The sequence below is a fragment of the Coffea arabica genome, chromosome 6e (assembly GCF_036785885.1).
Source record: "Coffea arabica cultivar ET-39 chromosome 6e, Coffea Arabica ET-39 HiFi, whole genome shotgun sequence".
NCBI lineage: Eukaryota > Viridiplantae > Streptophyta > Magnoliopsida > Gentianales > Rubiaceae > Coffea > Coffea arabica.
In genome coordinates this window covers 30,263,771-30,335,859 of record NC_092321.1, presented here as the reverse complement: position 1 = coordinate 30,335,859, position 72,089 = coordinate 30,263,771, and the positions used below count along the sequence as shown (strand labels likewise).

Below are 72,089 nucleotides of genomic sequence, written 5' to 3'. Positions count from 1 at the left end.
GCATCTAAGGAAGTTACTCCGAGAGAAGCCCCAGGTGGAAGAGGACAACTGAGAGATGCCTCACAAGGAGATCAAACATCAATCATTTGTGGATATTGTTGAAAGACCAATCATATTGAGGGTAATTGTTGGCGAAAGGTACGGAAATGTTTATGGTGTGGTAGTACTAAACACCAGATTGCAACCTGTCCTCTCTTCGGTGAGACTCAGCAGTTAGATAGGTCAAACCCTAAACAACCAAATGTAGGAGAGAGTAGACCCAGAGCGCCTGCCAGAGTGTATACCTTAGACCACCAGCAAGTGCCTAACCCGTCTAAAGTGGTAGAAGGTACGATTCATGTTTTCTATTGTTTGGCTAAAAGTTTGGCTATGGTGAGACCAGGGAGTTAGAAACGGACATGCAAGAAAAAATTCCCTGAGTTATTTACGAATAAATGTATGAAATTTGAGGTCGAAACTCTTTTAAGGAGGAGAGAGTGTGAGGACTTGGAAATTCACCTATATTTTCCTTATAATTCTCTTATTTTGAATAAGTCAATTTATAAATTTCTTTTTCTACTAATTTTACTCTCTCAATAGTTGTAATAAATACTAGAATCGAGAGTTTAATTTTACTTTTATAGTTAGAGTAAACTAGGGTTTTCGCGTATTTTGATAGTGTGATTAGTTGGTGAGATGTATGTACTAAATTTGGTGGTTAAGAGTGAGCATTTGGTAAGAGGAAGTGTGTGATTAGAAGTGCTAATAACATGTTAGTGAATCATAAGTTAGAACACAAGTACGAGAGAGTTAAAGAAAATAGACTTGAACCGACGTACACCGTTTGTTACCGATTGAATACACCACATGACCACTATTTTCTTACCCTAATCTCCTTGTTTTTATTTCATATAATCAGCCATAAATTAATACTTCATTCAGCCGAAAGTCTTGACCAAAGAAAAGGGAAAAAAAAAAGCAAATCTTGAGCGACAAGTGTCGGCAATCCAAGGAGAGATTGACCAAGACATTTTTTTCCATCTTATCTTTCCTTTTGGCTAAGTTTCTTCCATTTTTTCCTTCATGTTGGCCGAACTCTTGGAGAGAAAACAAGAGAGGAGAACTTTCAACTACATCTTGATTTAGCCTTGTTTGAGTTAAACCACAAAAATCTAAACCGATTAAACTTGCACCAAGGGAGTTTGGAAGCTTGGAGTGGTGAGTTTTTTGGGAGAAATTGCTTGGTTCTTCACTTTTCAAGAATTTTTGGAAGGTATAAGTTTATCAACTTCCATTCTCTTTCTTATTCTTGCTAAATATGGTGTAGATGGCATGAATCTTGGAATATTATGGATGATCTTCTAGTTTTGGTGTAGATTAGTGGATTTTCATCTAGGGTTTTGCCATTTTAGCCTTGAGTTATGTTGTCCAACTATCTTGTGTTGGTATGGAGCTTTGATATGGAATTTGTGAGGTGATTAGTAGCATGATTGTGACTTTTTAACACTAAAAGATGAATTTATAGCTTTGCAAAGAAATTTCCAGCTTTGATATTGGACGATTATTTGCTATAAATGGCTATAATTGGGTGGTTTTTGGCCTAGATTAAGAACTACCTTTGTATGTTTACTTGTGGTGATTGAGTTGGGCTGATTTGAGAAGAAAATGAATCCTTGAAATGGCTGGAAAATTAGGTAAACACAAAGGAAAAGCTGCCCGGTTTTTCTTTCGTGTGATAAGTGAGTGAAACGGAAATAGGGATGTGATTTGGGTTTGATTTGGGATTTAGTTATGTAGAGATACTTAAGTTGATTTTGTGGGTGACTTATAAGCTAAAATTTTTGCTCAAAAGTATATATTTCTCAAAAACAAAGTAATGGCCACTTTAAACACGATTTTATAGTTTCTTCCGCCAAGTTGCGAACTTAAACATTTTAATCGGTTCTTTATCAAAATCAAATGAGCAAGCATGAATTTTCTAGAGTTTGATAAGTAAATTGAGTACTATTTAAACGAGTTTTATTTACTTGATTTTCTTTAAGTGAAACTCCTGTATTTTGAATCCTAATTGATTTCAAACTGTGAAACGGTATTTTATTGTAGATTTGGACTCCAGCCAGGGAGTTGAACTTGAGCGTGGTCTTGAAAAGCAATAAGTCTTTGGTGAGTGTTTTCAAGTGCATGATAGAACTTGATATTTGAAAGAAATACATTACTTGTTTGAACGGGTAAGGATGTACTTTATCGAACTTGCCATAATGTGATTTCTTACTGTTTACTGGTTATTATTGACTTGATATACATGTGTATAACTTGAATACTACCTGGGATCCTTACCCTATTGGTGAGTCAGTCGAATCGCGCTAGTAAGGGCTTGGTCGATGAGACTGGCAAACCATAGGTACTATTTATTGTTTATTATTTATTGTGTAATCCTTTGAATATGGTCCACTGAATTCGGTATATTCGAGTATTACATCACTCTTAATTTGGAGTTTCGGTCCGGTAGGGGATTGATCGGTGGATTGAAATTGGTGTAAAGTGTTGATCTACGGTCATGATTTTTCTTCTTTAAACGTTGGCGGAGTGTCAAAGGGTTCGGATCAAGTAATGCAACGGAAATTTGGCTCTTGATAGCCATATGTATCATTGTACTTGAAAATGTTGTATATTTAGTCATTTTGTTACTTGTAGCGCTATTGTTTAATTTCATGAATTTTTATACTCGCTACTTTGATATTTCAAGTTTTGTATAATGACCAACTTGCTACTTAGGTCTGCATGAAGATGTGGAACCTCACTGAAATTTGGCTCACTCTATTAGTTTTGTTTTCCTTTCAGGGGGTACGAGTTTAGGCGTGAAGCTGGAAAAGCTAGTTTTGTCTAGACTTTTAACTTTTGTAATTCTTCTAGCGCTAGTGCTCGATTAGGGTTTGAAGTACAACTAGAACTTGAATGTTTTGTTATATTCGGATATGTATGAATGATTGAAATAGAAATGAATGTACATGTCCGTTCCAAACTTGGGAACTGTTGTTTCCTTTACTTTTTAGATTGTAACTTGTTTTCTTGAAGTGAGTGAGTGAGTCCTGACGAGAGTTGAGCAGGCGGTCTGCTAAACGCTGGGGTACGCTCTAGAGCGAAGTGGGATCGTCATAGGTGAACTTCGTCGCCTTCCAGTTCGACAGAGCGGTGTTCTCATGGTGGAATGTTGTTAGGGTGAAATGGGAGTCAGAACAAACTCCCTAGACTTGGGCAAACTTTGAGAGAGAGTTTAACGCCAAGTTCCTTCCGCCCATGATACAAGAAAAGTAGGAGGACGACTTTATTAGGTTGAAACAAGGGTTGCTAAGTGTGGTCGAGTACGAGGAACGGTTCACCAAACTTTTTAAATTTTTCCCTAAGCTAGTGGTCATGGAGCGCAAAAGGATAAGGAGATTCATTCAAGGGTTAAATATAGAAATTCAAGAGTCTTTAGCAGCAGCCCAGATTACCAGTTTTACGGATGGCTTGGATAAGACATAGAGGGTAGAGAATGCTAAGTGCCAATCCAAAACCTTTCATGCTAGAAAGAGGGGTAATCCAAGCAATGTCCCTGGATAGTCCGAGAAGTCTACCCAACCCCTTAAAATGGGAAGAGGGGCTAGAGGAGTGAGGGTGCCCGAAAAATCAGGAGGAGCTACATCAAGAGGAGCCCCGCCAAAAGGAAATCAGAGTGAGCGAGATCAGTAAAAAGGGAATTCTCAAGCTGGTTAGGCCGTGGCTCCTCGTGTGACTTGTGGATATTGTGGCAAGTCTAACCACACCGAGGCCGAGTGCTGGTGAAAGCAGGAAAAGTGTCTGCTCTGTGGTAGTGCCGAGTATCAGATTTCGAATTGCCCTAATGCCTCTAAGGAAGAAGGAAATGCTCAGTAGCCTACTAGGTCCGTTTCAAAGCAGTCGAGTGCCGGAGGAAGCCGAGCAAAAGTGCCAACTAGGGTTTATGCCTTAGACAACCAGCAAATCCCTAATCCAACCATAGTGGTGGAAGGTACAATTCCCGTTTTTCATCGTTTAGCTAGGGTTTTAATTGATCCCAGAGCAATCCATTCATTCGTAGATCCTAACTTTATGAAGGGTATAGATGTAAAGTGTGATTTCTTACCTTTTGATTTGGAAGCTAAGACTCTTACGGGGAACCAGTGCCTTATTGCTAATAATGTTTATAGAAATTGTGAGATTTGGGTTGGTGAGAGAAAATTGTTGACAGATTTAATGAGTCTAACAATTAAGGGATATGATGTGATACTTGCGATGAATTGGTTAGGTCGATACCATGCTCAATTGGATTGTAAGATGAAATTAGTAGAATTGCGCATCCTGGGGGAAGCAACTTTGAAGTTAAATGTGAGGGGTAGACTAGCGTCGTCTGCTCTAATTTCGGGGATTCGAGTTAGGAAATTGTTAAGTAGTGGGGCTAAAGGATATCTAGCATTTCTTATAAATACACTTGGGGATAAGGTGAAGTTGGAAAGTGTGCCAGTAGTGAAAGAATTTTTCGATGTCTTTCCTGAGAAATTAGAAACGTTGCCTCCAGAGAGAGAAATAGTGTTTAAAATTGATGTAGCTTCGGAGACGGCGCCTATCTCTAAGACGCCTTACAGGATGGCTCCAACTGAATTAAAAGAATTGAAGTTGCAGTTGCAAGATTTATTAGAAAGAGGCTCTATTAGAAAAAGTGATTCACCGTGGGGAGTTCCAGTGCTTTTTGTTAAGAAGAAAGATGGAAGATTGAGGTTATGCATAGACTATCGAGGCTTGAACGATGTGACTATTAAGAACAAATACCCTTTGCCTTACATAGATGAGTTATTTGATCAACTACAAGGGGCCGTGGTATTTTTCAAGTTGGATTTGAGATAGGGCTATTACGAGTTGAGGATCTTAGAAGCAAATGTGCCTAAGACCGCTTTAAATTCGAGATATGGGCACTTTGAATTTGCAGTTATACTTTTTGGGTTAACTAATGCGTCAGTAGCATTTATGGACTTGATGTATCACGTTTTTAAACCGTATTTGGATCAATTTGTGGTAGTATTCATAGATGACATATTGGTGTATTCTAAGTCTCGAGAAGATCATGAACAACACCTGAGGATGGTTTTACAAACCCTGAGAGAGCACCAACTTTTTGTTAAATTCAATAAGTGTGAGTTTTGGTTGGAAGAAGTAGCCTTTCTAGGTCACATAATTTTTAAGGAAGGAATTACTGTGGATCCAACTAAGGTAGAAGTCGTTTCTAAGTGGAAACAACCAAAAAACCCTACTAAAATTCGGAGTTTCTTAGGTTTAGTTGAGCATTACTGCCGGTTTATCAAGGACTTTTCTAAGATTGTGAAACCCTTAACCGAGTTGACTAAGAAGTATGGCAAGTTCATATGGGATTCTAAATGCGAGAAAGGCTTCCAGGAGCTGAAGAAGTGTTTGACCAAGTCACCTGTATTAGCATTGTCGAGCAGAGAAGATGTTTTCATGGTTTATTACAGATGCTTCAAAGGATGGTTTAGGGTGTGTGTTAATGCAAAATAGAAAAGTAATTGCGTATGCCTCCCGTAAGTTGAAATCTCATACGCAGAATTAGCTGACCCATTATAAGGCCCTGAAATTTTACTTGTCTTTATAGCTCTTATTTGAACTTACTTGTCTTAGATTCTTGGTTGTTTTAATGGTTGAATTTGAGCCAAGGGAGTGAATTTTGTTAAGAAAAGTTTCATAATCTCAAGTTGTTAGAAAATCTAGAAATTTTCGTAGGAGGTTATGCGCAGATTTCGGAAATTGGCTATAACTTCGTATAGGAAAGTCAGAATTGAGTTCTCTTTATTGCGTTTGAAAATAGACTCATAGGGCTTCCTACGGTGTAAAATTCAGGGTTTGATTCAATCTCTATAAATTCCAAAAAATTTGCAAAGTTGACTGATAATTCTGCCCTGCACAAGTAACAATAGGAATGTTGTAGTAGCTTATGGCTCAATTTGGACCAACTTATGAACTGAATCTCTTTGAGGTGTCTTCTAAAGATTATTAGTATTTGAAATCTAGTTTTTAACAGGTCAAGTTGTATGGATTTTTGATATTTATAACTCAATTTATGATTTTTTTAAACGACGGGCATATGTTAGGTTTTTTTTGCATACTAGGGTTTTTGGTGTGTCTTTGGTGCATTTTGGTAGTGTAATCACTTGGTGAGGTGTGTGTACTAAATTTGGTGGATAAAAATGAGTATTAGGTAAGAAAAGTGTGTGATTAGAAGTGTTAATAATAAGTGAATGAACTATAAGTAAAAACACAAAAACGTGCGAGTTAAGGAAAAATGGCTTGAACCGACGTGCACCGTTTGTTACCGATTGAGTGCACCACTTGAACACTACTTTATTACCTTAATCTCCTTGTTATTAAGTGAGAAAAATCAGCCTCAAAATATCCTCAAGCCAGTTGAAATTTTGGACCAAGAAAAAGAGAGAAAAGAAAGAAAAAATGAGAATTATTCTTGTGGTGACACTTGTCGGAAGTATAGGAAATTTTGACCAAGAATTTTTCTTTCCTTCTTATTTTCTTCTTGGCTCCATTATCTTCCATTTTTCTTCCATCTTGGCTGAACTTAGGAGTGGAAAAACAAGACAGAAACTTTCAACTCTAACCTTAGATTTTGCCTTGTTTGAGTGAAATTTGTGACGGCCTCACCTCCCCCTAAGGCATACCAAAGGGTTCGGCGGACCGCCTGCCCAACTCTCGCCAGGACTCACTCACTCGCATCACATGCATACATCCATAGACCATAAATAATATCCACAATTTAAGCTTATAATTTACATTGATGCATAATCAAGATACAAAACCTCAATATACCCAAACTGGTTCAAAGTGTATACAATCCAGATACAAAACATTCTATTCGAGTAATAGCGCGAGTACAAGTCAAAAGTCAAAAACAACTAGTCTACGCTAGTCTTTACATATCTCACGTCTCGCTCGTACCCCCTGTAAGGAAAACAAATAGTGTAGAATGAGCTAAAAGCCCATTGAGGTTCCAAATAACAAATTGTCCATTTGAAAAGTACAAGTTTTCGATACAGCAAAGTAACGAGCATGAAGAGTTCATAAAAGTGAGTCATAACACGTCAAGTAGCAGTCTCAAAATGAGCAAGTGTAAAAGTTTTTCAGAAGAGTCAATAATCCAATAAGCAATAATCATTCCAAAGTATAAGGATACAGATGGCTCTCAGGAGCCAAATTCCCATTGCATTACCAGAAGCTTGATCACGTAGTAGTTGACACTCCGTCAACTTTCAAGTAAAGGAACCAATCCAGTAGAGCACCACTTAAACGACTCTCCGTCCACCGTTCAAACCCCCTACTGGGCCCAAAATCCTCAAGAAACACGGGTGGTAATACTCGAGTATACCGATTAGTCGAGGAGGTATCACTCCACTCGACAATCAAGAGACCCAGGGTTCGTTACCCAATCGACCAAACCCTTGCCGGCTCGACTCGAGTAACTTGCCGCAGGGTTTTTGGAATTCCAGGAAGTGCGCACATCATAAACAAGTATATCGAGTCAATTGCAACAATAAACAAGTATATTTCACATAAGGGCAAGTGCGATAAAGTACACTCTTGCCCTAACAATTCACGTATATAACATGTAATCATATTGGCCACATATCAAGTTCAAGTATCAAGTTCAATTCGGTATTTGAAAGCACTCACCAAAAGATATAGTGCCTTTACTGGTCACTTTCAGGTTATACTCCGGGTTCGGAGTCCAAATCTGCGATAAAACTCAGTTTGAGAACTTTGAAACATGACTAAGATTCGAAACTTAGACGTTTCGTTCAATAAGAATCAAGACATGGAAATTCACTCGGATAGTAGTCGTGAAACACTTGCTCGCTTTTTAAATAGTAAAACTTTGTAACATTTATACTTGAAATGGTCATGCGAGTTGAAAGTACAAGGAAAACATACTTCGAGCAATCATTATTTCATTTCTCAAGGGAACAAGTTCGGCCAAGTCCTTACTTATATACCTCAAAACAAGAAGACTCAAGTATCCTAGATGGTTCAAGTAGTAATCACTCTTAACCCTTACTCAAGTTGCAAGTATAGTTCTCTAGTCCTCGAGCGTAAATTTGGGCAGCATGTCTTTTGTGTTTACCAAATTTTTCAGCCATTTATGGCTTCATTATTTTTCCTCAGCCAATCCAAAAGTCATACATATCATAGATTCAAGTAAATAGCCGTTCCATAGGCTCATAACAACATAAGAACAAAATCAAAGTGATAACAAGTGCGGAAATGTAACCTAGCAAAAGACAGATTTGACGTGTGGTTGCGGAAATAACACATCCGAGGCTACGCTTATTGGATTGAGACGCAACTTATACCGTTTCGAAGCTAAGACATAGGGCTACAATTTTTATGAAGATCACTTAGTCCAGTTTCCAATACAACCTAGTCAAATTCCCAATTTACAGAACCAAAATCTAACTAGTCGGCTAATTAACCGCATTGTACTGGAATGATCATATCTCAGGTTACCAAGGTCCGATTAAGGTGTTCTTGGAGGCGTTTAAAATCTAAGACAGAATAATAAAACTTTCATGTTTTGGGAAAAATCTAAATCAGTACGGATCCTAGTGAATAAACGTGATAAACTGGATAAACTGACCAAACGGACTACTGGGAAAAACCTTAAAACAGTGAGGGTATATTGGTCTTTTCATGGGTTACGTTGCTCCGATTGAGCTGAAATTGTTTAGGCACCTATAAAATACCATTATCTACAACTTTTATGTTTTAGGCCAAGACTAATTTGGCCTCTAACTATGAGTATTAAATTCGGGCAGAATGTAATCCTGAAATTCCAGAAATCTGGAATTTTTGAAATCTCAAGTCAATCCTTCCATTTTCTTGCTTCCAATTCTACCAAAGCCCCTTATCTACTCTTATATACAACATATACTAAATATAAAACAAGGTTAGGTAGAAATTAATCAAACCCTAGCTTGCATATCTCATCCAAGAATCATCACAACAACTTGCTTATCTTGTAATCAAGCTAAAACATGATCTAAATAACATCTTAAACCAAAATTTAAAGGAACAAGGATCATGATCAGATTTTTATACCTCAAATACAAGGCTTGGAAGAGTGATACTTCACCCCCTTGGAAATTTCTTAGTTCCTCAAGCTTCCCAACTCACAACCCACACTTTAATCGGTTTAGAATTAGATTTTCTCACTTGGTTGAAGCAAATCAAGAAGGAAATTTGTTTCTCTTGCTCTTCTTTTCTCTCTCTCTTGTCTCGGCCCTAAGCAAGAAAAAATGAGGGAGAAAGAGCTTAGTTTGTCTTATAAGAAGGTAAGAGGATTAGGACTAATTGTAACCACAAGTTGGGCCAACACTTGGCTCAACTTTTACCACAAAATTTTCTTTTCTTTCCTTGCATTTTTTTGTCCCAATTTTCGGCCAAGAGATAGCCATGAGGGGGGAATATTTTGCTCAATTAGTAATGAGCTTGTAGGGTAAGAAAGTAGTGATCAGGTGGTGGTTAAATCGGTAGTACACGGTACGCGTCGGTTCGCGCCATTTTTCCTTAAATTACCCGTACTAGGGTTTTTAATTTCTTTTCACTAACTTTTATTCATTGCTTCTAATCACATTTTATTTCTCACTTAAAAGTCACTTTTAATCTCCAAATTTAATCCTTACTCTGTACCGAAAATTCATCCGACGAAAAATCGCAAAAACCCTAATTTGCTCCAATCTTGAAAACGAAGAGTAAAACCCTACTTTCTAGGTTTATTTGCACTTATTGTGGAACGATTGGGTAGTAGGGCTTTAATAAATGAATAATTTCCAAATAAAAGGAAATTTTTAAGAAAAACGTGAGAAATTTTACAATTCCAGTAATTAAAATTAGGGTTTCAATTAAAATGTGAGAGATTTAAGAAAACCGGTTAGTCACAAGTAAACTAGGGTTTTTGATTAAAATTTTAGGGTTTCTAATCTTTTGAAACAAAATAAGGTTTTAAATCAAACCAAAAGAAATACACTTTAGTATCTTCTTTACAAACAATCTCCTAATATTCGGGGTGTCACAAAATTAACCGAACTAAACCGATTAAACTTCTCTTTTGGTGTTAGGAAAGCTTTGTGTGGTAAAATTTTTGAAAGAAAGGGGTTTAGTTTTCATTTACAAGCAGCCTTGGGAAGGTATAATGCTTGCCTTTCCTTTTCTCTTACTTATTTTTGTTAAATTTGGGAAGGAAGCTTATGTCCTTGGTTTACTATGGTTACTTATTTAGTTTTGGATGATATAGTGGAATGTTTAGCTAGAGTTTATATTTTTTGTAAGGCCCAAAGACAACCTAAGAGGGGGTGACTTAGGTTGATTAAAAATACTTTATTAAGTTTATGCACTTTTTCTTTAATAAAAAATTTACATTCTTTTCAAGTAGTGATCAGCCAAGTAAATTTAAAGAAGAAAGCAATGTTGATCAGAAATAAGAATGTATATAGGCAATGAGAATTTTATTAAACTAAAAGGAATAAGATAGAGTATCAAACCGATTGTCTACCAAGCTTTTCTCAAACTTGAAGACCAATCACAAAGATGAGCACCTTCTCTTTGAAGAAAAATAATCAACTCAATGTACAATGAAGGGATCACTTCCTCCTTGCCCCAAGCCTCACTTAGTCAAGTTAGGAAGTTTTACTATCACTCAGAAAACCCTCAACAAACCTACACTATTGAAAATTTCAAACACAAGAGAAGTGCTACAAGAACTTCACACTAGGTGAATAGGTGCTTTATAAAGTGGTGCTTTATATCTATATGTTTTGTCCTAGAATGCTGAATAGGATTTTTGGTCAAATTGATAGCACTAGTATTATCACAGAATATAGGCATGCAGTCATATAACAATCCAAAATCATTCAAGGTATGCTTCATCCATAAAAGTTGAGCACAACATGCACTAGCGGCAATATATTCCGCTTCGGTTGTAGACAAAGAGATTGCATTTTGTTTTTTGCTAAACCAAGAAACTAAGCAATTACCAAGAAAGTGACAAGTTCCACTAGTACTTTTTCTGTCCACACGACAACCACCAAAATCCGCATCCGAATATCCATATAGAGCAAATTCACAATATCTAGCATACCAAAGACCATAGTCTAATGTACCTTTCAAATACCTAAAAATCCTTTTAACAGCGTTCAAATGTGATTCTTTTGGACAAGATTGAAATCTAGCACACAAGCAAACAACAAACATAATATCGGGTCTACTTGCGGTTAAATAGGGTAGGCTTCCAATCATACCTCTATAGTGATTTTCATCCACATGTTTACCTTCTTCATCTTTGTCAAGTTTTGTAGAAGTGCACATTGGAGTTCCAACTTGCTTTGAGTCCTCCATGCCAAATCTTTTCAGTAATTCCTTGGTGTATTTTGCTTGATTTATAAAAATTCCCTCTAGGGCTTGATGTATTTGAAGTCCAAGGAAGAAATTTAATTCTCCCATCATACTCATTTCAAATTCACTTTGCATAATGGTGGAAAAATCCTTGCATAGATACTCATTAGTAACACCAAAAATAATATCATCTACATATATTTGCACAATAAGAAGATCATTTAACACTTGCTTAGTAAAAAGTGTGGTGTCCACAATACCTCTTTTGAAACCATTTTCAATCAAGAAACCACTCAATCTTTCATACCAAGCTCTTGGAGCTTGTTTTAGTCCATATAATGCTTTTGAGAGTTTAAACACATGACTTGAAAATTTTGTATTTTCAAAACCGGGGGGTTGATCCACATATACTTCTTGATCAATAAAACCATTTAAGAAGGCACTTTTAACATCCATTTGAAACCTTTGAAGCAAGCAAAAGCAAGAAGCATTCTAATTGATTCTAATCTAGCTACGGGAGCAAATGTTTCATCAAAATCAATTCCCTCTTCTTGTGCATATCCTTTAGCAACTAATCTAGCTTTATTTCTTACAACTACACCTTTATCATCCAACTTATTTTTAAATATCCACTTTGTGCCAATGATAGGTTGATTTTGAGGTCTATCAACAAGTGTCCAAATCTTATTTCTCTTAAATTGATTAAGTTCCTCTTGCATTGCCAAAATCCAGTTTTTATCCTTTAAGGCATCATTGATATTTTTAGGTTCAAAAAGAGAGACTAAAGCAAAATTGTCTATCAATTTCTTAGATGAGGAACGAGTCTTTACCTTCTCGGATGGATCACCAATTATAAGCTCTCTTGGATGATTTTGGCTAAATTTCCAAGTTTTGGGAAGGTCTTTGAATGAATCATCATTCCTATCTTCATCTTCCTTTTCTTGATCTTCATGAGCTTCATCCTCCATTTCCTTTGCTTTCGATTTAGAGTTTCCTTCATCTCTAATTGTTAGCTTTTTCATTCCTTCACGAACACCTACATCATCATCCTCACTCGAACTTTTGGAATTATCATCATTAGTTTCATCAAATATTATGTGTATAGCTTCTTCTATCACAAGAGTTCTTCTATTAAAGATTCTATATCATCTTTTGTTCTCACAGTACCCCAAAAATATTCCTTCATCAGATTTTTTGTCAAACTTACCAAGATGTTCCTTTAAATTCAAAATAAAACATTTACAACCAAAAACTTTGAAATAACCAACCGTAGGTTTCTTATCAAAAATCAGTTCATAAGATGTTTTATTCAAAATAGGTCTCAAGAGGATTCTATTCATCACATAACATGCGGTGTTTACGGCTTCAGCCCAAAGATATTTTGGCAAACTACATTCACGCAACATAGTTCTAGCAGCCTCTTGAAGTGTCCTATTTTTCCTTTCTACAACACCATTTTGCTGTGGAGTCCTTGCAATAGAAAACTCATGTGTTATGCCATTATGATCACAAAATTCTGAAAAACCACAAAACTTGAATTCCGTCCCATTATCACTTCTAATCCTAACAATTTTTCAACCAAGAAGATTTTGCACTTTAGCAAACAATGAAGTAAAATTCTTGAAAGCATCATCTTTATGAGCAAGGAATATCACCCAAGTATATCTAGAATAATTATCAACAATCACAAAACAATATCTCTTACCACCCAAGTTAGTAATTTGAGTAGGACCAAATAAATCAAGATGCAAGAGTTCCAAAGGTTTAGAAGTTGATACACATTTATTTGGTTTAAAGGAAATCTTTGTTTGCTTTCCAAATTGACATGCATCACAAATTTTGTCCTTTTCAAAACTGATTTTTGGCAAGCCCCTAACTAGCTCCTTTTTCGAGATTTCCTTTAGTAATTCCATGTTAAAATGACAAAGTCTCCTATGCCACAACCAAGGATCTTCATTTGAGGCTTTAAGACATTTGAAACTAGATGAATCAAGTTTATCAAGAACAACAATATAAATATCGTTAAACCTCTTACCTTTGAACACAACATTATATTTAGAGTCAAGCACAATGCATTCATGCTTTTTGAACAACACATTCAAGTCTTTATCACATAATTGACTAACACTAAGTAAGTTATAACTTAAGTAATCAACTAAGAGCACATTATGAACAAAAGTTTCACCATCCTTACCAACATCACCTATTCCAATTGTCTTAGCTTTCACGTCATCACCAAATGCCACCTTTCCACTTGATTTTGACTTTAGCTTTATGAACAAAGAAGGATCACCGGTTATATGCCTTGAACAACCACTGTCAATGAACCATTTGGACTTGTTTGAGCCTTTTCCCTGAAAAGAGAGAGTGTTTGGTACCCTTTAACTTTTGGGTCCACAATAGTTAGAATTGTGTCTAACTAACCACATGCATCTCATTCCTTTGTTCAGATTTCTTTTCACATAACAATCTCCTTTCAAATGCCCTCTTTGACAACAAAAACTACACATAATGGAAGAGTCTTTAACATGTAATGATTTGATAAATCTCAATCCACTCCTTCTATATGTTGTAAAATCATGTGCATTTTTGTTGTGTGCTAATGTTCTTTCATGAGCAGTAAGAAATGTGGTTGACATGTTCTTTTTGAGATAATCTTGTTTTCTAGCTTTTAAAGTCTCATCCAAATTGTCCATCCTTTTATTCAAATCACCATGTCTTTTCTTTAGTATTTCACAAACACTTGTCTTTCTATCAAGTTCATTTTGCACATCAAATCCAGCTCTTACAAGGCACTCATTGTCAGCCTTTAGTTGTTTATTTTGTTGAAAAAGACTTGCATTATTTTGAATGAGAAAGACAATTTTCTGTTTTAACTGCTTGTTTTTATCATAAGATTCCTTCAAGGCATTATGCAATTTTTCAACAAAGGATTCAAGATAATCATCATCTTCATCATCACTATCAGATTGAGAGTGTATGGAAGTTACCTCATTATCTCCAATAGCCATGAAAGCCATTTGAGCTGATTCTTCTTCTTCTTCAACTTCGCCTTCGGAGTTACATTCATTCCATGTAATCTGGAAGTTGTTGAACCTTGGCTTTCGATCAGCTTTTCCATCTTTCTTTTTCTTCAGGGAGCATTCGTTTGCGTAGTGTCCAGGCTGTCCACATTCGTAGCATTTATCCAATTGTTTCTTGTTGAATTCTTGTTTTCCTTTGTTCCTTGCGTTTGAAGACTGATTCTGGAATTGATTGCTAGGTCCTCCCCTTCTAAACTTTCTTTTATTCAAGATTCTCTTGAAACTTTTTGTGATGAGAGCAAGATCGTTGTCATCACCATCCGAGTCTTCATCATCCAACTGAGTTGGATCATCTTCACCTTGAACTGCCTTTAGAGCTATGTTTCTCTTTGCTCTCGCGTCCTCTTCCTCCTGCACTTTAGTTTTCAACTTCAACTCATAGGAGGTTAGTGAGTTAATGAGAGATTCAATAGGTACAGAATTCAGATCCTTAGCCTCCTCTATTGCAGTCACTTTACTTTCCCATTCTTTGCCCAATGCATTGAGAATTTTCCTGTTTTTCTCTCCCAAGGTGTACTCTTTGCCCAACACCTCGAGATCTTTGATCAAGTCATTGAACCTGCAATACATTTTGTCAATATCCTCAAGGGGTTCTATTTTAAATGATTCATACTTTGTGACCAAGATAGACTTTTTCTGTTCTCTCACGTTGTCACTATCCTCATGAATTTCTCTTTGTTTATCCCACATTTCTTTGGCAGATTTACATCCTTTTACTCTAATTGATTCATTTGAGTCTAAGGCACTATAAAGAACATTCATGGTTTTGGCATTCAATGTGAGATTGGTTCTATCTTGAGCATTCAACTCAGCTCTTATTTTTTACCGAAACAAACCTGTATCTGCATCAAGAACGTTAGCATCATGCGGTCCTTCATTCACAATAAACCATAGCTCAATATCAATGGATTGCAAAAAGATAATCATTCTTTCTTTCCAACTAACATAATTGAAACCAGTAAACATGGGAGGCCTAGTGACAGATTGCCCCTCAACAAACATGGCATGATTGGTTGTCATCTTTACTCCAAGCCGCTTGAGCTTAATCTCTAGGAGACCAAGCTCTGATACCAATTGTAAGGCCCAAAGACAACCTAAGAGGGGGGTGAATTAGGTTGATTAAAAATACTTTATTAAGTTTATGCACTTTTTCTTTAATAAAAAATTTACCTTCTTTTCAAGTAGTGATCAGCCAAGTAAATTTAAAGAAGAGAGCAATGTTGATCAGAAATAAGAATGTATATAGGCAATGAGAATTTTATTAAACTAAAAGTAATAAGATAGAGTATCAAACCGATTGTCTACCAAGCTTTCCTCAAACTTGAAGACCAATCACAAAGATGAGCACCTTCTCTTTGAAGAAAAATAATCAACTCAATGTACAATGAAGGGATCACTTCCTCATTGCCCCAAACCTCACTTAGTCAAGCTAGGAAGTTTTACTATCACTCAGAAAACCCTCAACAAAGTTACACTATTGAAAATTTCAAACACAAGAGAAGTGCTACAAGAACTTCACACTACTTGGAGAACAAACCTTGCTTAGGAGACTATTTTCTAACTAAAATATCTCTTGAGATCTTGTAAACAAAGTGTGCAAAAGTCACTCCCTGGTTCAGAATCGTTTGTATTTAAAGGGGACCAAAAATGGGCTTCATTAATGCTTCCAACGGATAGAAAGCAGATGAAGAGTCAGCTAGCCGTTGGGGCTGTCGGACGTCCGACAACTTAATCATCGTCCAATCCCATCGTCCGAAAATCAGCCAAGTTGTCGTTCGGACGTCCGATGGGATTTTATTGTCCGAAAGCTTCTGCGTCCGAACGTCGTCCAGAGAGTCATCAAAACTCTGCGAAATTTTTCGGACATCCAACGCGATCGATGTGTGTCCGAAGCGTGTGTCCGATCCTCCCGGACGTCCGATGCTTCCTCACGAGCGTCCGACAGAGTTTCCTTCTTGATGTTTTTCATCCTTTCGGACGTCCGACAGTTTCCTTTCGGACGTCCGACATGAGTGCCCTGTTTTTGCTTCTTCTTTTGGTTGATTTTCTTTCCTTGACATCTTTGTACCTGATTCTCTAAAAAGCAAAACACTTATATTTGAAGAGAATTAGATAAACAATTCAAAATGCTTTGTGATCATCAAAATCAAGAATAACATTTTTCAGCCTTGATTATGGTTGTTTACCTAGTAATTGATGGTATTGAGATAGTAATTGATGATTTTGATGATATATTACTTGATAGTATTAAGTTAAGATACGAATTGTTAGAGTAGAAGTGAATTTCCAACTTTGATAGTGGAATCTGGCCTATTTTTGCACTGCATGTTCGTCCATGAGAGAGGCCAAATCAGGTCTTACTCAAAACATGAAAGTTGTAGGAAATTGAGTTACGTAGCTACCTTTAAAATTTCAACTCAATCGGAGCACTGTATCTTGTGAAATAACTAAAACACCCCTAACTACCCAAATGCCCTCTTTCAGAGGCAGCTTTCTATTTTCTCTGAAATTTCACATTTTGACCTTGTAAATGTACGAACTGGGTGTTGATATTTTCATAAGAAATGTAGCTCTCTATCTTAGTTTCAAAACGCCATAAAATTTACCCCAATCCGGTAAGTGTAGCTTAAGTTTTGACCAAAATGTCGGAACATGTCAAACCTATTACTTAGCCATTCGTTTTTAAAATTGGTTTCCAGCTTTGATTTTTGATAGTTGTATTACTAGAATTGCCTTGTGTTTGGATGACATTAAGCCTAGTTAAAAGGCTATTGTGTTAAGATTTCTTATGTGTGAATTTGGGCTGAGTTGACGAAAACAATGAAGCCATGTATGGCTGGAAAATAGCTAAATACAAAGGGCATGCTGCTCAAATTTTCACTCGAGGATTAGGTGTGTGTACTCGCGACTTGAGCAAAGATTGGAGATCGAATTGAACTTGGATTGACTAAGGTATTCGAGTTTTCTTTCGTAGAGGTATATAAACTGAAATTTGACCGAAACTCGTACCCTTGAAAAATTGAAAGTAGCGACCACTCGGAATATGTTTTCCTCGTCCTTTAGCCCACTTTTCGAACTTAAACATTTTAACCGCTTCCTTACCGCAACTAAAAGAGCGAACATGAGGTTTCTAGGTGTGATAAGCAAAATAAATACTACTTAAATGAGTTTCATTTATTTGATTTTTTTGAAGCGAAACTCCTATGTTTCAAACTCTAAAGAGTTTTACATTCTTAAATGATATTTTATCAAAGATTTGGACTCCAACCAAGGAGTTGGACCTGAACGTGATTTTGAAAAGCACTAGACCTTAGGTGAGTGCTTCCAAATACATGATTGAACTTGATACTTGATTTCAATTCTTTACCAACGTGATCGGATAAGATTTGCTGGATATGGTCGGGCAAGTGTGTACTTTAGCGCATTGATCTAACTCAACTAAACACTTGATATCTCATTCATGCTTGTACAGGTGACTTGATTTGTATTGACCTGTACTTGTATTTGTACTTGTGCTTGACTTGTAAGTACTGAGTGGCAGTATGTACCACACTTGATACGAGTGGGAGATACCTCTCATTCCCGTCTCCGTACTTTTTCTCTTGACTAAGTCGATTGGTCATCGACTATGTTGCCTACTTGGGAATCCAAACCCCACTGGCTAGTTAATCGAGTCGAGTCGGCAAGGGCTTGGTCGATTAGATAACGAACCATGGGTCTCTTGTTTTGTCGAGTGGAGTGATACCTCATCGACTAATCGGTATGTTCAAGTATTACCACCAGTGTTTAGTCGGTGTTCGGGCCCGGTAAGGGGGTTGAATGGTGGAAGGATTGGTGTTAAGCGAAGCACTACTGGATTAGTTACTTTACTTGAAAGTTGACGGAGTGTCAACTAATACTTGATCAAATTCTGGTGAAGCAAGGGAAAATTGGCTCTTGAGAGCCATCTGTATCCTTATACTTTGATTGGTATTTATAGTGTTATAGTTTCTTTTAGAAAAGAATTTTACACTCGCTCATTTTCAGATTTGCTACTTGAAGTGTTATTGCTCACTTTTATGGATTGGTTATACTCGCTACTTTGTTATTTTGATACGTGAACTTTTAAATAATGTCCAACTTGCTATTTAGAATCTCACTGGATTTTTAGCTCATTCCACGCCATTTGTTTTCCTTACAGGGGGTACAAGCGAGACGTGAAACTGGTACAGGCTAGCATAGTCTAGTTTTTAGAAATTTTGTGATTGTACTCGCACTAGTCGCTCAATTAGGGTTGAATGTAGTGAGAATTTAAATCTTGTGAATTGTATAGATGCTTGAGATAGAAATGAATGTATTTGTACGTTCCAAGTTTGGGAACTGTTATTTCCTTTACTCTTGAGGTTCTAACTTATTTTATTTGAAGTGAGTGAATGAGTCCTGACAAAAGTTGGGCAGGCAGTCCGCTAAACCCTGGGGTACGCCCTAGGGGGGAGGTGGGGTCGTCACACCCATGACTTGGAGTTAGCGGCAGTGGTGTTTGCCTTGAAAAAGTGGAGACATTATTTGTATGGGGTGACTTTTGAGGTTTTCACTGATCATAAGAGTCTTAAGTATTTAGTCTCCCAGAAGGAGCTGAATTTGAGGCATTGTAGATGGGTGTAATTTTTGGAAGATTATGATTGTATGCTTAACTACCACCCTGGAAAAGCTAATGTAGTGGCAGATACCCTAAGTCGTAAGGTACAAGTGGTCGGTTTAATGATGAGAGAATGACACATACTAGAGGAAGTTAGTGTTTGGAACCCGCGTCTTGAGCCACAGAGGGTAATTTTTGGGAATATCACTGTAAAGTCTGCCTTGTTAGATCGAATTAAAGAAACTCAAAAAAGAGACCTTGAAGTGCAAAAATGGATTGAGAAAGTTCAAAAAGAGAAAAAGTCCGACTTCAATTTGGGAACTGATGGAGTGTTAAAGTTTAGAAATTGCTTAGTGGTACCAAAAAATGAAGGGCTAAAGAGGGAAATTTTGGACGAATCTCATCGTTCCAAGTATACGGTGCACCCTGAAAGTAATAAGATGTATCAGGACTTGAAGAGCCTCTATTGGTGGGAGAATATGAAAAGAGAAATTATCCAATTTGTTTGGGCATGTCTCACTTGCCAACAAGTTAAGACCGAGCATCAGAAGCCATCTGGGTTATTACAGCCGTTGGAAATACCTGAGTAGAAGTGGGGAAATATCACTATGGATTTCGTATCAGGGCTACCAAGGACTCAGAGAGGGCACAACGCTATTTGGGTAATAGTGGATCGGTTGACCAAGTCTGCTCACTTTTTGCCGATTAATATGAAGTACTCCTTTTAAAAATTGGCTAAGTTGTACTTGGACGAAATTATAAGGTTACATGGGATACCAGTAAGTATAGTATCAGATCGGGACCTTAGGTTTGTGTCTCGATTTTGGCAAAAGATGCAAGAAAGCCTAGGGACTAACCTGAATTTTAGTACTACCTACCACCCGCAAATATATGGACAATCGGAAAGGACGATCCAAGCCTTAGAGGACATATTGAAGTCTTGTACTTTGAATTTTGGAGAAAATTGGAGTCAGTACCTTACGTTGGTGGAATTTGCTTATAACAACAGTTTTCATTCCTCAATACAAATGGCTTCTTAAGAAACCCTTTATGGTCGAAAGTGTCGGTCTCCGATTCATTGGGACGAAATTGAAGAAAAAAAAGACTTTGGACTCGACTACCGTGGCTTGGATTGAGAAAGCCTTTGAGAAGGTGAAATTGATTCTTCAAAGGATCCAAACGGCTCAAAACCGCCAAAAGAGCTATGTAGATAATTGGAGGAAAGATTTGAAATTTGAGGTCAGAGATAAAGTGTTCCTTAAGATTACACTTTTGAAAGTAAGCCTAATGACGGGAAAAGAAAAGAAGTTACAACGGAGATTTGTGGGGCCCTATAAGGTTATTCAACGGGTAGGGAACGTGGCTTACAAGTTGGAATTACCTTTGAATTTATCCAGAATTCATGATGTCTTCCATGTCTCCATATTTAAGAAATATCATCCCGATCCGTCCCATGTGTTACGACCGGAAGAACTAGAAATTGATGAGAATTTGTCATATGAAGAAAAGCCGATAAAACTTTTAGATCGAAAAGTGAAGAAATTAAGACACAAGCAAATCCCCCTAGTGAAGGTCTTATGAAAGAATTATGGAATCGAGGAAGCAACTTGGGAAGTTGAAGAAAAGATCCGAAAGAAGTATCTAGATTTATTTATAAATCAAGGTATGAATTTCGAGAACGAAATTCTTTTAAGGGGGGAAGGATGTGAGGACCCGGATTTATCTTATTTTATTTTATTTTATTGGTTTATCTGTGACGCCCCCACTTCTCCCTAAGGCAAACCAAAGGGTATCAGCAGGACGCCTGCCCAACTCTCGCCGAGACTCGGTACAATTTCCGTTCAAGTTTAATACAATAATAGCTAATACGACGAGACAAAATAAGAAAGTAAAGTAATTTCCATACATATATAAATATCCAGTCTTGCACCACCATTCAAAATATATCAATTTTCAAAATATACAACTGTCAAAAGCTGTCTAATCGATTACAATCGAAACCCTAATACAAAAGTTCATCCCAATGTTTTCACCGAGTTTCACTCCATATCCGTTCCTGTTAAGGAAAACAAATCTACGGGGTGTGTGACGACCCCACTTCTCCCAAGGGCGAACCCAAGGGTATCGGCGGGCCGCCTGCCTAGCTCGCGCCAGGACTCAAAACTTACAACCATAAAAGTCAAAAAATCCAAAAGAGTACTATATATACTATATACAATCCCAAAAGAGTTATAATTACATTCTCCAAAAGTGCCTGCTCACACTATTACATCCTTATCATTATAACCAAAACCAAAATGTAGACCCTAAGGTGGGTCCTTATACAAATCACCAAAACTAAAACAAACATCCTACTTGTCCAACTATTACATGCAAATCTAACTATACTAGTGTGTGTGACAAAAGTCCCCGCGTCGGCCCCTGCTAAGGAAAACAAAGGAATGGGGTAAGCTAGATGCTTAGTAAGTAAACAGGGGCAAAAGCGTAAATTTCACGTAACAACAGTTACATAGTAAGAGTAAAGCAAAAGCAGAAAAGTAACATCACATAATAAGGATACAAGTGGCTCCAAAGCCAGATCGTTTGCCATGAGTGACCTCCTGCCGACACTCCGTCGACCTCAAATAATGGTCCGTAGAACTTCACTTGTACACCCACCGTACACCTTATCACCCTCTCTGGCCAGGCACCTCACAAACTTACTCGAGCGAACGAAAGTGAGCTTGGTTCACAAGCTCGGGTCACAAACTTGGTCCACATAATCGGTGAACCGGATTCACAAACTTGGTGACCTCAAACCAGGTTGGACTAACTTCGACCAAGCCCTAACCGGCTCGAATAGTCCATCTAGGTCATGAGATCGGGCCCAAACTCACAAACTTCACAAAATTTATTCAAAAGTCACCCCGAGCCACAAGCTCAAGGGGTTTAGTTCCAAAATGATTCATATACATATGTCATGTACAAATATGTACGCAAATTAGGGTTTAGGGCGAGTGCGATAAAGTACACCCTCGCCTAGGTACCCTTTTCACACATATCGAAACACATAAGCAACTAACACATAAGAGCGGCCTGAATACTTACACAACGAACAAAAGAACGAAAGTTCAAAATTCGTGCCGCGAGGAGTAGCTAGTAGGCCCCACAGGCTCCACCTATCTCACCGCCGTCTGAAATAGAAGATTGCGTCACATAATATCATAAACGGCCACTAATATATCTAAAACAAGCAAAACGGCAAAATCGGCACATACGAGTGCGGAAACGGCATACGGAAACGGAAATGGTGGCCTAGCCATTTTGCCGTCAAAACTGTTTTGAGCCTAATTGAAGCTACAAGTGTCGGATCAAGGTACATGAGGTACCATTACGAAGCTAAGAGAAAGGGCTACAATTTTCATGAAGACACCTAAATCCGGATCTGAACAGAGATGGGTCGAAAGTGCAGAAAACCGTTCCAGGAATTTGCACTCAGAGTAACGGACAGAGTATGTTTGCTGGACTATAACTCCCAACTCACAAATCCAAATCAGGAAATTCCAAAGGCATTAGAAAGCTGAGACATAAGGCTAAAACTTTGATGTTTTGGCCAAGACCTGAATCCACTCAGAACAGAACGAAAGTTGAGTGTCAAAGTACCCGTCAGAACTGTCCAGATTCAAGGCAGTTCTGACGATCGATCTTGTTTTGGTCATAACGGAAACTACGGAACTCAGATTTCGACGTACTTTATACCATTTCGAAACCAAAACCAAGATCTACATTTCTTATGAAGGAGTTAACACCCAGATCGTACAGGATCAAAACCGAAAAAGTCACGGGCAGAAGCTAAACTAAAAACGCACAGAATCTGATGTTCAAAACAGGCTTGAGTATCTCATCTATAACTCAGGCTACGCTAATCCGATTGACCTGAAATTTTACAGGCATATGTAGGACTCACAAGGCTACAACTTTCATGTTTCGAGGAACTTCTGAATCCGTACGTAACATCAAGAAAAACAAAGCCGAATTTCGGATCCTGAACTGTCTTAGTTTCCCAGATTTGCCGGTTTTGCGCGTCACAACCGTACGGTCCGTTCTTGTGATTCTTAGGCAAGTTTTTCTAACCAATTTGATACGCAACAACCATACTTATATCAGTCTAGGAGTGGTCCGAAATTCCTTCACAAGTTAACCCAAAATCACCAAATACTAACCATAATCCTTAATCTAATTTTATTTGCACCATAGAACCTGTTTTACCATCCAACTACACAAACCCTAACTCAAAAGCCATAAGCTCAACTAAACTAACCTAATGGAGTCTAGGGTTTCTTAACCCAAATCAGATTTTTGCTAGAAACCAACCAATCAAGTGAGGCAATTTATCAAACACAACCACTACAAATTAATTTCTCAATCAAAGCAACTAAGGAAAGCATTAAAGCAAGAAACCCCTAATTTTTCTCTTCTTGATCGAATTTCCAGCAGCCAAACAACACTAAAATTAACCATGAAACTTCAATATAAACATCAAATCCACCATATAAATCCATAATCATAACATACCACATCATTTCCATAGCTTAGAAATTAAAACCCCAACATTTTAACTTTCAAAGAAGATGATTTACCTTTGATTCAAGCTTTGTAGATGATCACCCACAACAATCAAGTGCTCAAGTTGTTTCTCCAAGATCCAAACTCAAGATTGAAGAGCAAAAATGATGCACCAAAGCAAGCTTTCCTTTTCTTTTTTCTTTCTCTTCCTCTCGGCTCTCACTCGCTCTCTTTCTCTTTGTTTTGTTTTGTTTTGTCTAGTGATTAGCCTACAAGTCTTAAGGTAATAAAGAGTCAAAGACCATAATAGATATTTCTAAGGCTAACCAATCATATAAAAGTTCCTCAATTGCACTTTTAACCCTTGCACTCCAACTTTCTCTTTCTTATACATTTTCCTTCAAACATTTGAAAATCTTTCTATTAACTCCATAGGTCATAACTTAATCTAATCTAAAACATGTAATCATGCTTAATTACTTCACTAATCACTTTCTTATTTTAATCACCTATACTTAAACATACTTTCTCCATATATAAAACACTTAAACAACAACTTATATAACATTGGCAAAATTAGGGTTTTTAAACCCAACTTAAGCTTTCTAATAATTTATAACACTAAAGGTTTACTAATCTAAGGTTTGTAAACTAAAACGAAATCCTGTTTTTACTTGAGCCAAAACACACACTAGAATACCAACATAAACTATAACTTGAACCTACAAATAACACATAAACTAGGGTTTAATCATAAGCAAAGTTAGGGTTTTCAATCTTAGCCGAGATTAGAGTTTTTCCTTAGCCCTACCACCTTAATTTAACCACACAAAAAAATGAATAACTCTAATATCAATTTACGAACGAACTGGGGCTTCACAGGGTGAACGATTGCTCGTGAGGCCAAGAAACACACATGCAAGCACGTTGTCCAAGTAACAATCCCATTTAACAAGTACAACGGTAATATTCAAGAAAAATAAATAGAAACAATTCAAGGATATAAGGGCTCTCAAGAGCTAATTTTCACTTGCACAATCAAGAACCTCCACGAGTTGACACTCCGTCAATCGGATAGGTTATAATCCGTAGAATTTCACTTACTCGTTCCCCATTCACCGTTACTCCCCCTGCTTCGGGCCCGCACGTTCTTTTATTATAGGCGATACTGCTCGAGTGTGCAAGCAAGATCTCCCCATTAGATCAATCTTATACACGTTTCTCATGGCTCACCAAGCTTCTCGACCGACCCCATGCCGGCTCGAGTCGCAAGGTCGGCCGATGAGATTTGGGCGTCCCCCACTAGTATCACTAGGAGTCGAGAAGATTCACTCCAATCGACTTATGCAACCATAGTATAATTAATCATTGAAACACTTCACTTAATTCACTTAACAAGTCACTTTAAGCAACTCACTTCAAGTAATTCAAATACACCTCACGTAAATATTCATTTCAAGTATTTCATGTCAAGTAATTCAAGTACACTTCACTTAAATGAGAACGAGTGTGGTAAAGTACACACTCGACTCAGGATTTTCAAAATATTCAATCACTAATAATGATTAAGCACATAACAAGTTCACATACACTTGATACTCACCTAGTCAAAATGAGAGAGTGGTGCACAATTCAACTGTTTAAGTATCCGTTGTGAGATCCTCTTGAAGGTCCCCTTGAATGCCTGAGCACACAATAATTATCTATCACACACTATCGCTTAAAACCCCCAATTATCAAGGAAGATTGTACTCTAGTGCAATCTAAGAGAATATCATAAAAATGAGTCTTAATTACTCGTAAATAGAGACTCTAGAGTAGGGTTTAATAATACAAGAAAAATCTGATTTTCATCTTTGAAACCAAGTGTAAAACGGTCAACCAATATCGAAGGAAAATGGAGAGTTCTAAAAACTCAATTTCCTTTAATTTCAGAAATTTCAGATTTGAGGTGCATTCTTTGAAAAATCATATCTCACTCTCTGTAGATCCAAAATTGATTGGTACTGTTGGAAACTAATTCCATTGTACTAAAAGTTCCTAGAAGACACTTTTCCATAATTCTAAATAGAAGACACTCAAATTTCGGCTTAAAGCTACTAACTTGCACTTCCAAGACAGATTCGGGGTTGGTTTTTGGCAAACTTTGGAAATTCAGCAAAATTCACAGAATGTGAACTAGCCTCTAAAATTTGAAACTCAATTAGAGTTACCATCAAAGTTTAAAACACAATAAATGGAACAAGAATCGGAGTTTTGAGCTCCAAGGTATAACAGCTCAAAGTTGGTTCAAAATGAGGGCTGTTGGGCAATTTTCCAGATTCGGAAGAATAAATTTGGTAACTTATTTGTACATCAAAATAGTCTTAGAATAATACCAAAATTGGCACAATTCAACTTCCATATGAGGACTACTCCTCTACCAAATTTTGCTTAAAAATTCACAAGCGAAGGTAGTTAACTAAACTACCAAAGTTTAAGGAAATCCGAAGACAAAGCTGCCTTCATGCTTCCGTTTTTCTTTTCGAACCTTTGGCCAATGAAATGATCTCAAACATGGTTCATTTGTGAAGAAAAGGTCTAGGAAATATCCAACATACATTTGGTAGGTGATTAACACCAAAAGTTTCCAAAATAACAAGTTCCAATTCGAGCTAAGCCATTCGGCTAGCCACAATTAGAGTTTTCTATCACTGGTGCGGTTCTATAATTTGACCATAACTCAGTCATTTCTACTTGGAATTGGGCATGGTTGGTGGAGTTGCAAACTACATTCATAAGGCTATGTTTCATCAGGAGAAATTATTTTGAAACTCAGTTCATAGCTAGCTCAAATTCAAGCAACAAGTCCCAGCACATCACTGACTCTCTAGCACAGCTGTAAAACAGAACAAGTAACTTTGAAGAACTAGTATGGTTCACTCAGTTCGAATCAGGGGATGAATTTTATACCATTATAAAATTAGAAGTGTCTAGTTTCAAATGCCGCAAACGGCACTTGATTTCGACATCGGAGCAAAGAGTTATGATCCTTCAAAAGTCACTGCCAGCATACCCCTGTTACGCGAATTTCCAGTTTGTTCTTGTTCAAAACTCAACTTTTTCTTAACCAAATCAAGTAATTTTTTGTGGAAACTTTCCACATAACCTATAAAACATATCTACAAAAAATTCAAGGTCATTTGATCACAAAACAATTGAACTAAGGGCTCTGTAAAAAATTGAACCAGGGCAGAATCGGCTAAGCTTCTCATGCAACTTTCCTTTGATTTTCTTTTCACTTTTTCAACTTATCTCTACTTGTTTAACACTTAATCAACATAAATAACATCCATAATCATCATATCAGTCCAACATGTCCGTTGTGGGATTTCATAGAGCCCACTCAAATGAGTTTCAACCAAATAAAGATACCCACATGAAGTTACAAGCTTCCAAGTCAAATTTAACTCACTAGAAACAAGTTTAAAAGGTTAGATGATTACCACCTCTTGGATGATGAAAACTCAGAAATTTTTGGTCACTAAGAGCTCCAAGAAACCGTGAGAAAGTTGCTCTCTTCCTAGTCCAAGTGATTCTCCAAGTTGTTGTGAGTTTGTGTGATGAATTTGGAGTGAAAAGGTGCAAGAAATGAAGTGATATGATGAAGGGTTTGGCTTTTCTTCTTCCTTTGGAGTTTCGGCCAGCAAGGGTGAAAGAAGAGAGAGATTGTGCTGATGGTGAAGCTTCTCTTGGAAGCTTGGTAGTTGTAGTTCAAATTTTGGCACAAAAGTCAACTCTCAATAGTGTGCGTACGCGCGCGTTTCGTACCCGTTTCCTCTCGGATTTGTTTCACTTGTGCACTAAAACTCTAATGCACTTCCTTTAACACTATTATTATCCACTCTTAGTAGTCTAAAAATAATTTTCTAAAGTTGTTCAATTGGTCGCGCGCGCGAAAACGCGAACTTCCGACTCATGCGCGATAAAGTGCAATTTCTAAGAAATTCTTGTAACGATAGTATAACTAACTAATACTTGGGTAATTAATCATAAAAATAACTATTTTGGAGTGAACCAATAAATAAGTGAAGAAATCGATAAAATAAATGAATAAAATAAAATAAAAATACGAGTCCTCATATTATCTAATTATTTATTTATTCATTTGTTCCAATTAATTTATTTCATTCATTTTAATTGCACCTGCATCGTACAATGCCTCATTTTATATTTTTAATACATTTGCGTTTAAACTTAATTTTTCTGTCACTCGATTAGTGAAAATTAGAGAAAACACGTTTTTTGAGGTAATATATAGTCTGAGAGTGCAGTGGTCTTGGAGCGTTAAGGATGATCAATGGTATACTAAGAAAAGTTAATTGAGGGATTAGAGGTGAGTGAGTTGAATTAAACTCAATTAGGAGCACTAATGGGACACTATTCAAATGTTGACTTTTTCACCAAAAGTTAGCTTTATGTCCCATCTTTTCTTCATCCTCTCACATCACCAAAAATCAAACAAAAACCCTCTCTCTTCCCCTCCCTCTTGGCCGAACACTTCCTCCTCCATTTAGCCAAGACAGTTTCATCTTTTTCCTCTCCATTTTGCTCCTTAAACTTGCTTCCAACTTTGCTCCTCTCTTGGATCATCTTCAAGCTTGGTAGAAGACTTGGTGGAGGGAAGATTCTTGGAGGTTTAGTGCTTGGTTTCTTGAGGTTTTGCTTACTACCATTGGAGGAAAGGTAACCTCTCAAAGCTCCCATTTTTCTTTCATCTTTTAGTTAGTTTTGGCTAGATAAACTTGAGTTTGTTGATGGGTTCTATGAACCTTGACATTAGGTAGATGCCTTGAAGAAAATTACTAGATAGTGGCCTTGAGAATTTCTTGTTTGTTTGGTTGTTGTTTTAGTGATTTCTAGCTTGGTTTTGGTGTGAGAGTTGGAGAGAAAAATTTGAAGAGAAAGAAGAAGCAAGGCTGTCTGATTTTTGCTAGTTTGTTTCTCTTGTTTTAATTTCAAAATTTGTGGTTATATTGATGCAAAAATGCTTGCTATATGTTGAGTTAGGTGAGTGTAAATTATCTTCCAAAAATCACTTCATTTGAATGAGTTAAAGTTAAGTTTAAAGGAGACAAACAACCCTGGAAATTTCTGATCAAGGCAGCCGACTAGTGTGCACTAAACAACACATAATTTTTCTTACAGGAGTCCAAATCAAGTACCGTTTGTAGCATTTGAAACTAGACTCTAAGAGCTTTCTAAGGTATAAAATACACCTGCTAGTTCATTTTCTATAAGTCGCAGTGAACCGGCAAAATTGGCTATTTTCTCTCACTATTTTAACCGCGAGACAAGCATAGCTGCAGTTTGTAACTCGATTTCACCCCCCTACAAAATGAATTTGAAGATAGTTTCTTCTAGTGATTTTATATTTTTAATTTAGTTTTTAACGCTGTAAACCACACTAATTTTGGACTTCTGTAGCCTTAGTTATGACCTGATTTAGAAACTGCTTCGGGTGTTCCAAAGTTGGAATTTCGTGATTCAGGTTTCAAAAATCAGCTTTTGAAAAACTATGGTATCTTGGTGTAGAAAAATCTAAATTGAGTTCTGTTTGTTGAGTTTGAAATTAGACTTGAATTTATTTTAGTGGTATAAATTTTAGGGATTAGTTCGATTCCTATGAATTTTGACAAATTTTCAAAGTTCACTGAAATTCAAGACTGTTTTGCCCTATTTTTACTGAAGCAGCGATTTGGAGCTAAGATTTGACTGATTTTGGATGTGAATCTAGAAAAAGTTCTAGAGAGTTTAGTTCATTGAGTCTATTTTCCAACGGTATAAAATTTGTAATTTTTGGACTTATGGAACTCAAGTTATGATTTTTCAAAGAACATTGTCAAAACTGAAATTTTCCTTATAAAGTGACAAAAGCTCCAAAGTGGTTTGGAAATATTTTCTAGGTTTCAAACCTAACCTTCTCGATTATTTGCACCTTATTTCATACTTGGAAAATGGGTTTCACCTCCTAGTCTTATGCCCTTGGTTTTCGTGAAAATGAACCATAAATTGAGCGTTTTAACTCGAGTAATTCTTGAGGAATTTTACTAGCTTCATATTTGAAACTTGGAGCCTTTAGCTCCAATATTTATTATGAAATAAGTGACGCTTTTGATGGATTTTGACTTCATAAGTTTAGAAAACGTGAACGCTCATTTATATTTTAAAACTTGGGCATAGGATTAGAAGTATTAAAATATGAAAATAATTTTTTCTTTCCTCGATTTTCGTACCAAAAATTAAGCATGGTACTTTTCTTTTGAAATTAAAATTTTTTGCCACGACTCGATTCGAAAACAGTTTCTGAGTCCTCCTTGAGTATTATTTCAGTAATTAAGCGAGAAAATCTCCTTTAATTCGACTTGAACTTGTGGCTTTTGAGTGTGGGTAGCAAGAGGATATTTTGCTTATTAGCCTTGGTCGAGTACCTAGGTAACCGTGATTGTGCATGTCTCGGGTGATCACATGGACACCGAGGAGCTCGTTTGAACTCTTGCTTTTGCTCTCGTTTTTGCTCTTGACTTTTGGTGAGTGTCATGTGCATGCTTCATGTTGCTATGATTGAAATGATATTTGTACAAGTGCCATGTGATTCTTGTGAATTGTGAACTTGTCGAGGCGAGGGTGTACTTTATCGCCCTCGTCCTCTTCATCTTGAATACTTGCTACTTGTTATATGAATTTGTATGATTTGCACTTGTACTCGAACATGCTTTTAACTCGTGAGCACTGAGCGGCAACATGTACCACACTCTATTCGGGTGGGAGGTGCCTCTCATCCCGACTCAGTACTATAATCGAATCTAAGTCAATTGGAGCATTGTCTCATCGACTAAATATACTTGTGGGGACGCCCAACCCATTGGCTAATCTCGTAACTCGAGCCGACAAGGGTTTGGTCGAGAAGTTTGGTGAACCATGGAAAAATTATATAGCTTGATCTTTTGAGATGTGAGGATTTGGAAATTCACCTATATTTTTCTTATAATTCTCTTATTTTGAATAAGTTAATTTATAAATTCCTTTTACTACTAATTTACTCTCTCAATAGGCGTAATATATACTAGAATCGAGAGTTTATCTTTACGTTTATAGTTAGTGTAAATTAGGATTTTTGTGCACTTTGGCCGTGTGATCACTTGGTGAGGTGTGTGTACTAAATTTGCTGGTTAAGAGTGAGTTTTAGATAAGAGGAAGTATGTGATTAGAAGTGCTAATAATAAGTGAGTGAATCACAAGTTAAAACACAAGTACGAAAGAGTTAAGGAAAATAGGCTTGAACCGACGTGCACTGTTTGCTACCGATCGAATACACCACTTGACCACTACTTTCTTGCCCTAATCCTCTTGTTTTTATTTGAGCTAATCAGCCCTAAAATATCCTCTAAAGCAGCCGAAATTCTTGACTCAAGAAAAGGGAGAAAAGAAAAAAAAATAAGAAACCATCTTGTGGTGCCAAGTGTCAGAAATCCAAGGAACTTTGACTAGGCTTATTTCTTCCTTCTTATCTTCCATTTTGGCTCATTTTCTTCTTCCTTTCTTCATGCTTGGCCGAAACTCTTGGAGAGAAAAACAAGAGAGGAGAAACCTTCCATTTCCACCTTGATCTTGCTTGTTTGAGTTGAAACTACAAAACTAAACCTATTAAACCTTCACCTTAGTGCTAAGGAAGTTTGTTGTGGAGTTGTTTGGAGACAAATAGCTTGGTTATTCATTTTCTTCAAGTGTTTTGGAAGGTATAAGTCTAAAACTTCCTTTTTCTTTCTTATTTTAGCAAAATATGGGATAGATGCCTTGAATCTTGAATTATGTTGGATGATACTCTCGTTTTGGTGAAGACTAGCAAATTTCAGCTAGGGTTTGTGATTTTTCAGCTTTGATTTATAATGTTTATCTCTAATATGTTGGTATTGAGCTTTGATATGGATTTGTGAGGTGATTAATAGTATGATTGTGATTTTTTTAGCTTCAAGAGATGAATTTCCAGCTTTGATGAGTAGTTTTAGGATTGATATGCAAAATTCCAATATTTGGTGGTGAATTTCAGTCAATTCCTGAGCTTGCCGATAGTTGTAGGAGATGAACTAGAATCTGATTTTTATACCATGGAAACTTCTATGAATCTAGTTTTAAACGCCATTGAAGGAGCTCAATTTCAATTTTTCGACACTAAGTTATAGCCATTTTACCAAAACTGTTCAGTTATCCTGTTTTGGCTCCGACAGAATTTTTATGTCTCTGTTTTTGCCAATTTCGACCCTGATAATGTTTGAACGGGGGTTTGATGCCTTCATCAAAGTTGTAGGCCTATGTCTTAGCCAAAGTTGTTATAGCCATTTTACCAAAACTGTTCAGTTATCCTGTTTTGGCTCCGATAGAATTTTTATGTCTCTGTTTTTGCCAATTTCGACCCTGATAATGTTTGAACTGGGGTTTGATGCCTTCATCAAAGTTGTAGGCCTATGTCTTAGCTTTGAAATGCCATCAAATTTATCTCGATCCGATATACTTAGCCTCAGTTATGACCAAAACACCGTAGGATGACAAATCTGCCACCTATAATTTCTTCTTTAAACTGGTTTCCAGCTTTGATATCCATGGTGATAAGTTTATTATTTGGTTTGTTTGCTTGGTTTTGAGGCCTTGAATAGATGTATGTTATTGGTTATCACTTGTGGTTGGATTGGAGGTTTGTTGGCTTGTGAATCCAAGTTGTACTTGGATGGGAAAAGTAAGAAAATAGGGGAAATGCTGCCCAAATTTTCGCTCGAAGGATAAGCGAAACTTGAAACTTGAGTGACGATTTGAGATCGAAGTAGAGGTATATAAGCTGAAATTTTGCCAAAACTCATACCCTTTAAAAGGTGAAAGTAGCGACCCTTATAACTACGATTTTCTCAATCTTTCATACCAAGTGCGAATTCAAAAGTGTTAATTGCTTTTTATCGAAACCAAACGAGCGAGCATGAATTTTCAAGAGTTTGATAAGTGAAATGAATACTACTTCAACGAGTTTCAATTATTGCTTTTCGTTAAGCGAAACTCCTAAGTTTTGAACCCTAGTTGATTTCAAACTCTTAAATGATATTTTATCGCAGATTTGGACTCCAACCAAGGAGTTGTGCCTGAGCGTGATCTTGAAAAGCACTAAGTCTTTGGTGAGTGTTTCCAAGTGCATGATTGAACTTGATATTTGAAAGAAATACTTGACTTGTTTAAACGGGCAAGGGTGTACTTCATCGCACTTGCCCTTTTTTTTTTTTTTGTCAACCCAGGGAGTATTTCAGCTTTGCCAGACTAATCTCCTTGGACCTGGAGTACCCCGGCCCCCAAGAGCACCCAAGCGATATGTGAAGCCAGACTCGAACCGCGCCCCACGAACATCGCACTTGCCCTAATGTGATTTCTTATTGTTTACTGGTTATTATTGACTTGATATACATGATTATAACTTGAATACTACCTGAGATCTTGTACTTGACTTGTAAGTGCTGAGCGGTAACATGTACCACACTCAATCCGAGTGGGAGGTGCCTCTCATCCCGTCTCACTCCTTGGATCCATACCCTATTGGTTAGTTAGTCGAATCGAGCCAGTAAGAGCTTGGTCGAGGAGACTGGCGAACCATAGGTACTACTGTTTATTATTTATTGTATAATCTTTTCGATTTGGTCCACTGGATTCGGTATACTTGAGTATTACCACCACTCTTATTTTGGATTTCGGCCTCGGTAGGGGATTGATTGATGGATGAAAATTGGTGTAAAGTGGAGATCTACGGTCATGGTTTGCTTCTTCAAACGTTGACAGAGTGTCAACGGGTTCGGATCAAGTCATGCGACGGGAATTTGGCTCCTGAGAGCCATCTGTATCCTTATACATTGAAATGATTGTTACTTGTAGTGTTATTATTTTTTTTTAAAAACTTTACACTCGCTCATTTTGATATTTGCTACTTAAAGTGTTATTACTCACTTTTATGAACTCTTATACTCGCTACTTTGACATTTCAAATTTTGCATAAGGACCAACTTGCTACTTGGTCTGCATGAAGTTTTGGAACCTCATTGACATTTGGCTTACTCTATTCCGTTAAATTTGTTTTCCTTACAGGGGGTACGAACGAGGGCGTGAGGCAGGTACAGACTAGTTAGTTTTTGAATTTTTGGCAATTGTACGCGCACTAGTGCTCGATTAGGGTTGAATGTATCTGGAACTCAAATCTTTTGTTGTATTTGGGGACTGTATGATTGTTTGAGATAGAAATGAATGTAATTGTACGTTCCAAGCTTGGGAACTGTTGTTTCATTTACTCTTGAGGGTGCAACTTATTTTCTTGAAGTGAGTAAGTGAGTCCTGGCGAGAGTTGGACAGGCGGTCCGCTAAACCCTAGGGTAAGCCCTAGGGGGAGATGGGGTCGTCACATGAGATCTCGCTTGGCATACTGAAATAAGTATTACCATCTCATGCTTGTTTGGTTCCGAATCCGAGAGGGTGATATGGTGGATGGAGGAAGTAAGTGGAACTCTATGGACATGTTGCTACTTGAGTTGACGAAGGGTCAACCATAGATGGCTTGAACTGGTCGAGACATGGGGTATAGTTCCTGAGAGCTCCTGTATCCTTTCTACTTGTGTTTTACTTTCTATTTGCTCACTTGTATGAAATTCATGTTAAGTCGCTTTTAAGTGTGCGATTTGATTAATTCGTGATTCGTGCTACTTGCTTACTTGCTTGATTTTCTTGGCCTTACTAAGCGCTAGCTCACCTTAAGTTGTTTTCTTTAACAGGTTTTGGAAGTGGAAGTTGGGGACTCTAGACTACCGATTTTTGGTTGAAGCTAGTAAATCTTTTTTATGGTATTTGAGACATTTGAAGTGTAAATTTTGTTATATTTGGGATTTTTGGATTGTAATTGTAAATGGTTGCCTTAGAAGTTTGGCTTGTATATTCAAAGTATTCCCTTAATTCTAAATCTATGGTTGGCTTGTGGATCTCTATTAAGCTAGAATGAGTGCGTGAGTCCTGACGAGAGTTGGGCAAACTCCCTGCTGATACCCTAGGATTTGCACTAGGGAGAGGTGGAGGCGTCACATAGGAACTACCACAAAAATGTAGCTCTCACTAATTCTCCTTAGTTCATTAGTTTAGTGTAGGTTAATGTAGTTTATCCATCTTGTTTTGTAGCTAAACAAAGATGAAGTTGAGGATGAAAATAGAGAGTTTGCAACTCAAGTGACATGGGTGACATCTCTTCTATCACTTTATTTCTTATATTGATTCCATATTTAGTGAATATACAAGTATGGTTCTTGTTTGTGTTTCATTTATGTCTTGCTAGTATTTGATTGTCTAGGAGTGTGGATGAACTTGCTATGATTGTTATGTGATCTTTTCATGATTATTTGAGTCATTTCTTGAGCAAGTTATTTAGCACTTTTGCTATTTCAATCATGATTAACTGATCACTAATTATGATTATCTAAAGATATTATATCATCAATGAAAGTTGTGATTTAACACTAGTTCATAGAGTGTTGAACTTAGGGAGTAATCTCATGAAAGCAGGGAATTACTTTGTGCCTTTAACCTTGTAATTTCATAGAATTTAATAAATTTATAACTAGTTTTTTCATCACGAAACGTAGTTGAGGATAGTTATAGATTTGGTTGGTGCACTAGTGAAAATGGGCGTCACGTATATTAGGAAATTAGCCATGAAGATAATAAATTTAATTAACTGATAATTTTTCACTTGCAATAGTAGTTAGGAATTCCATGGCCCTAGGAATCTCTTTCTTGTCATTTTATTACTTTTGTTGCATGATAATAGTTTAGCTTTACTTGCTTTATTGGCTATAATCTAAATAATAAAGTAGTTCAAATACCACAGGTAGTTGACAATCTTTCCTATGGGATCGATACCTAATATCCCTTATATTCGATAAATGATCTGTATACTTGCAGAAAATAGGATATTTAGGTTTTTAAAATTTGGTGTGAAGTAAAAGTATTGTCATGGTTCATCATAAATGACAAACAGAAAGGAATTATCCAAGCATGTGACACAGTGTTTCCAAATGCTGAACATAGGTTCTGTTAAACACTTGAGCAGCAATTGGTCAGCTGCTGGTTTCAAAGGAACAGCATTGAGTAAAGCTTTGTGGAAGATGGCTAAGGCGATTACTTCCCCTCAATTCATAAGAAGGATGGAGGAAATTGCAAAACTTGATCTTAAGGCTGCTAAGTGGTTTGTTGATAAGAACCTTGCTGAATGGAGTAGATCACACTTTAAAACTTTTCCTAAGTGTGATATACTGTTGAATAATATTTGTGAATTATTCAACAATAAAATTTTAGTTACTAGGGAGGAATCCATTGTGGAGACGATAGAGTCCTTAAGCTATTTTCTCATATCTAGAATGCAAGAAAACAGAGACAAGGCTCTGGAAGGATGAAGTAAGCATAAGCTGTGTCCAAAAAAAAAAAAAAGAATGGCTGACAATATTGAATTGGCTATTCACTGTGTTTCTGACAAGGCCAATGAAATATACTATGAAGTGATGCATCCATATGGTGAAATATATGCAGTTAACATTGAAGGAAGAACATGTTCATGCAGGAAATAGGACTTGATAGGTATACCATGCTTTCATGCAATTTCAGCACTTTGGACTGCAGTGAAAGATCCCATTGATTATGTTGATGATTGTTATAGAGTGGATACTTATCTTAAGTGCTATGACCCATGTATTCTTCCTGTGAATGGAGAACATGATTGGATAGAGGTGACTGCTAAACCACCACTCTCACCATCCTATTGAAGAGCACCCGGCAGACCCAAAGAATAGAGAAGATCCGCTGATGAGGTACAGCAAACCAACGACAAGAGGAAGAAGGCTAGAAGATTTGGCCAAGTCTACAAGCGCACATATTGAGGTGACTGAGATCATAATGCAAGGACATACAAACTCAGAAAAGAAGCAATTGGTGTAGCAAGATAGAGTTACCAAAATGATCAAGACACTCAAAATTCCCAAGGTGTGATGCAGTCCCACATTCGAGATGGACTCTTTAATATACGATGCGTAAGTGTCCTGTAAAAAATAGATGTTGATAGCCTAATGGAGAACATTAATTCCTATGAGTAAAATGCTCCTAATTTGTGTGTATTGGTTTAGAATTGTGTTTATACTAATGCAAACAAGGGTATATTTCCTATTTCCGGTTAATTAGAAGCATCGGTTCAAATGCAAGGAAAGCTACCAAGAAATCAGACAAAAGCAAAACTATTTGTCCATATTTCTCATCTCAATTCTTGTTATTCTAATTATATAATGTTGTTTCTAATTACTATTAACTGATTGTTATAGAGAAATAGCACCAGAAGAAATGAAAGGAAAGCAAACTGATCCCTGAAACACTATGGATGCTGTTGAGAATAACATCATATCTTTGCCCCTGCTGCTCAACCAAGTTTGAGGAAAATTTTGGTCTTCACAATCCTCATGTGCCGCATAGAAGTCAGCCTAATCCACTTAGTTGTGCACCTTTTAGAATCAGAGATGTTCATGTCCATTTTCGTCTCTCAAAGTGAGGTGAATGGCTGTGAATGATGCTGCTTGTAGGACCTAGTGTTTTAATCCTTTTGTCAGTGCAATTTGAAATCATAGACTAGCAAAAGTTTTCCTATTTTAATGACTTATGGGCTATGGATTATTAAACTTTTATCAAATGCTCAAGTCCCACTTAATGTTTTGATTGTTTTAATGACCATAGATTCATTTGACAATGAAATTTGGGTAGGATTATTTGATTTTTTGAATTTGTAATTGAATCTGGGCACCTCTTTTGAGCCTTTGACATTTCTACTGAATTCTGTGAATCAGTATATGTGATCAAAATTTATCTTAAGTTTGTTTCAATTGTGGTCTAGATTATTGAAAAGCTTGTCAATTTTAGTGACTCGCTTCTAGGCAATTGCTTCATTAAGAAACATGTTCTAGAAATGAATTTGTTCATTCTTGGCAGGAACCCTTTGATGATGTACATTACCAAAACTACTGCACTGGTCACTAGATATTAAATCCAAAAGATGATTCGGTCAAGAAAACCAAATATTCATTAACATGGAGAAAACATGTTTGAGCAGAAGTACATCACATACTACACATTCATCCACATCAAACAAAAATACAAAATTGTGAATGAATCCACTGGCCAATCACAAGTAATCCTAGTTTCATCCAACGTTAAACAACAATAGTACATGAAGAACTTAGCCAAAAAAAATATTCCATCTTTCTTTCTTCGTATCATGGCTGTCATGCAGCTTAAATCTCACTTGAACAATAAACTAGCAAGCTAATCAATAACAATATTGATAGCAATACAATTGCCAACACCAATTTCTGTTTTCTTGATTTCATTCTTTCAATGATTATATCCTTATTGTTCATGCTTCTTAGCAGATCGAGAATTAGTGCAGTAGCTCTTAGTCACATAATTGGGCCATGTCACTAAAAATAGTTGCAACCATTATTGTCCCTGCTACCCTTTGCAATTACCAAAATAGGGACAAAATTAAAATAGGGAGAATAGCACTTCATAACCACAGAAATTGGTAAACAATGCGCACCTTCGTAACGCCACGAGAGAAGTACCTTCTCCGAAGATTGTAGTTTGTCCAAGAGGTAATCATTGTTGCTGGCCCACCATACTTGCAAAATTTTTCAGGTACCATCATTTTATACAAGGAGACTCGATGAAGATAGGTAAAGGTTTTTGTCCTAATTAAGAAACATACAAATCTCCTGCAAACCTGAATGCATAAACAATTCTTTGTTGATGTTCTTCATGAATGGAGTAGATCTCTTTCTCTGGTTAACTCGTAGGTTTTCTCTGAGATGCAGCGGAAAGCTCGATTGAGGTAGAGTTTGGCTACAATGGGGTTTCATTCTCTATTTTTGGCTTTATTATCATCTAATCTTCAGGCACCTAAACTCTCTTAATTGTGTGTTTAACCTTCTTTAATTAACAAAAGAGCAAAATAGTAACCTAGCTCAATTTTTAAGCATTTTATGACTTTAAAAAAAAAGAAACACTTTTAAGTCACGGCACGTGACTGCATATGCCATAATTTCTGCTACAAATTGAACGAAATCTATCACTTGCCCATTTTTGTGCGAAATTGAATAGATTGGAGACCACATTTACTTTGAGAAATAGATTGAGGACTAAATATGCACATGGGTGATAGATTGGGAACCAAAATTATAAATTTTGCTTCTATTTTTATGTGTTTTCAATTAAACTTTTGATATAAATGAAAAATAGTCTATTTAAAGCAGCATTTTTCCCCATTAAAAGGGTATTTTTGTTACTTTCCCATTACACTTTTAATGGAGGTTAAATTGGTTGTTTAATCAATTGCTTGAATGGAGTAAATTTTTTCACCATTTTTTAATTGACTAAGGGTGTAAAATGTCTATTAGAACAGTTTTGCCTGTAAAATGCAATGGATGTAACAGTTCATGGGGCTTTTAACCCATAAATTTATTATTAATTACTTTTGAAAATATTAAAGCAAACAATTACAACGATTTGAAAAGGATGACCTGAATAACTATATTAACAATTTATTCTAAGTGTGGTAACAAGTAGGAAAGGAGAAGCAGTATTGACCTCAGTCCATTGAGAAGAAAAAATATCAAAAAACCAAATTGGTCTAAGCATTGTCCAACTTACCACAAAGTTCTTAATAAAAAAAAATTTTTGTGTGATTAAGCCGCTAAAATGTTGGATTTAGCTCAAAGTTTGATTGCCACCAAATGTACATCTATTGTTTCCTAAGTTCGTGCGTCCGAATCTACTGAACCAATGCAACGTATATTTGTTTCGTACTTAGTTTATGTTTAGGAAATCAAGTTGGCTCCTTCACTTTCTATTCTTGGCTTTTCTTAGTGGTCAAAAATAGAAAATTCCATAATTGCTTCCCCACCAAAAACCAAAAACAAAAAGTATCCCCATAATTAATTCATGGTTGTGAATATTTATAGTCTTCGGGCGTGGTTCTTAGACCAAAGAAAATATGCATGAAAGGACCATGCACAAAAACAAGGGTCCATACGCCCAAGAGAGAGTTGTCTTACCGGAAACTGAGGAGGAAAGAGTTGCATGATGTCCATCCAACTCATAAAACCCTAAATTATATAACCAATTTCTCCTCATTCTGCTCAGATTTGCCTTATAAAAAGCACCTGAAAAACATTTTTTGTTTTGTGAAACATTTAGTAGTGATCAACTTTTTGGAGTGCCTTCCTAACCTGCAAGAACAGGAGCACTAACATCCCAACACCCCCCCCCCTTGCCCTTTTACCCCCAAAAAGGTCAAAAAAAGATGTCAAGGGGGTGGCAAACTTTTAGCGCATTGTTGTTATTTATTGGGATTTTTAACAATGCATGTGTCGAAGGTTTAGGGGTGAATTGGGGGACTGTGTCATCTCACAAGTTGGCTCCAGAAACAGTAATTCAACTGTTGAAGGACAATGGGATTCAAAAAGTGAAACTTTTTGATGCGGATCCGACCATCCTTAAGGCCTTGGCTGGCTCTGGCCTTGAAGTTATGATTGCAGCTACTAATCTTGAGCTTGCTGATTTGGGTGACCCTACAAAAGCCAAGGATTGGGTACATAAAAATGTCATCCCATACAATGTTAACTCCAAGGATGGTGTTAATATCACGTAAGATTTCTCATCTTTGGAATTTACATGGATTGTTTCTCGTGAAAAATAGGCCTTAAATGGAATTAATTTTTTTCTCTAGGCTCCCAATTTATGTGAGATCAATTCTGAGTTGCAAGCTGTTTAAGAGTTCTTTCTTTCATTTTGACAATTTATGTGAGATTTTTTTATTTTGCTTCAATTTGTCTTGCACTTTCTAGTATTTTTTCAAATTCTAAAGATGATTCTTAAAAAACAAATAATTGTAGAATAAATTTCTTTTTTTCCTGAACTTGTAGACACAAAATATACCATTTATTTTGACAATATATTTGGCAACATGTTGCTTAGAGATTTTAAGTTCTTCAAACTCTAAAACAGGATCACTTTCCTAATCTTTGACGAACAAATATTTCTCTAGTCTTTTATGTATCCTATTTTAAAGTATTTTTTTACTTTTTTTAAAAAATATTTTGTGCAGTTTCTAAATTTTGTAAATCAATTAATGACTTACAGGTTTATACTCTATTGCCTAAAAATCGTCAATTTTGTTATCATACCCTTGTAGGATTCAACCCTTACAGCTTTCCTTTCTCACTGAAGATTTCAGTAGGGCAACATTCCAAAATCTAATGAATCTCCAAAAGATTAAGCCTAAAACACTTAGGAAAATTAAAGACGATGTGCAAGGGAATGTTGATTTGTTCTTTTTTTCCCCCCATCTTCTTAATGCAGAATTGTAGCTGTTGGCAATGAACCTTTCCTCCAGGCCTACGGGGACAAATTCACAGGCGTCACTGCACCAGCACTCAAGAACATTCAGGATGCTCTCAATGAAGCAGGAGTTGGAAAGACTACCAAAGCAAGTATTCCTTTCAATGGTGATGTCTACATGTCTCCTTTCTATAATCCAGTCCCTTCAGCTGGCATATTCAGGCCAGATATTGCAGATAAAATAAGAGAAATTCTTAAGATTCTAAATGCCAACAATGCACCGTTTATCGTAAATATCTACCCTTTCCTGAGTCTCTATTTCGCCAAAAATTTCCCTCTGGAATATGCTTTCTTTGATGGAGCCACACCACTTGTTGATGGCAAAATCCAATACACCAATGTCCTGGATGCCAACATGGACACATTGGTTTCAGCCCTGAAGGTTGAAGGATATTCCGACATGCCAATCATTGTAGGAGAGATCGGATGGCCAACTGACGGGGACACAAACGCAAATGTGACGTTGGCCCAGAGGTTTCTCCAAGGACTCATCAAGCATCTTGCTTCCAACAAAGGCAGCCCTCTTCGACCTGGATACCTGGAAACATACCTATTCGGACTTTTCGATGAAGATAAAAAAAGCACTCTTCCCGGGAATTTCGAGCGTAGTTGGGGAATCTTTAAGTACGATGGACAACCTAAATTCCCTCTTGATTTGTCAGGTAAAGGCGAAAACAAGACTCTAGTTGCTGCAAAGGATGTGCAGTATCTCCCCAAGAAATGGTGTGTACTTAAGGGAGATGCACCAACTGATGCTAACCTCGCAGACAACATGAACTATGCTTGCAACAATGGCGGTGACTGCACCCCAATCCAGGATGGATCATCCTGCAATTTCTTGGATGCTAAACAGAAGGCTTCATATGTATTCAATTCATATTTCCAGATTCAGAATCAATCCAACACTAGCTGTGATTTTAAGGGGCTTGCAACAGTGACCACACAGGATCCATCCGTGCCAAATTGCAACTTTACAATTCAGATTGCTCCAAGTACTAGTACTAGTCCCGCGCATGTTGCACATTCTTCATCCCATGAACAAGGAAAGAGTGCCGCTTCCACTTCTCTTCCAGGGACCTTGGCCACGATTCTGGCATTCGCCACAATGCTTGCACAGCTACGATTATGAATTTTATAGGCCAATTTTTGTTAATATTTTCCTGAGAAGAAAATTGATCATTGTCGATGTTTACTGCTTCCTCAGAAAAACATTTGATAATTAAGTTTAAGGTTGCTCAACCTTGGCCATGATTCTGGCATTAGTCACAATGCTTGCACAGCTACGATTATGAATTCCGTTGGCCAATTTTTATTAATACTTTCCTGAGTAGAAAATTGATCGTTTTCAATGATTAATTCTTCCTCAGAAAAACATTTGATAATTTGTTTTAAGATTATTCAATTATTTGTTGTTTAGTTAGTTAAGCCTATGGCTTTACCTATCCTTTTTTTTTATAATTTTTTTTAATAGGGGAGGGGTGAGATTTAAAAAACGAGGAGAGGTAGGAAATTTAAATGCAAAATATCTAAATCTTAAATTTTTAACCTTAATTATTAGACCAAAGTCTTCTTGACCTTTATGTTTTTTTTTTTTTTTTTTTTTTTCACACCAAATCCCTAGTTCCCTTTATTCTTCTAATGGAAGGCACTCCTAATCTGTTAAGCCTAATTTCCCCCTGGCCAGCATCGGAATCGTGTACCAACTGTCATAAATCCTAACCTCTTCTAGCGGGTGAGAAACCCCCTCATTGGACAAGATGTCAGCAACCTTGTTCGATTCCCTATAACAGTGCATGAAAATAGGACGGTCCCCCGCCAGGCTCAATATTTGCTGCACCTCTCTCTTAATGTGCCAGGGGCAATGTAGCCGCCCTTGTAATATCCCAATCAACAGTAATGAATCAGCTTGTATAGCCAGACGTTCAACTCCCTTCGCACGACATAATCGGATGCCAACCAAGGCAGCCAATGCCTCTGCTCGTAGACTCGTGCCCTCTCCAAGGAACGCCGAGAACGCAAACACAGCATGCCCATTCGAATCCCTGACCACCCCCCCTCCTCCACACACACCCGGATTCCCCTTAGAGCATCCATCGGTATTGAGTGTCAGCACCCCTTGGCCTCCCCCCTTCCATCGGACAACGCTGATATTGTAAACATAGGATGGGTAAGAGATCTTCTCATAAAATTGGGGGAAAGTCAGCATACCCAACTCCTTCTGAAACCGAATCTCAAACGCAGCTTTGACATCCTGAGCGACCATATTACAAATACCTTGGCCTTGCGGCTGGATACCATCAAAGACCGCTCTATTCCTGGCCTTCCAAATATTCCAGCAAATGAGACTAGGGAGCACATCCAACACAAACCTCTGCTGCCGAGACAACGTCGGGGAAAGCCACCACGTAATCAAACGTGCATGTACTTCGGAGCCCTGAACGACTACACCGCACATGTTTTGGAAGTAACTCCAGACCTGGGAGGCCAGTTGTCCCGTGGAAAAGACATGCTCAAGTTCCTCTCCTGTGGCAGGCACACAGCAGAAACATTTGGACGGTAACTGAAACCCCATCCGTCCCAGAATGTCATCTAGGGGCAATCTTCTCAGTAGCATTCGGTGCATGAAAAAGGAAATTTTCAATGGAATGCTAGATTGCCAGATTCGGGAGAAAGCCATTGAGTTATTCCGAACCTGGCGGACCTCTTGGTAGGCCGATGCTAAAGAAAATTTCCCTGACGTCGTAGGCATCCAAACAGCTTCGTCAGGGAACCCCCTGCGAGGCACCGGGAGCCGTACCACATTAGCAACACACTCCGGCGGTAATATTTGTGTCAGCCGATAGATATTCCAGCTCCCATTGCACACCAATTCCGCAAAGGACACATGCGGTGTATCTGCCACTGTAAGGAAAAGTGCCCCACTCCCCAACCAGTTATCGTACCAGAAACTGCACTCCCCCTCATTCACCAACCATAATATAGATAATTCTACATGCCGGCTCACACTTACCATACGGCGCCACGTTGCCGACGCAGACGGAGCGATGGTTGCTTGATAGGGGTGGATCCCGTTACAATACTTTGCCCGCATGAACTGAGACCACAAAAATGATCCTGTGCGCAAACACCACCATAACTTACACGAGAATGCGTTGTACACCTGCCTCACTTGCCGAAACCCCACCCCCCCTCTTCCACCGGATAACATAGATTGGACCACCGGATCCAGTGGTGCTTCACTTGCTCGTGCGATGAGCCCCACAAGAAATTGGAACACAGCTTCTCAATGCTTTTAAATACTACACCAGGGACCACTGCAGCAGATAAGAGATGAATGGGCATGGATGTTAGGACGTGCTTGATCAACACCAGCCTCCCTCCTGGGGATAATAGTTTCGACTTCCATGATATAATTCGGGCGGCAATCTTATGACACATCTCCCCATAATAGGCCGACTTGCACCTTCCCAGATATAGAGGGAAACCTAGATATCGAACGGGGAACTGCTGGCGGGAGAATCCCGTTATCCGCTCTATTACCCTCCGGCGCGATGGTGACATAGATGGGTGAACTAAGTAACTACACTTCTGGACATTCACCAGCTGGCCAGAAGCTTGCTGGTACTGCTCTAAAATCTGCATGACTTTCTTCAAGGATGTAGCCGAGCCATTCGCAAAGACCAGAACATCGTCGGCAAACGCCAGGTGTGTCACAGGGGGACATCCCCTGGGTACTGTGTAACCCAAAAAGCCAGATTGAGCTGCGAGACTGTTCAGCCCCCTTGACAATACCTCCGCTCCAATAACGAATAAAGCCGGAGACAAAGGGTCTCCCTGACGGATACCTCTACTAGATTTAAAAAACCCATGTGATGCCCCATTAATAATCACTGAAAACCACACGTTTGAGACCAACCTCCAGACCATGTCAATGAATCGTTCCCCAAACCCAAATTTGCGCAAGACACCGACAGTGAAACCCCACGAGACTCTGTCATACGCTTTAGCCATGTCTAACTTGAAAATTACATTTCCCCCTCTAGCCCGGTGTCTAAAACCCGACATCAACTCCTGGGCCAGTAGATAGTTCTCAGTTATATTCCTACCCTTGACAAAACCCGTCTGTTGCGATGACACCAGTTTTGGCAATATCCCCGCAAGCCTATCCGCCAAAATTCTAGATAACACTTTATTAATAAAATTGCAAAGGCTAATAGGCCGATATTTCGAAAAGTCCTGAGGATTTGATACCTTCGGGATTAGAACAATAGATGTAGAAGTAATAAATCTAGGCAGCTCCGCCCCATTATCATCCCCCGTGACAATACGCGGAATCAGGTGCAATAAGTCCCCTGATGCCCCTCCTGGCTCCGAGAACAGCTCCGAGAAATACCGGACTGCCATGGAGGCAATCCCCTCATCGTCCTCAACCCATGCTCCACTCTCATTCTGCATCCTATGAATCGCCCCTTGCACCCTTCGTTGCTGTACGGTAGCATGAAAATACTTAGAGTTCCTATCCCCGTGCCGGAGCCATTTGACGCGAGCCTTTTGACTCCAAAATCGCTCTTCGTTGGACAACGCCAGCCGCAATTTTGCTTGAGCCTTTTGCAGCTCAACTTGAGCATCCCCCGATTCATCCTCCTCCACTTGATTTTCCGCTGCTAACAAGTCCGATTCTGCCCTATGAACAGCAATAAAAATATTTCCAAAAGCCTCCTTATTCCACTCCTGTATCACCCGTCGGGCCTTTACTAATTTGGAACATAACTTCCGTAGGGGGGAACCCGTACACTCTAACTGCCATGCATTTCGAATAACCTCCAGCAGATCCTTTCTGTCTGTCCAGAGATTCAAAAAGCGGAACGGCCTAGGCTTGTTATCCATGCGTGATGCCAAACCAATCCTCAGCGGGGCATGATCTGACGGATGTCTAGCCAGATGGGCTACTGACACAGATGAAACGGCATCTGAGAAAGCTCCATTAATTAGTAGCCTGTCTAGACGCTTCCAAATTCGTTCGCGGCCTCTCCGATTATTACACCACGTGTAGCTGGATCCAGAGAATCCCGCGTCAAAGACCTCCGCCTCCTCCATGAATGACAGTAGCTCCATACCCTCTGCTCTAGCAAATGGTCTCCCCCCTCGCTTCTCGTGAGGGTCTATGATCACATTAAAATCACCACAGACACACCACGGAAGTGATGTGGGTTTGTCAGTCAACAGGTCTTGCCATAAAATTCGCCGCTCCTCCATCGTGCACCGGGCATGCACAAACGAGAAGCACAGCGACCTTGGTAGCCACGGGTGATGCACCAGTAACGTAATGTGCTGTGAAGAATTACCTATTATAGTACATGCAATCGGAGCACTAAACAGCACCCATATGTCTGCAGACAAGTTAACCACTACAGAATCAAATGGTAACCGCATTTTAATAGAATCTATTTGGGATATTGCTAGCTTCGGTTCACAAATAGCAACAAATTTCAAGTTATGCAAACGAACTAGCTTAATCAGACGACGCAGGTTGGGGGGTTTGGAGGCCCCTCTAATATTCCAAAATAGCCCACTAATCATGGGATAAAGGTTGGAAAGAGTTTTGAGATAATGTTACCGATGACCGCAGTTGCCTATCTGATGGGAATTGAGCCCGAGCGCCTTTTTTCCTTGTTCGCCTATCCCGTTGGTCCAGTACGTCGGCTTGATCGATGTTGAGCTCCACCATTATGGCGGATACCGGATGTGCAGCGCCGATTAAGTCCTCCTCCTTAGCTGCACTTAAAGACCCTTGTTCAGCTGGCACCATAGCCCCATCCCCTATATCTTGCTCCTGCCATTGCGGCTCACTTGGGATACCCGCAACTGCTTCGTTCAAGTCCTTTGGAGTAGAGTTGCTGCTAGTGCCGCTGGTGTCCATCGCCCTCTTCTCTCCAAGTTCCGCTGCCTGCTCTCTTCCCCCATTTGGAACCAACTCCACCACTGCCAAATTAGCAGCTGCAACATCCACCGTCCCCATTGTTGCTCGATCCTCACTTACTCCAGTTGCGGCAGCAGATTCTGTCAACCCAGATGCTGGAGCGGTGACTGTTACTGCATTCCCTGACGCCCCAGGTGCGGCAACAGCCTCTGCTGCCTTTTGGACTCCTAACGTCTGCCCACAGTTAGGATCATCATCTGCCATCGCTGTCTGCATTGTTGCAGCAAAAATATCTGCTGCACGTTGGGTCCCCAACACCTGCCCACCGTCTCTTGCATCAGCAACCATCACTTGCTGCCGTACCTCCGCACCCAGACATCGCGCAGCACTGTCCCGGGCAGATATGGCACCAGCTCCTGCGTCCCGTACGTCAACTGCGTCTCGTGCATTCCTTTGTGCCATCGTACCCAGGTCCTCCGCAGGTTTTTTGCATTCGTCCACCGCATGCCCCAGCCGCCAGCAGGTGGAACAATATTTTGGCAGATCATCCACCGCAACCTTCTGCCAGAAGCCTTGTTCCCCTGCCACAGCTACCCACACCCGTGAACATATCGGTTTCAGCAGATCAACCTCTACACAAGCTCTAGCTACACTTGGCCTTGTTCCTGATGCCGTGGCTGAGTCCACAAAAAGAGGTGTTCCAAGCTGCCATAGCCCTCGTGTCCAGATGCGGTTGAAGTCTGCTTCTGCTGCACACTTGAGGAGGACGTGACGGTAGTCCAGTAGTCCCACAGAAACCTGGTCTCTGAGATTTAGTGACATGAAGAATTTTCTGATGTCTTCCAATGGTGGTCTGCCATGGGAGAACTTACCCACCAAAGCCAGGCGGTATGGTGCTGCCAATCTGTCCGCCTCTTCCCTGGAGAAAACCACAGCCGCTTCACCCTTGTATGTGGTGTTTTGCCGAATCTGAATTGGAGATGTATCTGGTTGTGTGAATAGTTGGGAGAAAGATTTCTTCTTTGTTGGTGAAGCCCCCTCTTCCGGGGGCTGAAGAACAGCCATGGGCGGCTACCCTAGCGAGGCAGCCGAGAGAGATGCAGTTTTGTCCGAAAAAATAGCAAAGTTATCAATGGTTCTTTTGATCTATATTATTATTATTATTTTGATGAGGCCTCTAGATCAGGTAGCATATTCCTTGATTAAAACCATTTCGAGACTCTGAGTTTATCAATCCTTCTTCTTTTTCTTTGAACAAATCATGGTTTTATCTTAAATATATATTAATTAATGGTAAATGACTATTGTCAATTCATGCCTCTAATGTTTCACTTCAACTTCAAAACTTTGATTTTCAAATTTGCACCACAGATTATGTACATTTCCTATGCTACCAAAATCACCGTTCATGAACTTTGCGCTATATCTTATAAAAAAAAAAAAACTTTGCATTATTTCACTTTTACATGTCGGAAATTAACCAAGTCACTCCATGAAGAAGATGGGTAATTTTTTTTTTTTTTTTGGGTTTTCTTTCTCATGTTTCTTTATGGAATATCTTAGTATACTAGATATCATGAATACATGCGTATCATGTTTCACTTAACATCAAAACTTCTATTTAGAAACTTTGCACTGCAAATTTTCTACATGACCTAAGCTGTACACTTGGACGGAAATATAAAACTTACTTCGACGGGAATAACAAATTTTTTTTTTGGTCAAATTACACTTTACTCCCGTGTGATTTAGTGGTTTTTAACATAATCCCCCTATAGTTTCAGAAGCTATACATAATCTCTTCATGTTTTGGATTAAAAAGTCAAAATGACAGAAATGATCATTCGCAACGAAATCACCTAAAATGTCAAAAATACCCTTATGTAAAGTTAAAAATTATTTATTAACCAAGGAAGGTTATGTGTATATTTTGAAAACCATAAGGGGGTTATATGATAAAGTATTAAATCATAAGGAGGTTATATAGTAAAATATAAAAATCATACGGGGTTAGTGTGTCTTGTATTTATAAGGGTAATTTCAACATTTTTAAAAGTTCCATTACGAATGACTATTTCGGTCATTTTGACACTTTAATCTAAATCATAAGGGGGTTATGTATAACTTTTGAAACCATGGGGGAGTTATATAGAAAAATACTAAACTACAGGGGGATAAAGTATAATTTGCCCTTTTTTTGTCCCATAGACCCCGTTGCCAACTCTAATTTTTTTAATAATGGGAGACAAACTTTAACATGTCTCAATATGAATATATAATATAAAATATTCTTATGTTTTTATGGGTCAAAAGTATAAACTTGAAAATACCATTTTAGAAAAAAAAATTTTAAAGGTGGAAAATCTATTGCCTAGTTCGTCCATGTACACAAGTCATTTACAATTTATGAATTTTGTGCTATGACATTTTCTACATGTTAGAAAATGTCCAAGTCACTCTACGAAGAAGATGCTCAATTTTTTTTTTCTCAAATTTCTACATAGATCACATGAAAAGGGATCTTTTAATAGTTTGTCCAATAGCCAGAGGAAGACCAATTAACAGGTAAGTCAGGTGCTAATTTTGCCAAGAGATAATTTCAGAAACCTCCCTTGAGGTTTCTGACAATATCACTTGGCTCCCTCCAATTTTAGAAAATTGCACTGACCTCCCTCATTTCAATAAAATGACTACAATACTCTCAATTTAATAGATAATTTATCACATATGCGGGACACAAAAACCAAACCAAAAGTAGAAGAAAAATAAAAACCTGCAACAACTCGTCATTATCCTTAACCCTACTTTAATTAACAACAGTTTCTTTTCTTTTTCCCTCCTTTTTTTCTACCTCTTATGATTCTCTCCTTTCTGCTTATAACCCTATAGTCCCTTCCACCCATCAACTACACCACTATGCAAACCTACCTGAAGTATTTATTTCTTGTTTACTTTTCTCTTTCTGTGGTACTTAACTATCAGCTCATCTTGTTTATTTCTTCTCGTATTATAATTTGCATACATTAAAGAATCAAAATTTCCAAAATTATAAATTGAGGGAACAAATGAAAATTTCATGGTCAAATTAGATGGAGATCATGAAGACGGTTGTGATAGAGGGGGGAAAAATGAGATTAATGGGCTATGGTTGGAAGAGAAAAAAGGAACGAATTTGGGTTATGCTATTATGTCTGTTACACAATAGAATCTTATATCTTCATTTGGTTTCATTTTTGTTTGATTTACAAGTATCGGTGGTGGTTTGTCACAGAGATTAGTTTATCTATTCTTAATGCCATTGGAGTATGGGGTTGCTTTTGGCATAGGCATCACTAGTGGTTGGCCAGATCCTTTTATGTTCAAGGAAGGTGATAGGTGATAGGTTTTGGATTTATAATTTGAGGTGTGAGATTAGTCAATAGACAAAATATAGTATTAATTTGGGGCGGGAAGCTTTTTGAGGGTATTTTAGTTGGTGGTGATGGTTATGGTCAATTTGTAGAGGAAGTGATTTGGGTAGAGTTTGGGATTTTGATGATTCCGAAATTGATAGAATTTGGGGATTAAATTGGATTGCGATTTTAGTAAAATTTGAGATTTTAGTGATGCCAAAATTGATAAAATTTGGGGATTAAGTTTGCTTGAACAAGTTGATGAGATTTTGGTTTTACAATTATCGTGAAAACATAGCAAGTGTGGATGAAAGTGTTTGTTATTTTTTTTTTTGGGTTAAATTGATCACCAAACCTTTTTTTCACTTTCTTTTGCTGTATGATATTGCATAAGGGTATTCTAGCCTAATGGGTCTATACTGTCACTTAAACAGTAAAAGCATGGGAGATCAGTGTAAATTTCTAAAATTGGGGGGAGCTAAGTGAAATTATCAAAAATCTCAAGGGAGGTTTCTGAAATTATCCCTTTTGCCAAAGATGTGAGGGTCAATTGAGGAAAGTGATTAATGTAAATGGTTTGCATGATTAGGTGCATTTCGGCACTCATTAAAACTCCTTTTTTCTCGGTCTATCAATAAAACTGCTTGCCATTAGGGAAAGTTGTTTTTATAAATGTTAAGCATGCCTAAGTTTCAAATTATAACATTTATAAGAGAAAAAGAGTTCAACTATACTGCATAAAGATTCAACCCCAAAGCAAACATGTGTGCCACATTTTTTTTTTTTTTGGTACCATTTCATCCCCAAGTGTCAGGTACATGATACAAACCATAAATTTGACAACAAAAAAGATTCCAACAGCCCTCCCCTAGCCATATTAACTCACCTATAATCATCAATTTTCAGTGATTTAGTTTCTAAAAGAATAAACAATGACAAGTATAACAGTCTTATAGACTATGATAAGTCGTGCATACGCAGGGTAAAAGTAAATTTTAAAAAAATACAAGCAGTAATTGTAGGTATACAAATTTATGAAAAATGTCTTCCATTTCTAGTTTAATATGTGACAATTTAACATATAAGATGTCAAACACTCAATCACCAAAAATTATCACTAAAGACAGGAGCAATTTTTGATAACCATTCTGATAGAATTTAATTTCTAAAACAACAGTAGAAAAATTTACAAAATGAAGAAGTAAAGCACTGGGTAGATGCGAATGTAACTTCCATAGTAAATGTGCTGATTAATTACAGTACTTACACATGTAGTTAGACCAACTTGCCAACTTGCCAAGCTCTGAGGTAAGGTTTAGTCCCCTTCTCTGTACTTTTGTTTTCTTTTTAATAAAGTTTGGGTTGGCATTCCACCTCCTTGTGCGGGGTGTTGTCAATTAAAAAAAAAGTGGGAATACATTTCACATCAATCAAATCTTAATACAAATGACACTATTGGCGAATTAATTTTATTTCTCTTGAATATTTTGGAGCTTAAATCACAAATGAAAGGAAACAATCTTCGGAGATATTTGAGCAGTAAAAAATATCGAAGGTCAAATTTAGTTCTCATTTTCGTCATTTATTTATAATACTCAGTATTGAGCGGTTAGTCCAAAAGATCTATGTCTGCCTTTGTGCTTTAAGATAAGTTGGAGGATGGCGAAATAGAAATTCTACGTGCCTATCTTGATGATTGATATATAATTTATCACGAAAATCTCTAAACTTCCAAACTAATTTGGTGTCTGGTGATGAAAAAAGTACAACCAAGCGCATAGGCGGAACCAGAAAAATTTTTTTTTTTTTGAGTAGGCGAATTCTTTTTGATAAAACAGAAGTCAAAGTTGGAAATCGTCCAGCACGATTTGCTTGAAAAAAAAAAGCTGTAGTAATGGCAAAAAATACATAAAGCATGACACAAATATATTTGATCTAAAAAATCATTAGATTTAACATAGTTCAAAAAAAAATTAGTGTTGGCATGAAAAAATGTATGTATAGTGGAAGCAATTTTAAATTACAAGTTTATCTTTACATTTCGGAGAAAATGATTTAGTTAGAAATGAGGTCTAACATGTTAAAGCACATAAAACTATTGTAGTAAAGCATGAATAATATAAGAAAGTAAAGAATAAAGGTTGAAGAAATTTTATTCAATTAGATGAAGTAAGCTCCTCAAGATCCACTCTTATACGTTGTTCTTCAAGCTCTAGAACAAAGTTGTTCTTCTATAACTATAGCGCTTCCTCATGAGTCTCTAAAATCCTCTTAATCCTTTAAAACATGTGTTTTTATAGAAGAATGAGATGCAAAAGATGCTTCTTGAGATTCCAAAATAATATGTTTCGTCAAGTTTCCAGTGCGACTTCTGAATCTACTGCAAAGATACTCATGATATTCCCGAACAACACATAGGCTTGTAAGTCCCAAAGACAACCAAGAGGGGGGGTGAATTGGGTTGTTCAAAATCTTAATCAGATTTAGGCAATTTTTGCTAAATGAAAATTTCCTTCTTTTCTAGTAATGATCAACCAAGTGGATTAGAAGACAAGAGCAATATTGATCAGAAACACAAGTATAAACAAGCAATGAGAATTTTATTAAACAGAAAAGTAAATTGGGGAATCAAACCAAGTGTCTACCAAGCTATCCTCAAACTTGAAGACCACACACTAGGAAGAGCAACTTCTCTTTGATGGAAGACGATCAACTAGATGTACAATGGAGGGAGCACTTCCTCCTTGCCCTAAGCCTCACTTAGTCAAGCTAAGAAGTTTTACAATCACTCAGAAAACCCTCAACAAAGCTACACTAAAGATCCTTTCAATCACAAAAGAAATGCTCACCAGAAATTCACACCACTTTAAAACAAATCAAGCTTTGGAGACTATTTTCTAGCTAAAATATCTCTTGAGATCTTGTAAACAAAGTGTGCAAAAAAGTTCTCCCTTCGTTCAGAACAGTTTGTTTTTAAAGGGGAACAGAAATGAGCTTCATTAAAGCTTCCAACGGATAGAAGGCAGATGAAGGGTCAGCTAGCCGTTGGGGCTTTCGGACGTCCGACGATCAAATCATCGTCCGAACCAATCGTCCGAAAATAGCCAAGTTGAAGTTCGGACGTCCGATGAGATTTTTGTCGTCCGACAGCACAGCGTCCGATCGTAGGCCGAGAGCTAGCAAGTTATCTTGGAATTTTTCGGACGTCCGATCTGGTTGATATGCGTCCGAGGTGTGCGTCCGATCTTTCCGGACGTCCGACAGTTTCCTTTCGGCCGTCCGACCTGATTGTCCTGTTTTTGCTCCTCATTTTGGTTGTCTTGCATTTCATGACATATTTGAACCTGATTCTTGGATAGACAGAAACACTTGTATTTGAAGGAGGTTAGATAAACATTTCAAAGTACCAAGAATGACAAACTAGACATACTTAAAAGACAGTATCTTTGATCGGAACAAAACAATGACTAAATTCATTTATATTATTTCAATCTTGTTTGCCACATCCAAAGCATCGTAGACTGGAGTCAATCAAACATATGCTTTCCTTGTTCCATCAGGCCTGATCAATCTTGGTCAGTATAAACGAACTTTTGTGATCATCAAAACCAAGAATAACATTCTCCCCCTTTTTGATGATGACAAAACAAAAGTTTGAAATGAAATTTTATGATTGCAATGAAAACTCCCCCTTTCAAAATAGACAAGAACTCCCCCTGTCTTAGTGAATCACAAAATTTGAAAATTTTGAAAAACTCCCCCTCACAAAGCTGCCCATCCGAGTTAAACAATTAAGCATATCAGCCACTCCAAATTTAAACAATCAATCCAACATATCCTAACATCACCAATCATCAATCATGCCAACATCACCAATTATCAATCATGACTCAATCCAATCAATTGATACCATATCTCCCCCTTTTTGTCATCACAAACGGGCAACCAATCACATCAACATATCCACAAATTCACAAATTTAGACAAGTTCACATATCAAAACTTAGACCATCAATCAGAATAGACAATCCACAAATTCATTACATTCACATAAGCAGAATAGACAATCATTCATCAAAATATTCAGACATCCATCAAAACAGTACTTAAACATCCAAAACGAAACTTAAAATATCCATTACATTACATATTCATTGTTGAATACCACGAAAACATAAAAGAGACAAACAAAATGCAAATGTCCTAAATGATGAACTAAGTGGATCCAGGTGTCCTCCGAGAGAGCTGATATTGATCAAGATCCTCCTCTTCAGTTTCTTCATCATCTTCAGCAGCCTCTTCAACTGGTGCCTTGCCTTTATCTGATGTAGAGGTGCCATGAGGAGTCACAGGGGTTGAAGAACCAGGATCCGGAATTGATGAACTTGGATCAGTGGGGTGTGACTCTTTGTCATGGGAAACTTCCTCAACAACAGGGGGGGGGAAACAGGAGGTTCTTTTTGTCTAGGAAGGCAGTTTGTTGCTCAGAGGACATAGTGAGCATTAGACCATGTTCTAGAAGAAGAACATGCTGTTTGAGTTCACGAAGGAGCTCAATTACTTCATCACTGGAAGAGGAAGATGCCTTAGAGGCAGATTTCCTAGGATGAATGGGAGTGAGTGGAATAGATGAAGGATCATGTGCAGCCTTAGACCTAAGTTCACTAGAAGATGCACCCTTATAAGCCCACAGATTATCTTTGAAAACAAGATTTTTCCTTTCAAAATACCCTTTTGTAAAGGCATAAGAAGATGCTTCTTTAGGACAAACACCTAGAATAGGGACTTTGTTAAACTCAAAAATCTTTTGAAGAAACTTTCCATAAGATAATTTTCTGCGAGAATCAGTGGCATAGCGAAGTAAGAACTTGCACATGACAAAACCAAAATCAATACGAATTTTTTCTTGAAAACAATAAAAGAGGTACAACTCCATTTTGTTTGCATCAGTTCTATGGCCATCAGTAGGCACAAGCAGGTTTGAAATGATAGAAAAAGCAATTAAATTCACAGGGGCCAGATCATTCAATTTAGCATCAGCAGGTGAGGAAAAACTTCTTTTGAAATAGGTTAACATTTTTGTCCCATCAAAATGATTTGCCACAGTCGGGAGCTCTTCATAGGAAAAGAAATTAGCAATCTTATCTTTGCATAAACGTTCAATGGTAGTATTTAAAATGGAGTTCACAATTTCAGAGTCAATGATTAAGTCTACCCCATTAACCCTGGAAAATATTTCAGTTGGGTCAGAACCTTTCCTTAGATTGGCAAAAAATTGATGCAACATATCAGGATAGTAGACATTTGGCATAGAAATAAGATGTGACCATTTCTGGAAAGCAAATAGACTCAGAATGGATTCTAAACCTATGGAGCGAAATTCAGAGGGGTTTACAGTTCTTTGAGGGATGACACCCTTCTGGGATATCCAGGAGTATTTGTCTTTCGCAGCATCATCAAAGAATGTAGGAGGAGGGGCTGATTTTGGAGGCGGTTGAGAAGATGTCCCCTGTCCAGATTCAGGCTGAGAGGAGGGTTGTGGTGTAGGCCGTGACATTTGACCCTTGATAGCTCCTCTTTTGAAGCGTTTGGATGTCCGTTTGACAGTGGGAAGACTCTCATCCTCATCCCTGAGTGGATGCTTGCGTCCGGCAGTAACTTTTCCTCCCCTTAGATTCACCATTGTGCGAAATGTGTGGAATGAGGGATGCAAATGATGCACACAGCAGTAGGGAAGTGAATCGCACAGAAATTTTGGGACACAAAGTCCTTGAACAAGATTTGACAGAGCGGTTATGAGAAAGTAGGGTTTTGAGGGAAATTTGGGAATTTACGAAATGTTTTGCGATTCGATGAAATAATTAGGAGAAATGAATCGCAATCAATCAGGAAAAGTTTTGTTTGAGTCAATTTGGGAATGAGAGCTTCAGAATGGTATGAATTTGAGAGTGAGAAATGAGAGGGTTTTCGTCCGAGAGGAAATAGAAAAGAAGAGTTTGAAGCAAATAAGGGAGAAAGTTAATTTAAAAAGTGAGCCGTTGCACTGTCGGACGGCCGAACGAAGTTGTGCGTCCGACAGTTGCGTCCGAACAGGCGCAATTCTGGAAAATGGCTGAAGAACATCATCGGACGTCCGTTCATCTTCTTTCGGACGTCCGAAGACTTTGAGAAATTTTAGGATGATTTTTCGATTATTCCTAATTTTGATCTTAGATGAATGAACTGATCTAATGGCAGAGCTTTGGTAAAAATATCAGCAAATTGATCTTTAGAACAAACATAATTTACACATATGTCACCTTTTTGAACAAGATCACGAATAAAGTGATGCTTTATATCTATGTGCTTTGTCCTAGAATGATGAATAGGATTTTTGGTCAAATTTATAGCACTAGTATTATCACAGAATACAGGCATGCAGTCATACAACAATCCAAAATCATTCAAAGTGTGCTTCATCCATAAAAGTTGAGCACAACATGCACTAGCGGCAATATATTCCGCTTCGGTTGTAGACAAAGATATTGCATTTTGCTTTTTGCTAAACCAAGAGACTAAACAATTTCCAAGAAAATGACAAGTTCCACTAGTACTCTTTCTATCCACACGACAACCTCCAAAATCAGCATCCGAATAACCGTATAGTGCAAACTCATTAGATCTAGCATACCAAAGACCATAGTCTAATGTACCTTTCAAATACCTAAAAATTCTTTTTACAGCATTCAAATGTGATTCTTTTGGACAAGATTGAAATCTAGCACACAAGCAAACAGCAAACATAATATCAGGTCTACTTGCGGTTAAATAGAGTAGGCTTCCGATCATACCTCTATATTGCTTTTCATCCACATGATTACCTTCTTCATCTTTGTCAAGCTTTGTAGAAGTGCACATTGGAGTTCCAACTTGCTTTGAGTCCTCCATGCCAAACCTTTTCAGCAACTCCTTGGTATATTTTGCTTGATTTATAAAAATTCCCTCAAGAGCTTGATGTATTTGAAGTCCAAGGAAGAAATTTAATTCTCCCATCATACTCATTTCAAATTCACTTTGCATAGTGGTGGAAAAATCCTTGCATAGATACTCATTAGTAGCACCAAAAATAATATCATCAACATATATTTGCACAATAAGAAGGTCATTCAACACTTGCTTAGTAAAAAGTGTGGTGTCCACAACACCCCTTTTGAAACCATTTTCAATCAAAAAACCACTTAGTCTTTCATACCAAGCTCTTGGAGCTTGTTTTAGACCATATAAAGCTTTAGATAGTTTAAACACATGACTTGGAAATTTTGTATTTTCAAAACCGGGGGGTTGATCCACATATACTTCTTGATCAATAAAACCATTTAAAAAGGCACTTTTAACATCCATTTGAAACAATTTGAAGCCTTTAAAGCATGCAAAAGCAAGAAGCATTCTAATAGATTCTAATCTTGCTACGGGAGCAAATGTTTCATCAAAATCAATTCCTTCTTCTTGTGCATATCCTTTAGCAACTAATCTGGCTTTATTTCTTACAACAACACCTTTATCATCTAACTTATTTCTAAAAATCCACTTTGTGCCAATGATAGGTTGATTTTGAGGTCTATCAACAAGTGTCCAAACTTCATTCCTCTCAAATTGATTAAGTTCCTCTTGCATTGCCAAAATCCAGTTTTCATCCTTTAAAGCATCATTGACATTTTTGGGTTCAAAAAGAGACACTAAAGCAAAATTGTCAATCAATTTTCTAGATGAGGAACGAGTGTTTACCTTCTCGGATGGATCACCAATTATAAGCTCTTTTGGATGATTTTGGCTGAATTTCCAAGCCTTGGGAAGATCTTTGAGTGGATCATCATTTTTGTCTTCATCTTCCTCTTCTTGATCATTATGAACTTCATTTTCCATTTCAGTTGCTGCTGGTTTAGAACTTCCTTCATTTCCAATTGACAGCTTTTCCATTCCTGCTCGAACACCTACATCATCATCCTCACACGGACTTTTGGAATTATCATCATTGGTTTCATCAAATGTTATATGTATAGCTTCTTCAATCACAAGAGTCCTTCTATTAAAAACTCTATATCCTCTTTTATTCTCACAATACCCCAAAAATATTCCTTCATCAGATTTTTTATCAAACTTACCAAGATGTTCCTTTAGATTCAAAATAAAACATTTACAACCAAATACTTTGAAATAACCAACTGTAGGTTTCTTATCAAAAATCAGCTCATAAGGAGTTTTCTTTAAGATAGGTCTCAAGAGAATTCTATTCATCACATAACATGCAGTGTTTACCGCTTCAGCCCAAAGATATTTAGGCAACCTACATTCATTTAACATAGTTCTAGCAGCCTCTTGGAGAGTCCTGTTTTTCCTTTCTACAACACCATTTTGCTGTGGAGTTCTTGCAATAGAAAACTCATGAGTTATGCCATTATGATCACAAAATTCTGGAAAACCACAATACTTGAATTCTGTTCCATTATCACTTCTAATTCTAACAATTTTTAATCCAAGCAGATTTTGCACTTTAGCAAACAATGAAGTGAAATTCTTGAATGCATCATCCTTATGAGCAAGAAATATTACCCAAGTGTATCTAGAATAATCATCTACAATCACAAAACAGTATTTCTTACCACCCAAGCTAGAGATTTGAGTAGGGCCAAATAAGTCAAGATGCAAGAGTTCTAAAGGTTTGGAAGTAGATACACACTTCTTTGGTTTAAAAGAAACTTTTGTTTGCTTTCCAAATTGACATGCATCACATATTTTATCCTTTTCAAAACTGATTTTTGGCAAGCCTCTAACTAGCTCCTTTTTCGAAATTTCCTTTAGTAACTCCATGTTAAAATGACAAAGTCTTCTATGCCACAACCAAGGATCTTCATTTGAAGCTTTAAGACATGTTAAGCTAGAAGAATCAATTTTATCAAGAACCACAATATATATGTCGTTGAACCTCTTACCTTTGAACACAACATTGTATTTGGAATCAAGCACAATGCATTCATGTTTTCTAAACAACACATTCAAGTCTTTATCACACAATTGACTAACACTAAGCAAATTATAACTCAAGTTATCAACTAAGAGCACATTATGAACAAAAGTTTCACCATCCTTACCAACATCACCTATTCCAATTGTTTTAGCTTTCACATCATCACCAAATGTCACTTTTCCACTTGATCTTGATTTCAGCTTTATGAACAAAGAGGGATCACCGGTCATATGCCTTGAACAACCGCTATCAATGAACCATTTGGACTTGTGTGAGCATTTTTCCTGAAAAGAGAAAGTGTTTGGTACCCATTTTAATTTTTGGGTCCATAATAGTTAGCATTATATCTAACTAACCACATGCATTTCATCCCTTTGTTCAGATTTCTTTTCACATAGCAATCACTTTTCAAATGCCCTCTTTGACAACAAAAACCACACATAATGGAAGAGTCCTTAACATGTACTGGTTTGACATATCTTAATCCACCTTTTCTATATGTTGTGAAACCATGTGCATTTTTGTTGTGTGCAAATGTTCTTTGAAAAATAGTAGGATGTGTAGGTGACATGTTCCTTTTGATAAACTCCTGCTTTCTTGCTTTCAAAGTCTCATCCAAGTTGTCCATTCTCCTTTTTAAATCACCATGTCTTTCCTTCAGCATTTTACAAATATTTGTCTTTCTATCAAGCTCATTCTGAACATCAAATCCGGCTCTTACAAGACATTCATTGTCAGTTTTTAGTTGTTTATTTTGTTGAAGGAGACATGCATTTTCATGAATGAGAAAAGCAATTTTCTGTTTTAGCTGCTTGTTCTTATCATAAGATTCCTTCAAAGCATTATGCAGTTTTTCAACAAAGGATTCAAGATCATCATCTTCTTCATCATCACTTTCAGATTGAGAGTGTATGGAAGTTACCTCATTATCTCCAATAGCCATGAAGGCCATTTGAGCTGATTCTTCCTCTTCTTCAACTTCCCCTTCAGAGTTGCATTCATTCCAAGTAATCTGGAAGTTGTTGAATCTTGGCTTTCGATCAGCTTTTCCATCTTTCATTTTCTTCATGGGGCATTCGTTTGCATAGTGTCCAGGCTGTCCACATTCATAGCATTTGTCCACTTGCTTCTTGTTGAATTCTTGTTTTCCTTTGTTCCTTGCATTTGATGAATAATTTTGGAATTGATTGCTAGGTCCTCCCTTTCTGAACTTCCTTTTATTCAAGATTCTTTTGAAGCCTCTTGTGATGAGAGCAAGATCATTATCATCACCATCCGAATCTTCATCATCCAAGTGAGCTGGATCATCTTCACTTTGAGTAGTCTTTAGAGCAATATTTCTTTTTGCTCTAGCATCCTCTTCCTCCTGCACTTTAGATTTCAGTTTTAACTCATAAGAGGTTAGTGAGTTAATGATAGATTCAATAGGCACAGAACTTAAATCCTTAGCCTCCTCTATTGCAGTCACTTTATTTTCCCATTCTTTGCCCAATGCATTGAGAATTTTTCTGTTCTTCTCTCCCAAGGTGTACTCTTTGCCCAACACCTCGAGATCTTTGATCAAGTCAGTGAACCTGCAAAACATTTTGTCAATATCCTCAAGAGGTTCAATCTTAAAAGATTCATACTTTGTGACCAAGATGGCCTTTCTCTGTTCTCTCACATTGTCACCACCCTCATGGATTTCTCTTAACTTATCCCACATTTCTTTGGCTGATTTACAGCCTTTCACTCTAATTGATTCATTTGAATCTAAGGCACTATAAAGAACATTCATGGCCTTGGCATTCAATGTGAGGTTAGTCCTGTCTTGAGCATTCATTTCAGCTCTCATTTTTGGCCGAAGCAGCCCTGTATCTGCATCAAGAAAGTTAGCTTCATGCGGTCCTTCACTCACAATAAACCACAGTTCAATATCAATAGATTGCAAAAAAATAATCATCCGTTCTTTCCAGCTAACATAGTTGGAGCCACTGAACATGGGAGGCCTAGTAACAGATTGCCCCTCAACAAACATAGCATGACTGGTTGTCATCTTTACTCCAAGCCGTTAGAGCTTAATCTCAAGGAGACCAAGCTCTGATACCAATTGTAAGTCCCAAAGACAACCAAGAGGGGGGGTGAATTGGGTTATTCAAAATCTTAATCAGATTTAGGCAATTTTTGCTAAATGAAAATTTCCTTCTTTTCTAGTAATGATCAACCAAGTGGATTAGAAGACAAGAGCAATATTGATCAGAAACACAAGTATAAACAAGCAATGAGAATTTTATTAAACAGAAAAGTAAATTGGGGAATCAAACCAAGTGTCTACCAAGCTATCCTCAAACTTGAAGACCACACACTAGGAAGAGCAACTTCTCTTTGATGGAAGACGATCAACTAGATGTACAATGGAGGGAGCACTTCCTCCTTGCCCTAAGCCTCACTTAGTCAAGCTAAGAAGTTTTACAATCACTCAGAAAACCCTCAACAAAGCTACACTAAAGATCCTTTCAATCACAAAAGAAATGCTCACCAGAAATTCACACCACTTTAAAACAAATCTAGCTTTGGAGACTATTTTCTAGCTAAAATATCTCTTGAGATCTTGTAAACAAAGTGTGCAAAAGTCCTCCCTTCGTTCAGAACAGTTTGTTTTTAAAGGGGAACAGAAATGAGCTTCATTAAAGCTTCCAACGGATAGAAGGCAGATGAAGGGTCAGCTAGCCGTTGGGGCTTTCGGACGTCCGACGATCAAATCATCGTCCGAACCAATCGTCCGAAAATAGCCAAGTTGAAGTTCGGACGTCCGATGAGATTTTTGTCGTCCGACAGCACAGCGTCCGATCGTAGGCCGAGAGCTAGCAAGTTATCTTGGAATTTTTCGGACGTCCGATCTGGTTGATATGCGTCCGAGGTGTGCGTCCGATCCTTCCGGACGTCCGACAGTTTCCTTTCGGCCGTCCGACCTGATTGTCCTGTTTTTGCTTCTCATTTTGGTTGTCTTGCATTTCATGACATATTTGAACCTGATTCTTGGATAGACAGAAACACTTGTATTTGAAGGAGGTTAGATAAACATTTCAAAGTACCAAGAATGACAAACTAGACATACTTAAAAGACAGTATCTTTGATCGGAACAAAACAATGACTAAATTCATTTATATTATTTCAATCTTGTTTGCCACATCCAAAGCATCGTAGACTGGAGTCAATCAAACATATGCTTTCCTTGTTCCATCAGGCCTGATCAATCTTGGTCAGTATAAACGAACTTTTGTGATCATCAAAACCAAGAATAACATTCTCCCCCTTTTTGATGATGACAAAACAAAAGTTTGAAATGAAATTTTATGATTGCAATGAAAACTCCCCCTTTCAAAATAGACAAGAACTCCCCCTGTCTTAGTGAATCACAAAATTTGAAAATTTTGAAAAACTCCCCCTCACAAAGCTGCCCATCCGAGTTAAACAATTAAGCATATCAGCCACTCCAAATTTAAACAATCAATCCAACATATCCTAACATCACCAATCATCAATCATGCCAACATCACCAATTATCAATCATCACTCAATCCAATCATTTGATACCATATCTCCCCCTTTTTGTCATCACAAACGGGCAACCAATCACATCAACATATCCACAAATTCACAAATTTAGACAAGTTCACACATCAAAACTTAGACCATCAATCAGAATAGACAATCCACAAATTCATTACATTCACATAAGCAGAATAGACAATCATTCATCAAAATATTCAGACATCCATCAAAACAGTACTTAAACATCCAAAACGAAACTTAAAATATCCATTACATTACATATTCATTGTTGAATACCACGAAAACATAAAAGAGACAAACAAAATGCAAATGTCCTAAATGATGAACTAAGTGGATCCAGGTGTCCTCCGAGAGAGCTGATATTGATCAAGATCCTCCTCTTCAGTTTCTTCATCATCTTCAGCAGCCTCTTCAACTGGTGCCTTGCCTTTATCTGATGTAGAGGTGCCATGAGGAGTCACAGGGGTTGAAGAACCAGGATCCGGAATTGATGAACTTGGATCAGTGGGGTGTGACTCTTTGTCATGGGAAACTTCCTCAACAACAGGGGGGGGAAACAGGAGGTTCTTTTTGTCTAGGAAGGCAGTTTGTTGCTCAGAGGACATAGTGAGCATTAGACCATGTTCTAGAAGAAGAACATGCTGTTTGAGTTCACGAAGGAGCTCAATTACTTCATCACTGGAAGAGGAAGATGCCTTAGAGGCAGATTTCCTAGGATGAATGGGAGTGAGTGGAATAGATGAAGGATCATGTGCAGCCTTAGACCTAAGTTCACTAGAAGATGCACCCTTATAAGCCCACAGATTATCTTTGAAAACAAGATTTTTCCTTTCAAAATACCCTTTTGTAAAGGCATAAGAAGATGCTTCTTTAGGACAAACACCTAGAATAGGGACTTTGTTAAACTCAAAAATCTTTTGAAGAAACTTTCCATAAGATAATTTTCTGCGAGAATCAGTGGCATAGCGAAGTAAGAACTTGCACATGACAAAACCAAAATCAATACGAATTTTTTCTTGAAAACAATAAAAGAGGTACAACTCCATTTTGTTTGCATCAGTTCTATGGCCATCAGTAGGCACAAGCAGGTTTGAAATGATAGAAAAAGCAATTAAATTCACAGGGGCCAGATCATTCAATTTAGCATCAGCAGGTGAGGAAAAACTTCTTTTGAAATAGGTTAACATTTTTGTCCCATCAAAATGATTTGCCACAGTCGGGAGCTCTTCATAGGAAAAGAAATTAGCAATCTTATCTTTGCATAAACGTTCAATGGTAGTATTTAAAATGGAGTTCACAATTTCAGAGTCAATGATTAAGTCTACCCCATTAACCCTGGAAAATATTTCAGTTGGGTCAGAACCTTTCCTTAGATTGGCAAAAAATTGATGCAACATATCAGGATAGTAGACATTTGGCATAGAAATAAGATGTGACCATTTCTGGAAAGCAAATAGACTCAGAATGGATTCTAAACCTATGGAGCGAAATTCAGAGGGGTTTACAGTTCTTTGAGGGATGACACCCTTCTGGGATATCCAGGAGTATTTGTCTTTCGCAGCATCATCAAAGAATGTAGGAGGAGGGGCTGATTTTGGAGGCGGTTGAGAAGATGTCCCCTGTCCAGATTCAGGCTGAGAGGAGGGTTGTGGTGTAGGCCGTGACATTTGACCCTTGATAGCTCCTCTTTTGAAGCGTTTGGATGTCCGTTTGACAGTGGGAAGACTCTCATCCTCATCCCTGAGTGGATGCTTGCGTCCGGCAGTAACTTTTCCTCCCCTTAGATTCACCATTGTGCGAAATGTGTGGAATGAGGGATGCAAATGATGCACACAGCAGTAGGGAAGTGAATCGCACAGAAATTTTGGGACACAAAGTCCTTGAACAAGATTTGACAGAGCGGTTATGAGAAAGTAGGGTTTTGAGGGAAATTTGGGAATTTACGAAATGTTTTGCGATTCGATGAAATAATTAGGAGAAATGAATCGCAATCAATCAGGAAAAGTTTTGTTTGAGTCAATTTGGGAATGAGAGCTTCAGAATGGTATGAATTTGAGAGTGAGAAATGAGAGGGTTTTCGTCCGAGAGGAAATAGAAAAGAAGAGTTTGAAGCAAATAAGGGAGAAAGTTAATTTAAAAAGTGAGCCGTTGCACTGTCGGACGGCCGAACGAAGTTGTGCGTCCGACAGTTGCGTCCGAACAGGCGCAATTCTGGAAAATGGCTGAAGAACATCATCGGACGTCCGTTCATCTTCTTTCGGACGTCCGAAGACTTTGAGAAATTTTAGGATGATTTTTCGATTATTCCTAATTTTGATCTTAGATGAATGAACTGATCTAATGGCAGAGCTTTGGTAAAAATATCAGCAAATTGATCTTTAGAACAAACATAATTTACACATATGTCACCTTTTTGAACAAGATCACGAATAAAGTGATGCTTTATATCTATGTGCTTTGTCCTAGAATGATGAATAGGATTTTTGGTCAAATTTATAGCACTAGTATTATCACAGAATACAGGCATGCAGTCATACAACAATCCAAAATCATTCAAAGTGTGCTTCATCCATAAAAGTTGAGCACAACATGCACTAGCGGCAATATATTCCGCTTCGGTTGTAGACAAAGATATTGCATTTTGCTTTTTGCTAAACCAAGAGACTAAACAATTTCCAAGAAAATGACAAGTTCCACTAGTACTCTTTCTATCCACACGACAACCTCCAAAATCAGCATCCGAATAACCGTATAGTGCAAACTCATTAGATCTAGCATACCAAAGACCATAGTCTAATGTACCTTTCAAATACCTAAAAATTCTTTTTACAGCATTCAAATGTGATTCTTTTGGACAAGATTGAAATCTAGCACACAAGCAAACAGCAAACATAATATCAGGTCTACTTGCGGTTAAATAGAGTAGGCTTCCGATCATACCTCTATATTGCTTTTCATCCACATGATTACCTTCTTCATCTTTGTCAAGCTTTGTAGAAGTGCACATTGGAGTTCCAACTTGCTTTGAGTCCTCCATGCCAAACCTTTTCAGCAACTCCTTGGTATATTTTGCTTGATTTATAAAAATTCCCTCAAGAGCTTGATGTATTTGAAGTCCAAGGAAGAAATTTAATTCTCCCATCATACTCATTTCAAATTCACTTTGCATAGTGGTGGAAAAATCCTTGCATAGATACTCATTAGTAGCACCAAAAATAATATCATCAACATATATTTGCACAATAAGAAGGTCATTCAACACTTGCTTAGTAAAAAGTGTGGTGTCCACAACACCCCTTTTGAAACCATTTTCAATCAAAAAACCACTTAGTCTTTCATACCAAGCTCTTGGAGCTTGTTTTAGACCATATAAAGCTTTAGATAGTTTAAACACATGACTTGGAAATTTTGTATTTTCAAAACCGGGGGGTTGATCCACATATACTTCTTGATCAATAAAACCATTTAAAAAGGCACTTTTAACATCCATTTGAAACAATTTGAAGCCTTTAAAGCATGCAAAAGCAAGAAGCATTCTAATAGATTCTAATCTTGCTACGGGAGCAAATGTTTCATCAAAATCAATTCCTTCTTCTTGTGCATATCCTTTAGCAACTAATCTGGCTTTATTTCTTACAACAACACCTTTATCATCTAACTTATTTCTAAAAATCCACTTTGTGCCAATGATAGGTTGATTTTGAGGTCTATCAACAAGTGTCCAAACTTCATTCCTCTCAAATTGATTAAGTTCCTCTTGCATTGCCAAAATCCAGTTTTCATCCTTTAAAGCATCATTGACATTTTTGGGTTCAAAAAGAGACACTAAAGCAAAATTGTCAATCAATTTTCTAGATGAGGAACGAGTGTTTACCTTCTCGGATGGATCACCAATTATAAGCTCTTTTGGATGATTTTGGCTGAATTTCCAAGCCTTGGGAAGATCTTTGAGTGGATCATCATTTTTGTCTTCATCTTCCTCTTCTTGATCATTATGAACTTCATTTTCCATTTCAGTTGCTGCTGGTTTAGAACTTCCTTCATTTCCAATTGACAGCTTTTCCATTCCTGCTCGAACACCTACATCATCATCCTCACACGGACTTTTGGAATTATCATCATTGGTTTCATCAAATGTTATATGTATAGCTTCTTCAATCACAAGAGTCCTTCTATTAAAAACTCTATATCCTCTTTTATTCTCACAATACCCCAAAAATATTCCTTCATCAGATTTTTTATCAAACTTACCAAGATGTTCCTTTAGATTCAAAATAAAACATTTACAACCAAATACTTTGAAATAACCAACTGTAGGTTTCTTATCAAAAATCAGCTCATAAGGAGTTTTCTTTAAGATAGGTCTCAAGAGAATTCTATTCATCACATAACATGCAGTGTTTACCGCTTCAGCCCAAAGATATTTAGGCAACCTACATTCATTTAACATAGTTCTAGCAGCCTCTTGGAGAGTCCTGTTTTTCCTTTCTACAACACCATTTTGCTGTGGAGTTCTTGCAATAGAAAACTCATGAGTTATGCCATTATGATCACAAAATTCTGGAAAACCACAATACTTGAATTCTGTTCCATTATCACTTCTAATTCTAACAATTTTTAATCCAAGCAGATTTTGCACTTTAGCAAACAATGAAGTGAAATTCTTGAATGCATCATCCTTATGAGCAAGAAATATTACCCAAGTGTATCTAGAATAATCATCTACAATCACAAAACAGTATTTCTTACCACCCAAGCTAGAGATTTGAGTAGGGCCAAATAAGTCAAGATGCAAGAGTTCTAAAGGTTTGGAAGTAGATACACACTTCTTTGGTTTAAAAGAAACTTTTGTTTGCTTTCCAAATTGACATGCATCACATATTTTATCCTTTTCAAAACTGATTTTTGGCAAGCCTCTAACTAGCTCCTTTTTCGAAATTTCCTTTAGTAACTCCATGTTAAAATGACAAAGTCTTCTATGCCACAACCAAGGATCTTCATTTGAAGCTTTAAGACATGTTAAGCTAGAAGAATCAATTTTATCAAGAACCACAATATATATGTCGTTGAACCTCTTACCTTTGAACACAACATTGTATTTGGAATCAAGCACAATGCATTCATGTTTTCTAAACAACACATTCAAGTCTTTATCACACAATTGACTAACACTAAGCAAATTATAACTCAAGTTATCAACTAAGAGCACATTATGAACAAAAGTTTCACCATCCTTACCAACATCACCTATTCCAATTGTTTTAGCTTTCACATCATCACCAAATGTCACTTTTCCACTTGATCTTGATTTCAGCTTTATGAACAAAGAGGGATCACCGGTCATATGCCTTGAACAACCGCTATCAATGAACCATTTGGACTTGTGTGAGCATTTTTCCTGAAAAGAGAAAGTGTTTGGTACCCATTTTAATTTTTGGGTCCATAATAGTTAGCATTATATCTAACTAACCACATGCATTTCATCCCTTTGTTCAGATTTCTTTTCACATAGCAATCACTTTTCAAATGCCCTCTTTGACAACAAAAACCACACATAATGGAAGAGTCCTTAACATGTACTGGTTTGACATATCTTAATCCACCTTTTCTATATGTTGTGAAACCATGTGCATTTTTGTTGTGTGCAAATGTTCTTTGAAAAATAGTAGGATGTGTAGGTGACATGTTCCTTTTGATAAACTCCTGCTTTCTTGCTTTCAAAGTCTCATCCAAGTTGTCCATTCTCCTTTTTAAATCACCATGTCTTTCCTTCAGCATTTTACAAATATTTGTCTTTCTATCAAGCTCATTCTGAACATCAAATCCGGCTCTTACAAGACATTCATTGTCAGTTTTTAGTTGTTTATTTTGTTGAAGGAGACATGCATTTTCATGAATGAGAAAAGCAATTTTCTGTTTTAGCTGCTTGTTCTTATCATAAGATTCCTTCAAAGCATTATGCAGTTTTTCAACAAAGGATTCAAGATCATCATCTTCTTCATCATCACTTTCAGATTGAGAGTGTATGGAAGTTACCTCATTATCTCCAATAGCCATGAAGGCCATTTGAGCTGATTCTTCCTCTTCTTCAACTTCCCCTTCAGAGTTGCATTCATTCCAAGTAATCTGGAAGTTGTTGAATCTTGGCTTTCGATCAGCTTTTCCATCTTTCATTTTCTTCATGGGGCATTCGTTTGCATAGTGTCCAGGCTGTCCACATTCATAGCATTTGTCCACTTGCTTCTTGTTGAATTCTTGTTTTCCTTTGTTCCTTGCATTTGATGAATAATTTTGGAATTGATTGCTAGGTCCTCCCTTTCTGAACTTCCTTTTATTCAAGATTCTTTTGAAGCCTCTTGTGATGAGAGCAAGATCATTATCATCACCATCCGAATCTTCATCATCCAAGTGAGCTGGATCATCTTCACTTTGAGTAGTCTTTAGAGCAATATTTCTTTTTGCTCTAGCATCCTCTTCCTCCTGCACTTTAGATTTCAGTTTTAACTCATAAGAGGTTAGTGAGTTAATGATAGATTCAATAGGCACAGAACTTAAATCCTTAGCCTCCTCTATTGCAGTCACTTTATTTTCCCATTCTTTGCCCAATGCATTGAGAATTTTTCTGTTCTTCTCTCCCAAGGTGTACTCTTTGCCCAACACCTCGAGATCTTTGATCAAGTCAGTGAACCTGCAAAACATTTTGTCAATATCCTCAAGAGGTTCAATCTTAAAAGATTCATACTTTGTGACCAAGATGGCCTTTCTCTGTTCTCTCACATTGTCACCACCCTCATGGATTTCTCTTAACTTATCCCACATTTCTTTGGCTGATTTACAGCCTTTCACTCTAATTGATTCATTTGAATCTAAGGCACTATAAAGAACATTCATGGCCTTGGCATTCAATGTGAGGTTAGTCCTGTCTTGAGCATTCATTTCAGCTCTCATTTTTGGCCGAAGCAGCCCTGTATCTGCATCAAGAAAGTTAGCTTCATGCGGTCCTTCACTCACAATAAACCACAGTTCAATATCAATAGATTGCAAAAAAATAATCATCCGTTCTTTCCAGCTAACATAGTTGGAGCCACTGAACATGGGAGGCCTAGTAACAGATTGCCCCTCAACAAACATAGCATGACTGGTTGTCATCTTTACTCCAAGCCGTTAGAGCTTAATCTCAAGGAGACCAAGCTCTGATACCAATTGTAAGTCCCAAAGACAACCAAGAGGGGGGGTGAATTGGGTTATTCAAAATCTTAATCAGATTTAGGCAATTTTTGCTAAATGAAAATTTCCTTCTTTTCTAGTAATGATCAACCAAGTGGATTAGAAGACAAGAGCAATATTGATCAGAAACACAAGTATAAACAAGCAATGAGAATTTTATTAAACAGAAAAGTAAATTGGGGAATCAAACCAAGTGTCTACCAAGCTATCCTCAAACTTGAAGACCACACACTAGGAAGAGCAACTTCTCTTTGATGGAAGACGATCAACTAGATGTACAATGGAGGGAGCACTTCCTCCTTGCCCTAAGCCTCACTTAGTCAAGCTAAGAAGTTTTACAATCACTCAGAAAACCCTCAACAAAGCTACACTAAAGATCCTTTCAATCACAAAAGAAATGCTCACCAGAAATTCACACCACTTTAAAACAAATCTAGCTTTGGAGACTATTTTCTAGCTAAAATATCTCTTGAGATCTTGTAAACAAAGTGTGCAAAAGTCCTCCCTTCGTTCAGAACAGTTTGTTTTTAAAGGGGAACAGAAATGAGCTTCATTAAAGCTTCCAACGGATAGAAGGCAGATGAAGGGTCAGCTAGCCGTTGGGGCTTTCGGACGTCCGACGATCAAATCATCGTCCGAACCAATCGTCCGAAAATAGCCAAGTTGAAGTTCGGACGTCCGATGAGATTTTTGTCGTCCGACAGCACAGCGTCCGATCGTAGGCCGAGAGCTAGCAAGTTATCTTGGAATTTTTCGGACGTCCGATCTGGTTGATATGCGTCCGAGGTGTGCGTCCGATCCTTCCGGACGTCCGACAGTTTCCTTTCGGCCGTCCGACCTGATTGTCCTGTTTTTGCTTCTCATTTTGGTTGTCTTGCATTTCATGACATATTTGAACCTGATTCTTGGATAGACAGAAACACTTGTATTTGAAGGAGGTTAGATAAACATTTCAAAGTACCAAGAATGACAAACTAGACATACTTAAAAGACAGTATCTTTGATCGGAACAAAACAATGACTAAATTCATTTATATTATTTCAATCTTGTTTGCCACATCCAAAGCATCGTAGACTGGAGTCAATCAAACATATGCTTTCCTTGTTCCATCAGGCCTGATCAATCTTGGTCAGTATAAACGAACTTTTGTGATCATCAAAACCAAGAATAACATTCTCCCCCTTTTTGATGATGACAAAACAAAAGTTTGAAATGAAATTTTATGATTGCAATGAAAACTCCCCCTTTCAAAATAGACAAGAACTCCCCCTGTCTTAGTGAATCACAAAATTTGAAAATTTTGAAAAACTCCCCCTCACAAAGCTGCCCATCCGAGTTAAACAATTAAGCATATCAGCCACTCCAAATTTAAACAATCAATCCAACATATCCTAACATCACCAATCATCAATCATGCCAACATCACCAATTATCAATCATCACTCAATCCAATCAATTGATACCATATCTCCCCCTTTTTGTCATCACAAACGGGCAACCAATCACATCAACATATCCACAAATTCACAAATTTAGACAAGTTCACACATCAAAACTTAGACCATCAATCAGAATAGACAATCCACAAATTCATTACATTCACATAAGCAGAATAGACAATCATTCATCAAAATATTCAGACATCCATCAAAACAGTACTTAAACATCCAAAACGAAACTTAAAATATCCATTACATTACATATTCATTGTTGAATACCACGAAAACATAAAAGAGACAAACAAAATGCAAATGTCCTAAATGATG

General features: G+C 37.6%; 1 protein-coding gene across 1 annotated transcript; it reads left to right on the top strand.

Annotated features, from left to right (window-relative positions):
- The first annotated feature begins 40,089 nt into the window (after positions 1-40,089).
- On the top strand, positions 40,090-42,517 carry LOC113694834 (glucan endo-1,3-beta-glucosidase 8-like). The gene is made up of 2 exons (XM_027213726.2): positions 40,090-40,470; positions 41,185-42,517. Exons 1-2 carry the CDS (start codon positions 40,127-40,129, stop codon positions 42,350-42,352), a joined length of 1,512 nt encoding a protein of 503 aa, XP_027069527.1. The 5' UTR covers positions 40,090-40,126; the 3' UTR covers positions 42,353-42,517.
- Positions 42,518-72,089: the final 29,572 nt, after the last annotated feature.

Bases quoted from the DNA above. Each gene is read 5' to 3' on its own strand.
- LOC113694834 (XM_027213726.2), top strand. From the start codon at position 40,127: ATGTCAAGGGGGTGGCAAACTTTTAGCGCATTGTTGTTATTTATTGGG. The intron at 40,471-41,184 runs GTAAGATTTCTC...TTCTTAATGCAG, and splicing joins AAGGATGGTGTTAATATCAC to AATTGTAGCTGTTGGCAATG.